Below are 72,089 nucleotides of genomic sequence, written 5' to 3'. Positions count from 1 at the left end.
ACCCATCGAGCTGACACAACGGAGTCACAAGAATATACCACAACGGTAGAACCCACATATGCAGAAATACTAAATTACCACAGAGGAAGGAGACTGACGTATCCTCCATCACACCGGTGCTGACACAGCACGAGGCAGTGGGATGGCGAAGATTACAAACAGGTACCTTTACAAACCTACACACACTGCATAAGATGTGTCCAGGACAATACAATGACAAATGCATGTGGTGCGGGGCAACCCCCACGCTATATCATATTACATGGGAATGTAGACACAACTATACATTCCATAAACTAGAAAAGCCCAGTGCGGAACTGTGGGAGGGCGTGCTCACCAGCAGCGAGCTGGCGGTCCAGAGAGGACTCGTGCGGCACGCAAGCGAGGTGGCAAAGCTCAGCGGGGCCCTTGAATGAGGGCACCGACCATTGGAACTCGGAAGATGAAGACGTCCGGAATCCGCTAAACCCAAAAAAACGAAAATAAAGTTTTATTCATTCATTCATCATGCGAACAAATGCCTTAAATTAAGTACTGCAGCTTAACAGGACAAAGCAACTAACGCAACCTTGGACAGGAAACAAATATTAACAGCCACAGTCTTTTAACCGAGCGTATTCTGTTAGTATTTGTTGATAGGAAGTTGATACAATTTTTACTACTTTCTATGTACTGCTGTCAATAGAAATATAGTAGAAAAAAATTGCTTTTCAGGAAAGGGAATGACTACTGATCCGGAGTTCCTGGGTTCGAACCCGACCGCGGCGGCTGCGTTATTATGGAAGAAAAACGCTAAGGCGCCCGTGTGCTGTGTGATTTAAGTGGACGTTAAATATCCCCAGTTGGTCAAAATTATTCCGGAGCCCTCCACTACGGCACCTCTTCCTTTCTCCTTTCACTCCCTCTTTTATCCCCTCCCTTACGGCGTGGTTCAGGTGTCCAACAATATATGAGACAGATACTGCGCCATTTCCTTTCCAGAAAACCCAATTATTATTAATATTAAAGGGCATGACGCAGTAACTGGCTCATATATCGCGGTGGAGACCGGAACCCGCTGTACGGGAAGGGATAAAGGAGGGAGTGAAAGAAGAAAGGAAGAAAGAGGTGCCGTAGTGGAGGTCTTCGGAGTAATTTCGACCGCCTGGGGGTCTTTAATGTGCACTGAAATAAAACAGTACACGGACGCCTTTTGCGTTCAAAGCGACAGAGGAGCTTCGAGTATCGAAAAAGCTGTAAAAGCTTCGGCCCCATAATCAAGAATGCGAGCAGGAACTGCTTTGAGCACAGCTAAAGCACCGTCGCAATGCGTCTCCTGCCTTCCCAGTAGCATCTCCTTCAACGCAAACACGGTACGAAGATATGTGGCATGAAAAACGCGGTGAGAATTGTATTTTGTATTTTACCGTACTGCAATGACTCTGAGGAGCCCGGGAAATAAATGTGGTTATGAATTTTAAACCAAGTAGACGTGCGAAAGCATGCGTTCATTCTTCGCCTCTTCTTATGGCATCTGCATATGCCCACAAACGCGGCAGTTCGATCGCCCTTCATTTTCACACCCTCTCTGCTCGGCAGCAGCGGAAGTGACGTCCTCTTCCCTTTGGCTATAACTAGCTGGACGCTCCTACGAACTAACCTGATCGAGCTTACCCGAGTCACTCCAAGGCTTCACAGAAGATAATCTCAGTATACGGTGTCATCCTGTTAAGAGGTGCCTTTATAAATGTGTGGGTGTGCGTGCGTGTGCCTGTGTGTGTGTGTGTGTGTTTCTGTGTATGCGTGTGGGTGTGTGTGTCCGCGTATTTTGGCTTACTTTGTTTCCTTGCCCGCACTTCCAACGTGGTAAGGAGCGTTACTTAAATAATGCCTTTCTTTCCTTTGATTCATGATTATACGCACTCCTTCCAATAGCAAGAAATACTGCATATTGTGGGGCGGACGTGATGCAGAGCCGAAGACCATGATAGGCAGAGGCACTAATTAAGGTAGCGCACAAAACACTTCGGTAGCGAGACTGCCAGCGGGCCTCGCTCGAGCAAAACGCGTGCAAGGCGCTCAATGGCATGATGCACGCGCTCACCAAACAGAGGCGATGCGGCAGCGCGGGCCTGCATTGTTTCGCAATTCGCTCTAGGGCGGCGCGCGGGCGCTCGCGTTCTCAGGGTACACACACGTACAGTAATTGGCACGAGCCACGACCGTGGCGGTCGCGTTTGGATGGAGGCGAAATGCGACCCGCCGCGGTGGCTCAGTGGTTAGGGCGCCCGGCTACTGATCCGGAGTTCCCGGGTTCGAACCCGACCGCGGCGGCTCCGTTTTTATGGAGGCAAAACGCTAAGGCGCCCGTGTGCTGTGCGATGTCAGCGCAAGTTAAAGATCCCCAGGTGGTCGAAATTATTCCGGAGCCCTCCATTACGGCACCCCTTTCTTCCTTTCTTCCTTCACTCCCTCCTTTATCCCTTCCCGACGGCGCGGTTCAGGTGTCCAGCGATATATGAGATTTCACTCCCTCCTTTATCCCTTCCCTTACGGCGCGGTTAAGGTGTCCAACGATATATGAGACAGATACTGCGCCATTTCCTTTCCCCCAAAAAAACCAATTATTATTATTATTATTATATGAGACAGATACTGCGTCATTTACTTTCCCCAAAAACCAATTATTATTATTAAATCCTAAAGGAGCCCGTGTGCTATTCCAGAGCCCTCCGCTACGGCATTTCTTTTTTCCTTTCTTTTTTCGCTCCCTCCTTTATCCATTCCTTATGGCGTGGTTCAGGTGACCAACGGATAAGCGAAACTTTCACTGAGCCATTTGCTTGCCTCAAAACGAATGTTTATTTTCAAGCTGTGCAGAGTACACCAAGCCACACAATAATCGAAAATAAAAACCGATACCAGTGGAGCTGGCCAACATCATCATTCCCGATTCTGGGACGCAATAACGGAGAAATAGTTAAACCCTTATAATCAGATAGGTAGTGTCGCCGTGCAGCGACAGCGGGTCTCCGCCTGAGCCCAGCTGCGTCGCCTGCAGATACCTCACGCCCCGCTTTCGAAAACTTTCGTTCGCAGCGCCGCCAGGAACAGCTGGTTGCGAGTAGTGACATTTTTTTTACTACATCACAAACCGTCAACTGCCTTCGTAATTCAAAAAAAAAATTTGCATCGTTTATTGCACCACGCAAGTGGCAAAAATAACGTTACCAGATTTCTTTGAAACCGTTTAGCGTTACGCGAATTTAGCGCCGCCTTTTCGTTCGCCGGTTGCGGGGTTGAGCGCCCCATGCGTACTAGCGGCCGTGTGCTACACTACCTCTGTTAGTACGCTGTAACGCAGTCTTTGTCTCGAGATTTGGCGGTTGTAACTCTGGTGGCTTTCTTCAGCTTGTTTTTGTTGAATATGCGGCCCCGTTAGTGTTGTGGTAGTGTGACTGAAGTCGGAAGCTGACAGATGGCCCCTGCGCTGCGGAAGACGTTCTTACGCGGATAGAGTTCTCAAAAACTGCTCTGACGTACCGCACCCAACACCACGCCGGAGCTACCGGCCCCCGACGCCCGATAGAAGAAACGGCGTACCATGATTGCTGACGAATGTAAGTACAGAACTATAAAATGACTTGCGTGGTGTGTCGTGGGGATGCATGAGGGCTGCGAATGCATTTAAGCTTAGTCTTTACGTCTTGTTCGCCGTGAGGTGGAGAATGCGAGCACGACACGATCGCTTGCAGAGAGGAGGTGTTTTGACACGCTCGCGTGCCAGCTATGCGTCTGTTAGATTCGCCCCCTTGCGGTCTTTGAGCCAGCACCGTTGCGAATAAGCTATGTGATGGAATTCGGTGGCACGCTGAGAACTGTGAGGTGTCGCTTGATTCGTTATTCTGACTGAACAGGAGCAACGCGCAAAAAGTAGAGCATTGGAAGGAATTGTGCTTGTAGCGGCGTGCGTCTTTTGATTTTGCGGCCTGAGTGCTTACTCGACATTGAAAATTGCCCGTTCTATGTCGCATTCGTATCAAGTGTTACGTTTCTTAATACCTTTGGTGAACGAAACTACGTTTAAATATAGAACCATTGCATTGCAGTGCACCTGAGGTAGTGGCACATTGGAAGGTACGTTGTCGTTTTATTCGAATTACGTTCAATCTACTGAGTCATTCCTCATTTTCAGTCTGAAGCGATTACAATATAACGTGATTCGCGAATAATAGCTCTAAGGAAAATATGACTGCTTTGTAAACCATTTTTATGCAAGCTAATGGACGCATAGGTATTTACTCATTAGCTTCCACTCCTGAACGCATTGGACTGAACCGCTACAGGCTGTAATGGTATGCTGCTTCTTTGATTACGTTTACGAAACCATCTCTTTAATTCAACCTTTCTTCAAATGCGTCCGCAGTGAAGGACAGTACAGCTACTGCACCGGTATCATCACGCTGCTATTGCACCTCCTGTCATTCATCTTTGAGGCAACGCTACATCAACCTGAGGTTAATGGCATCATCGGCCTGCTGGTGCAGCCTATCAGCCATTGATACCGGTTATCAAGCATGTCACCTGTAAAAGAATAGGTATGTGTGGGTATCACAGACAGTTGTATTTATCTTGTCTTTGCTTGTAGCCTGACAAAAGTCTTCTGGTCCAGGATATCTCTCTCTCTTTCATTTCTTTCTCTTTTATCTTTTGAAAGAGCATGAAGAAGGAAGGAAAAACGTAATGCGGGCATCATGAGAGCATTGCTCTTATCAAACGCATTGTGTTATAGTGTTTAATGCTTTTTTTAATCTCTTTATGCTCATGCTTCTCCTGCTTGGAAATCTTGACCACTGTATAGACCAAATAGAAAAAAAATATGTGCTTCATGACCTTTCTACAGTAGCCTAAAAGCAGCAGTTCAATTTCATCATAGCTTTACTTCACCAGTACCTGCCTGTTGCAAGGCATGGCAAGTTTGAAGTGAACCAGTGGTGTGATAACTGGCAGACATAGCAAAAGGGGCAATACATTAGTAAATATTAGCGTTCATGAGGAACACTGTGCCTTAGAAGCACAGGTGTGGCTAGCATGAATAATTCGTGCCATACGAGATTATCCTTGCATTACGTGAAACCCTGTGAAGCTTATATAGAAGCTGTACAGAAGAAAGGCATTTGTTCAATATGTCATGAGTGTTGCTAAGGTTATTGTTCTTTCGCACTCCCTTTGTCACAACTGACTGCACTGTACAGTTCAAATGCATTTGGAATCTTTTGAATATTTGTTCATTCTTGTTTTTATTCATACCGACAATCAATTACTGGTTGCACTACACTAGCTGAGCTTACGTCAACAATTATTTCCATGACCTTAACCATGCCCCTTGTTTTACTTGAACCGACACATTTGTCATTGTCCCCCTCCTGAGCCATCAAGTTTTGGTATAAGCTGTGCACATTATTTCATTCACTTTCGAGAGGCATTGCTGCAATTAGTGGCATGTAATTGCCTATTTACCAGGGTACTTTTTGAACTTCTTTGGAACACATTTTTTTGTTTACTTGCTTCCCTTGTATTGAGCATGCCCCAGCACTTGAGTGATGTGCTGCGGGACAAGTAAAGAAATGGCAGTCCAGCTGCTCCCTTAGGGGAATGTTGCTGAGGCTCTTCGCGCTCGTAGGTCTGTGTGGCTTTACTTACAAGGATTGTATCTGACACAGTGTGTGCCTTAATGTTTTGATTTATTTGTTTTAGAAAAGGCCACTCTGGCGCACCGACAACCTTGCTTACCTGCGCACTATTGGTTCATCCATTTTACCCCCCACGCTTGCTATAGCTCCAAATGGTGATACATTATCTGCAGAATGGTAAATTAACTGAACGGCAAGTAAAGTTGAGTTACTTTCTCCTAGATACTCAAAGAGACCAAAAGGTGAGCAAGTTAAGTTGCAGTGTGTTTCAGGTACTGCTTTTGAGAGCAAAAGCTGCCTGAAGTTTGGTATCTACCAGACAAGAAACATGAAATAATTTTAACATTTGATGGTGCACAAGTTATCTTCAAATGTCTGGAATGACTAATTATCTCTTTATAGTCGCCAAATTGGGCACAACATGTTAATGCAATTCCTGTATATATCAGTCTTTTAATATAAGGATAGAATTGAGCACAAGAGCATGTTATGGCTTTTTTCTTTTTCAAGGAAGCACTGCACTTATTTCTAATGTTGTGTCTGCTGCTTGTGCTGTTACTCAGCAACCTTATCAAACCTGCTCTGAGCGCTGCGTTTTCAAGCTGATTACTCAAGACGTTTATCAAACCCTCCATGAGCGTTACGCTTTAGTGCACATTTAGCTGATTGTTGTCTCTCCAAGGTTTGATTATCAAAGAATTCACTACAACTATACCTCGAACCTGTTTCTTATGCAGTCCTTTTGCCGCTGCATTCCGCCATGAAGGAAGCTACCTATTGGTGCTGTTGATGCGCACATCTTATGGCTAGGACGCTACCTCTTCCTGCTGGTAATGCAGACAAGTAACGACGAGGGGGCTGGCTGAGATTGAGGACAAGTGACAGGATGGCGCATCAAATAGCGGACTAACCAGGTCATTTCGGTATCCTTGTGCTAAGGTACGTTTTTTAAAATCACCTCAAAGCTTGATATCTACATAGTTGTGGACGTTTAGCATATATTTAGCAGGACTTTTATTCGCTAGTGTTTGCAGCCTCGAATGTCAGTCTGAAGACAGTGTAAGTACTGTTTCATTGTGAGAAATTTTTTAGCTATTTAGAGCTAAACAATCATATCCTTAGAAATGTCAGTCTAAATGTGGATATTGTATTGCTGTCAAGTGTTAAAGAAGCATGTGGCTTTGATGCTTGTCAAAGGTAAAAGTCCACATCTAGTTACATGGAGTTAATCACATGTCTGCAGTTCTAAGTTGCTGCACTTCAAACTCGCTACAGGGTGCTTCACATCTTTCATTTTGTCACGAGTTTATTTGGCTGCTTCGACTGTTTTAGATTGACTGGCATGTAAGGAAGCTAAAAGGAAATCAGCCTTGATTTCTTACTGTTTAAGCAATAGTGCTTCACAGTGTGTGTATGTGTGTGCATGCACAGAGTTTTTCCATAGGATTGTTATGTGGCTATTGGAAGCTTCATGTTACAGAAGAAATTATTTCACTTTTTTTTGTACAGGAAAGTGAGCAGTAATAGTATACACACCAGATTTTTCAGTGAGAACAAAGCAATTTTCAAAAATATGGTTTCTGGGTTCAAAATATGGCTTTTGCAGCATAGTATTACCAGTGTTGGCAGACACTGGAAAGCCAGTGAATTGTATTTAATTAGCTGGTTAACACATTCTAATATTAATCTTTTAAATATCACAGATAAGTAACTGATTGCAATTAGAATTCGTAGCCTGTCGTTAGTAGTGGCCATATCAGTGTTTAGAATTTACAAAACACAATTGCCCTCGCTACTGTGGCTCATCAAAATTTGACTGCATCATGCAAAAATACCTGTGCTTTTGAAAGCATGCAGGCAAAGCAACTGTTCGCAGTGCATTGCACTCCGCGAACAATTCAAAATTTGCCGACCAAAAGCATGAAGCGTAATCGCGTTTTCAAAATTCTAGAAACTGTTATGGCTATTACTAATAAATGGCAGCAAATTTCTTAATTGCAACTAGACACCTAACTTTAATGGTTAAAATTTATTTATTGTGGGATTCCACAAGAGATCAAACTGTCTAAATATTTTAATTTTTTAAATTTTTTTGAGTAATTTATATAATATGCACACATTGTTCAATATCCCAACAGTGAAATACGTTTTGTGAACATGCTAATATTTCAGGAGAAAAGTATAAAATAAAATAAACGACGTCGCGGCAAAGGCAGCGTTTTTCAAGCACAGCTCAATTTCGCAAAGTTGCAATGACATAAGCATCTAGATAGGAAAGCCATGATGTATTTTTCATGCTAATTGTACAGGTGAGAAGTAATATGTTGGAATTATTTCCGCCATTTTGAGGAAGTTCTCGCTTACTGGAAAGAATTTTGAAAACAAGTCTCAACCGAGGCTATTTTCAAGAATCTTTTCTCTGAAGATATAAAGCGCATCTCCAAATCTGCAGATTGGATAAGCATAGAGGGGCTAGAAAAGTGTACCGACTTTATTTATAATACAGGGAAGTGCACGAAGTATTGCCTTAAATCTGAATTTTTTTACTATTGTAGTGTTTTTACAGATCGAAGGAAAAAAGCCATCTTCAATTTTTTAAAACTCCTGAAACAAGTCGATAGAAGGAGGCGAAAAAAATACGAAAGAACATATTGCATTATTTTATTCTAACAATGATATCCAAGCTCAAACTTGTAGCGTTTTGAACATCCGCAGGAGTGCCTAATTGAGGGTGCAGCAGCAGCAAAGACGCCCCCTCCGCTGCTCTAAATTTCCCCCAAATCACAAGGCTGAAACATTTTCCATCAAGAGAGAGCATCCCTAATTACTTTTTGTAGAAAAACACCGATCTGTGACGTAACCAGGATTCGGTACCACCGCTATCGTCGAGTGCATGTAACAGCTTGAAGTTGGGCGCTCCTGCCGCTGCTCAAAAATCTACAAGTTTTAGCTTGGATGTCATTGTTAGAAACAAAATAATGGTATGTGCTCTTTAACATTCTTTTTCGCCTACTTCAAAAGACTGGTTTCATAAGTTATAAGAAAAATTGGAGATGTTTTGGAAAGCACTATTTTATTCAAAAATGCCAGATTTAGGGCAATACTTTTTGGACTTCTCTGTATTACACAACAATAAAAGTCAGTCCACTTTTTTAGCACCTGATGCTAATCCATTGTGCAAATTTGAAAGAGATCTGCTTTATATTCGCAGAGGAAAAATTCTTGAAAATTGACTCATTTGAGACTTGTGTTTTCAAATTTTTTTTCTAGTAAGTGACAACTTCTCCACAATGGTGGAAACAATCCTGACATACACTTCCTTACTTGTACTTTTAGCACACAAAATAAATCCATCATGGCTTCCATATTTTTTATTCCTACATCAAGTAAATTCGCGAAATTGAGCTCTGTGTAAAAACGCTGCCTCTGCCATGACGTCATTTACAGTTTTTTTTTCTCGTGAAATATATGTATTTTCATGAAACTAACTTCGCTCTTGGCCTGCTGAATAATGTGTGCACAGTGCATAACATAATCAAGAATATTAAGAATTCGAATAGTTTGATCTCTTGTGGAATCACTCTATTAAAAATTAGTTAGCCAGCTTACTAATCAAGACGACGCGCCAGTTTTCTGGTTCCCGCCAACACTGTTAATGCTGCGTTGAAAAAACCATATTTTTACCTAAAAAAACCTATTGTTTTGAGAATTGCTTAGTATTCCCTGAAACACCCCGTATGTAAGAAAAAAATAACAGGATTTAATCCATGACATCTCAACTGGAGGACCAGCGTTATTCAAGTGTATTACAGCATTCGAAGCACACAGCTTTTGTTACAAATGCTGTAGTACTCTCGAAAAGGGCGGCCTCTAAGAAGATGTGAATTAAATCCTGTTATGTTTACAATTTCTGCTGACATTTTATTGCATTGATCGATCAGTTGCCAAGAAATCGCCTTTGATATATATATATATATATATATATATATATATATATATATATATATATATATATATATATATATATATATATATAAAGTCACCAAAGATTTAAGAAACAACAGGATTTAATTCACGACGTTTCGGCTGGAGGGCCAGCCTTTATATATATATATATATATATATATATATATATATATATATATATATATATATATATATATATATATATATTTGCACCGCATAGCTCCGGAAGCGAAGTTTGCGATTTTTTATTCAAAAGGTTATAACAGCAAGAAAAGGTATTTTTATTTCTTCGCGTAGAAAAAGTTGCAAAGAGGTACTGAAAAAATACTTATGTGCGGAAAAAATTTATTGTGCATGCAGTGATGCTCCAAACTTGCAAGTTTGCGAAGTGGCAAAAACGACATTCTCAACCTCTTGTGACATACGATTTTTTTCCGAGAAAACTACGCAGTTTCTTGCAAAACTAAGGCTCATTACTTTGTGTGGACACATGTACCTATCACATATAAAAATTTCACTGAAAACAAAAAATGGTCATGGGACGTCGATTACCGTTCTTATCTGAAAATGCCCATATATATATATATATATATATATATATATATATATATATATATATATATATATATATATATATTTGCACCGCATAGCTCCGGAAGCGAAGTTTGCGATTTTTTATTCAAAAGGTTATAACAGCAAGAAAAGGTATTTTTATTTCTTCGCGTAGAAAAAGTTGCAAAGAGGTACTGAAAAAATACTTATGTGCGGAAAAAATTTATTGTGCATGCAGTGATGCTCCAAACTTGCAAGTTTGCGAAGTGGCAAAAACGACATTCTCAACCTCTTGTGACATACGATTTTTTTCCGAGAAAACTACGCAGTTTCTTGCAAAACTAAGGCTCATTACTTTGTGTGGACACATGTACCTATCACATATAAAAATTTCACTGAAAACAAAAAATGGTCATGGGACGTCGATTACCGTTCTTATCTGAAAATGCCCATATATATATATATATATATATATATATATATATATATATGTATATATATATATATATATATATATATATATGAGATTTCATATTCGTAAGATGAAGCCATTTATACCTCTAGGGTCTAGAGACAATAGCATTAGTTAGTTGTAGATGAGGGCTTTGAATAAAGGATATAAAATATAAAATCGCTAGACAGTTTTTGTATGTCGCTCATTGTTAGCAAGAGGGAACTGGGGCGGCTAGGGCTGCTGTGCCAAAGGGAATATTCTGTTCCCCTATTGTTCACCGTAAAATATTTTGATGTAAGATGAATATCTTGCAGTGCTCATATACGTTAGTGCTTGTGTGCAATAAAAGAATGTTATAATTTGTATTTCGGTTCTTATTCTTTAAACAGTCTAGGTAAAGAGTTCAGAAAATTATTTTGAAGGGCTAAAGTAGTGTTGATCAAAATTTCATACAGTGTAGGTAACACACACATTTCAAGGCGTTGTTAAGTTGATGGGTGGCAATTATACTTTCTTCGTACTTGAGCCTTTTGGATAATGGTGGCCAATTGTCAGAAGACCGTTGACAGGGTGTTGGTAGACATTGTTGGTAAGTGGTCAATAGGAAGTATGCAGAAATTGTCGATAAGGGGATGGCAGGAAGAATAAGGACTTTCTATGTACTTGACTCTTTTGAATCGTGGTGGCCAATTGTCGGAAGACCGTTGATAAGGTGTTGGTAGACATTATCAGTAAGTGGTCGATAGGAAGTATGCAGAAGCTGTTGAAAAAAGGTTGATAGGAAGTATAAAGACTTTCTATGTACATGAGTCTTTTGAATCACGTTGGCAAATTGTCCGAAGATCATTGATAGGGTGTTGGTAGAGATTGTCGGTAAGTGGTCGATAGGAAATTTGTAGAAACTGTCGATAAGGGGATGATAGGAAGTCTAAAGATTTTCTATGTACCTGAGTCTTTTGGATAGCGGTGGCCAATTGTCGGAAGACGGTTGATAGGCGGTTGCTACAAAGTATAAACATATTTCTATTTCTGTTCAATGTCGATAGGTTGTATTAACATTTGTATAAAGACTTCCGAATGAATGTTACTAAAAATTTTTGTAAAGTCAAAGAGCAGCTTACGAGGCAGGTGGGCCACATAAGTCAGGTGACCTTGAGGGTGCATCACGACATGCCCTCCGCATTGTAAGGAAACTGCCCACTGTAGCAGGTGGCAGTTAAAACAATGATTTATCGCCCGGAAAGACCATCCTGGGCCGTACAAGGCCCACCGCAGCGAGCGCCTGCTATCACAGGGCAGTGCCCATGGCCGGCGGATCGCTTAACTTGTGCACCACTGCGCCAGGAGAGGTATACCGACTCCACGGATCTATGCATGTAAAGTAGAGAATGACTTTCTGCATTTATGGCAATTGACTTGTGGGGGTCACCCAGGGAGGCGACAGCGGCCACATTCAATCAGGGCTGCCGAAGAGGAGTCAGCAGCGGAGCGGCGGCGGCAGGGTCTGGCCCTGGCCCAGGTGATGATGATGATGATATCTGGCTGAATGGCACGTACCTACGGTGAGGACTGGCCAGGGTACATTGTTGATACAAACGCACGCTTGGTAAGGAGGGGAGTAATTTGATAATTTTGTAAAGAAGACGCAAATTTGGATGAAGAAAAGGTGAAAACGGTCTCGAGCGGTCTTTCTAGTGCGTGCTGCGAACACTTCATCCTTTTCGGCAATATGCGCCCTGTCAGCCGCGCGAGTTCCTACAGCGCTCCCCCCCCCCCTAGACGATCAGTCGGCATGAGTCAAGAGTCGTGCAGGCCGTCCGAGGTCTGAAGGCGAGGCTCAGGCGGGCGACTCTTGCTGCGGCGTTGAGGCCGAGGTTTCAGGGGGCATCGAAGGACTTGTAATGGCAGGTGAAGAAGATGGGCCAGCCTACGAAGTGGACCCAGTGTCAGTGGTTCAGGTGCAGCAGCTGATGGCCGGCGCATGAGGGGTGGTGCAGCAGAGGAAGCTAGGTGTGTTGCAGGTCGAGAGATTAGCGCAGCTGATGCGGAGCCTAGCTGCCCGGTACCCAGAGGGACGGCGACGGCAGGCACAGTGAGATTCCAGGCAGGGGAGTGGCTGGTGGACTGCATGGGGCTGCTGGGACACGCTCAAAGCCAGCATTGGAGCGATTGGCTTGAACGTGATGGGCGGCCGCACGAGTGGCGCCTTTGCCACTGGCGCCGAGCCATGCACAGGAGGATGCCGGCAATCGGAGGCGCCTGGAGTGGCGAAGCTGCCGGGAGGGTCTGGGTCGCTGGAAGGGCTGTGGTCTCCGGGGGGGGGGGGGGGGGCACGGCCGCCGAGAGGGTCGTGAGCGCCGGGAGAGCTGAGGCCGCCGGGAGGGCCGAGACCGCCAGGATTGCTTTGGGCGCTGGCTGTGCCGATGCTGCCGGGAGGGCCGAGGACGCCTGTAGGGCAGGGGACGCCAGCAGGGCTGGGCGCGCCGGGAGAGGCGAGGCCTATGGGAGGGCCGGGGGTGCAGCGAGCGTCGAGCCCGTCGGGAGGGCTGGGGGCGTCAGGAAAGCCGGTGCCGTCGGGATGCCAAGGGGCAGCGGGAGGACATGCACCGCACCGGTTCAACGTCGTTGTTAGGCAAAATAAGGCGGGTGACCATCACCATGCTTGGTGCCGCTGTCACCGGTTTGGCCTTCTCATCCAGCTTTAGGGATGTTTGGTGCATTGGGGACCTTTGGAAAAGATGGGGCTGTAGCGAGCAGGCTGGGGCTTGGCCGAGAGCTCGTGAGAATCAGCCGGCGGCGGCTGCAACAGGGCTGCAGAGGCCTGTTGTGGCGAGCCAGACGCAGATGCTGAAAAACGCGACACGCAGACTGTCACAGAGCGGTCCTTGGCGTCAGGAGGCTTTGGAGAGAACGGCAGTGCTGGGCGAAGAGGTAGGGACTGCGCCCAGTAAGTCTCAGGATGTGCACTGCTGAAATGGGGTGCGTCCAAAAAAGCGGAGAAGCCAGTTATGGGAGTAGGACTTGCGGAAACGCGAATGGTGAGCATAGCTCGTGAGTCATTACGACGGACGGCGGTGCCGGAGACGCTGAGCTGGAGTGGCGACCAGGGACTGCCGAGGTGGGCAGTGCTGTGGCGAAAGTGGCGTGGGCGAAAGCGAGCCTGCTGACGGCGGCGACAGTGGGTCTGCAGCGTTGTAGAGCGGCCGCGGCAGTAGGAGACGCCAAGGTCCACCAGAATGGCAGTGCGCATCTAGTCCTACTTGCCGGCTGCCCAAGAGAGGGCAGGCGAGCCGACGCAGCAGGTCGGGCGGGAGGACATCGCAGAGGACGGCTTTTTGAATGGCTGGATGGTGATTCCGTTCAGGTACAGCGCCACCTCGAATTGAGCGAACCACTCGCCGACGCCTTGAGGCCTGAACGCCAGAAGCGGCGGATCGAAGGCTGGGCTCTGCCAGAGTGCCGTCCAGGAATGCAGCTGAGGGAGAAGATGCGACTCAACGGGTCACCAAAATGTGGAGGTCACCCATGGAGGTGACCGCGGCCACACTTACTGAGGGCTGCCGAAGAGGAGTCAGCAGCGGAGTGGCGGCGGCAGCGTCTGGCCCTGGCCATGGTCCCGAAAGTTGATCGAAGGAACACAGAATTTTGCTTGATGAGCGCATAGGCAACCCATAATAACGCGAGAGGAATGATGCACGGAATGTGTTGATGGTGATTTGACCAGCGTCCTATTAACTCGAAGACAATAATTCGTATGTTTTGACTAAAATCAGCAGTTTTGCTTCCATCGTGGCAACAGCTCTCACGTGACTCCACGTCCCACATCGTCTCAGAGCTCCCTATCAGAACAGGACAGAGCTCGATCACGAGGCGCCTGCGGCTGGATCGACGGCCATCCCCAGTCGAAGACTGACAGCATTTGCAGAGTACCAGGCGAAACTCTCATGCATCTGAAATCTCTTATGCTCGGTGCACCTCTCCATAATCCTCCTCCTCGCGCTATATCTCCTGTGGCTTCGACCTGCACTCCCTACGCCGTTTGTACGGAAGCATGCTGTTGTTACTCATTAGCCGCATAGGGCAGAGACATACGGCAATGCCGAGGGCTTTCCTCTTACGGCCTTTCGTATTGTGACGTGGAGGCAAGCCGATGAAAACAGGACATGACAGATGACAATGGTATGAATTAATGGCGGCAGGCCTAGAGCGAGTGCTCCGTGCCGCGCCATTGCCAACTTTGACGTCTTCTAGGCTGTGACGCTACCCGAGCCTCACAGTGATCGTTCCGATAGCGAGAACTAGATGAATTATAGCGGCGATAAAAAGGACAGAACTATCGATGTTATAAGAGCGATGAACACAAAACAGAAGATGTAGGGTTTTTCGTCACGACAAAAAAGATGAGCAGATGCTGATGGGATGTGCGCTGGTCTAGGAAGCCTCCGGGCCATAGGCTGCTTTTAGCCTGCGGGCGAGGCCCATGAACGCATCGAACGGCATGGGCAGGGGACTGTTTTCGAACGTGTTGGCAGCTTCTAGGGTCGGAGGGGTCATAGCTTCTAGTTGCGGCGGCGTCGTCAAGTCGTCGTGTCTTCTGGTCGGGGGGGGGGGGATGGGGCTGGGGTGAACGGCGAAGTTGGTTCTGGTCTGGCGGGCTGGTGCACGACCAGGCAATGCGGACAGGAACACACTACCGATGACCACGGCAAGCGCAGGACGCCGAATCTCGAGCATCAGCATGACGATGATTACCCCGCACCTAACATAAATGTTACGGGATGGCAAGCCGATAAAAACAGGACTACATGACAGATGGCGACAGCATGATTTAATGGCTTCTGGCTTAGCGGGAGTGCTCTATGGCACGCCACTGCCCACATTGTCGTCTTTTAGTCCGTGACAATATCACATTTTGAGCCAATAAGGGGCAATAAAAGGTGATTTTTGACAGTTTTACGCTTGAGGTAATGAAAACGCGTCAAATATAGCAACTGCTGACAGTGCAAGCACATTACATATCTTCCCATGGAACTCACTCTCCAAGCAGTAATATGTCCCAGGGAAAAAGCGAAACTAAACGCACATAAAAGGACTGAAACGGTGATGACGCATGATTTTTGGCTATTTTAATTTGTGTTCACTGACAAGCACTGTTTATTTATTTCCAACATGCACCAGTTTTATTGACAACATTTGTAGGTTTTTTACAGTAGTGGTCCAGTATGAATTTACACTCCCAATGTAGATTTTCAATATGATGGAATTTTGTCCAGCATGTGCAATCTGTCTTCACTGAAAAGTAGGATAAAACACAAAAAAAATTCTGTATTCATAAACACATAGCTATTGTGTTTCACGCGCTAGGTGACATGAGAGGGGTAATTTACTAGCTTTAGATAAAAGCAATTTGTAAATGGTCACAGACGGACATTTTTTGCCTAGCAAGCTAGCTGATGGCTTCCTTCTGGTAAGGAGATGCCTTCTAAATATTTTCGATCGCAGACGTTGAGTGGGAAGTACTTTGTTGTAAGTTTGATTGTTGGTCGAATAGCCGGTTCGACATTCGTATCGGCATAAAGATAGACATCGCGTGAGATTAACTTGAATGGCCGTTATTATAACGACTTCACCGTACGCCCGTCTCTACGGGCAGTTATGAATTTCACGTTCAGGCTGTGAATGCCGAATCCTGTAGTAATAGCATCGGGCATTATTAAACCAGCTGGTTCCCAAATCTGTAAACCAAAAAAGTAAGCACAGGAACCGAAATAGCTGCCACAAGTACCAGAGGAGTCGTGCCCCGCGGCTGTAGACACAGAGAAGACGGCAAAGAAAATGGCTAGGTGCGGACTGATGGATCGCATGGTGTAAAAAGCGCATAAAGACGAAGACGCAACGGAGAAACAATAATAACGAGCGCTACACTCTCAATTAAACAGTTTAGAACGTAAAGTACACAACTTGTAATTGTCCACGTGTTGTGAGAGGCACTATGAAGATAACTCCGTCACGAAGGGAATAATTGAACTAGAGGTGCGGAGGTTGGCGGTCAATTCGCTTACCAATGCATGTCCTCTTATTTAACAAAAACGTTGCCTACTGAATATAAGTCAACCAACCACACTTATTTATACTACGATATTCGCTTTTCCTCATACTACTGTTGCGTTTCCGGCTCACATCAAGGAATCGTTACGCGGTGATCAATTAAAGTTTACAATTTTTTATAATTAGGCTCTGAGAGGTCAATGAGATTCACCTCTGCACATACTAATCAGTGGGGCCAGGGGACACAAAGTAAGATTAAAATTGTCATCGCCAGGCACCTTACTACCAAAAATATATTAATGAACTTTTTAAACACTGCGGCAGATGTGAATGCGAAAAACTACTTCAATCTGTAAAATTCTTCTAGATAACACATGTTTTGAGATATTAGCTGCCAAACGTTGCAGTGCTTTGGCATAATTATTCATGCATTGCAGGGGCGATTGACGCATATTTCCTTGCTTGTATGACACCGCTGCTGTGTCGGCTATTTTTTGCATTTTCACCTCAACACTCGCTCTACGTCATTGACTGATGATTTGTCCAGTCTCGTAGGGAGAGGTTCGCGCCTATCGTCACCGGTATGCATGCGAAATTACGCGTATCAAGCTGAAAATTAGGAAGCAAATATCTCGGAACACATAACACATACGTGCTAGGAGAATTGTGCCAAGTGGGATTCTGTTTGAATAAGACGGTCTATGAACATACAATGTAATCATAACCGCTTATTGGAGTCAATAAAAATTCAGTAAAGCATTTTAGTGAATATTGTACCTGAAAGCGACAATTATCTTTACAGCTTTTGTCCCTCTTGCCGATTGAAGTGATTTTCTCACGCCTCCTGGTGATTAATTTCAATAAATCTGTAAACCATAACTTTCATAACCGTGTGCAATGCTCAGCAAAAGTGAGCGTCATTGCCCGAGTGTAAAGACTTTTTGCGGAAATCATAGCAAAAGATAAAGGATTCTCCCCTCCTTCAAAGATTTAGCGTGTGCTTCAAGTATCACCTTCTTGTCTTTCTACCGAGTGAGATTATACGTGACCACGATAGTGATGACCCAGACTGCCTGCGCGTTCTAGAAAACGATCTTTGGACAAAGGAGGCCGCAGTGATGAAGGCGACGACACAGGTTAAAGCCGACAGCATCCGAATTTTTTTCGTTTAAAAACTGGTAACAAATATTAAAACCGCAATGTAGCGGCGAGATACCGACCTGAATACTATGGGGAGAGAGCTTCCCTTGATACTACACACTGTCTCTTAATTTCTATCTAAGCTGAAAGAAATCTTTGTACGGCATTCTATATGATTACCGAGTCGGTCGGCCTTGAGTTGGTTTCCTGAAGAACGCTGACTGCCTCAGTAAAGAAGACGAAATGCCCGTTGTCGGAAACACTTGTCTAGTAGGTTTCTCCGATTTGAAAACCAGTAAGAAATTTTTTACATAGCCTTTGTAACGTGGACACTATAGCGTCTGAGCATAATTTGTTGGGTAGGATTTCTGCTCCCTGGTTTTCAGTATTAACGTTGAAGAGCTAAAGAGGACACCCAGGTCCCATTATACAGTGGTCGCAACAGCCTTTGCTTTAGGTCTCAGAGTGGATGCAGAGGTAAGAAGATTTGGTGTCCCATCTATTTGGTGGGCACTGGTGTTTAACTGAGAAGGCTGCCATCGACGTGGGTTTCGCCAGGCCAAGTATGCTGTGCTACATTTGGCGTCGTTGGCTGCAAATACATGTCCGCTAGCAAACAGCCGCCCCCGCTTTTGCTAGCGAGCTAACGTGAATACTCTAGGTTCTATAAGAGATCATGCTCATCACTCGGATTTAAACATGACCATCAAGAACAACGAATTGGGTGAGCTGTATCTTTTTTTGAGTGTCAGGCGCGTCATTACCCCATTGGCTTGTTAGCTGCGCAGATCTCTCCACATTATACCAGTCGAATGTCGCGGATTAGCATCCCGACTGCGGCATCCCAATTTCATTGGAGGCTACGTGAAATCTCGCCCAATTCTCTGCCAACTGAGCGCTGACATAATAATTGCGATGGCCCAAAATAAATTCAGAACCTTTCAATAAAGCGTTTCCTATAGCCCATGGGCTAATTGAACAGGCTGAATCGGAGATACCAGCATGCTCTTCAGCACCAGCGCTAGGCAGCAAGCACATTCCTGGTTGGTGCTTACGCAGTTTCTATAATGGGGTGCAATTCAACAACTGAGCACCAACAGGGGCATTTTTTTGTGCTCTTTACTACCGTTTAGTTTACTGTTCGCCTCGTTCCACTGGATGCAATATTTCAGAAGCGTTAGTGTCCCTGTTCTCCATGCTGCATCTCCAGGATGGGTTATTTTTAAGCTCGCAATGATTGAAACCCCTATAATGCCCAGCTTTAGCATCCAGAAAGCATAAATTTAAGACAAGGTGCTATCGATCACGACCCAGAAATCGTAACTGTAACGTTCAACTAGTCAACATTAAAACACTTACCATTTAACGGGGGAAACTCGGCGCCGAAGATGATGCAGAAAGGGCTTGCGAACAAAATCGCGTAGGTGCTGTGAATAGCTTCAGGTAGCGGGTAACCGACTGGAATAATACAAACCTCTTAGCGTTTTATAAAGCGTTTTCAAGAGATTAGGCTGCTTGTGAGGAAAATACGAAAGAAAAAATACTCTTGGGAAAGTTTCAAAAAATTCCTCTAATCATAAGCGTCTTGAGTTGAGTCTCTCGCGGTCTAGTATATTTGGCAGTATTATGAAAACTGCGCTATAACAGGTCGGATATAATTTGAACATGAAGCAAGAGCGGACACATTTTTATTTCGTAAACCGAAACCACACTTGAACTAATTAGGAGAGGCTGCAATGTTAACTCACTTTTACTTCGTTTCTGCTCTTTCTTTAGAATTAGTTACTTTTTGAGAAAAAACTGCAATCAATATTGCCACGAAATTAATGACAGGAAGAAACAATAAATCTTTGTGGCACCGCGTGACATTTTCTGATAGAAAGCAAGTTTATTTTTATAAATCTGCTCTGGAAGACTAAAAAGAACGATCTGAATCGCTTCAAAAACGTAAATCTTTGAGTACGTACTTTTACACTTATTTAAAAGGCTGACGAAAAAACTGTTTTGTTCGTCTGAGGCTTCTGATTAGGACGAGTGCAATAAAATAGCAATACTTCTACCAGTGTATCTTATAATGATCGCCCTTTGCGCCCAACGAGAAAATGCTGTGGAAACAAGGCAATGGCAAACCTTCTTGCAATGAAGAACAGCGTATAGAATCACCACTTAAAAGCCACTCATCATACTGGCCACATTTTTGAAGACGGAACAGGCCAGGAGCAGTTACGTGCTTCATAAGGTGGGCTAATTCCTCCGTCCGCAAATGATCGAATTGTTTTTAGAACGTTTGAACCGTGCGACACTCTGCAGCAGAGCAAGGTTCCGGCAAGCGTCGTTCCCCTGTCAATGAGGTGAATACTTTTCGAAGTATCGGTCATTGAGTCTTTTTTTTGTCTTTACAGTGCTGTGCTGAATGCACGTCGCTCTTTGCTTCCGCTCCCACATTATAAATGGTTTACTGAAGCCTAACAGTCGTGGTTTTATAATTCTTTGCTTTTTTCTGCGCTGTCAACGTTCATATCCTTCCCGATATGGAATAAAATTACTTTTCGACATACTTTTGCCTCAAATATTCGTTTATTTTTAGTAAAATGAAAACAGGCCTGAACAAATAAACAGAAAAACACCTGGTGCTTTGGAAATAGATGTACGCATTACTTAGAGCAGGCAGGTACCCAGTGAGTGGAAAGATACAGTCAGGCCCACCAAGGGGTTTCTACTCACTTGCGTACACGCCCAAACTGTGGGCGAGAAAAGTTACCGTTTGCCGTTAATAACCGGGATTTACTTCATTCCATGCACATCGTGAAAATTTCGGGTCCAATAAGAAATGTTTCCCAAACTGCAGTTAATGGCATGTAGATGAAATGTAACTCCAACCTAGCCTTCAAGGCAATCGACAATCCGTAAGGCTCGATTTGCATTTGCGTAAAGTAGCATTTACATTTCATAGTGCATGACGTAACACACCACAGTAAAGACGTGCATGTTCCTAGGTTAGCACCCATGCATAAATCCGAATTAAGGGTGCCATATTCTCAAAACACGCTGTGACAGTGCAATGTGCACTATTCTATGCAACCGCCTTAAAGGATCAAAGAGCGCAGAGTCCATCACTAATCAAGAGTAAAAGGTATTCATGGGCAGTTATTGCTCAAAAAGCTGCTAAGGCGTGAAATATACAGGAGTTCAAATGGCGTATATAATAAACATGGAAATAAACAAAAGCCCGAATTTATTTCTTTGAAAACTTGTGCCTGAAGAACTTTCCGCAGACAAAAAAAAATTCACCAAGATGAGATTTTGACGTGACCTGTATTTCAGTTTTGTGTCTGTTGCGAATAAGTAGCGATATATGGTAATTATAATTTAGCAGTAAAGGAGGGAAATATAGAGGACCTACAAAAATGACTGAAGGCAGTAAATATGAGCGACGTAACCTTATGTGGAATGCAAGAAGTGACGGTGTTCTGCGGTATATTTTTTGAAAAGACGTACGCTAGTTGTGGTTGTTTCTGAACCGAAGCAAGACTTGTTTCTTGAAGCGTGGAGTTACTTTGAGTGCTGTTTTATTTCTTTATATTCTTACTTTCAACCTTTTTCAATGCAAAACTATCGTTCCATTATTGTCGATGTTCTGCACAAACTTCATGTAAAGCTTACCACCTATTTTAGTAGAACTGCCGCTTAAATGATTTCCTCTTGTTCTATAAAATAAGCTTTTCGGCTAACTCCTCCAGGTCTGTTTTAGGCAGCCAGTCTGTTCTCTTGAACTGACTGCTGCCAACACTTTTTGTTTTCGCTTTTTGCTGCCATCTGAAAATAATGCTTCTCAAATTGTTTTCACTTCAAGCACGTCTCAAGTCACTTCAAACACGTCTCAAGTCGTAAAGTGTTTTTTCATTGCCGCAAAATATATAGAATATTTTAATAAATCATTCGTTTTAGCTAATGAGTCGCTATTAACTTCTAGAGTTACACACGCTGCCAAGCCAGTGTTGCTAAAATTTTGTTGAGTAAAGTTTATGAGTGCAGAACAAGGAAAAAAACTGTTACTGAGCAATGCAGCGCCGATATTCCAGATTTTTTGCTACTCATCAAGAGCATATGGGATCAAAAAAAACCGCCCACTGTGAATATGAAAAAGACAGAAGGGACAAGGAATAACGCGACTCATCGCCATAAAATGCAACGATATACGCGAAATAATGGCACAAATAAAAATTCAATACCGAACCGAGGCACAAGATACACAAACAAAATATTGATTAAAGCAAATGAATTTATTAAAGGCGCAAAGTAATAAAAAAAGAAATTAAATAGCTCAGATGAAAGGCAGCACGGCTTATATCTATGAAACGCTATGAAAAGTGGCCGTTGCTTTCTCCATTTATTTGTTTTAAAACTCCGCTTACACTTATTTTCTTCTATACTCGAAAAAGCGAAGGATTCTACTGCAATTTTTCGACCTCCTATTTCCAGTTTTTTTAGATTTTAGATCTGTATTTGCTTACTTCGTTGCAGTCGTGTAATTGGGGCGTTATATCATGTGTTCATCTCGTAGTGGCAATGTTTAATACTTGTGCTGCTATAGCAGATAAAGAAACCGATCTATTTCGGCCCAGATTTTTGAACTACGATAGAACGGCTAAAAAAGGAAATCACAATTCGCAAAAGTTCTACGACTACTGTTCCGCGCATAGGACACGTTTGGCGGGAAAAAACACTGCAATCAAAAACCTTGTCAATCCAGCGTCCCGTGCAGCTTATCTTTTTGCAGTGTGAAGGATACGGAATTGCGATTTCCTGCAGTGGTTTTCCTCAACCCCCCCCCCCCCCCATTAATCTGGCATAACTTCGCTCTAAAAAACAAACATTCGGGCGCATATACCAACAAGCCAAGCTCTGTTGTTCTTCACTTGTTTTAAAACTAATTGCATCGTAAAACTTCATTCCGATTATTGCTTAAATACTCTATTCGGCCGGCTTCTATTATGCGTTGAAGCTCTCAGCCTCTTTCAGTGAGAATGAAGGACTCATACCTCGATTATGACTGTGCTATAGCGGATAAACAGAGCAAGCCGTTTTCGTTGTGTTGTTCTGCGTTTCAGTGTGGCTTGAATCAGGAATGCGTAATGTGTTTCGGCGGTCCCTACCACCATTCTCAGATTGTTGACATTACTGTGACCTTTCCTCTCCCTGGTGTGCCTGTTCACGGGCAAGAACTTCACCACACCATTTTTTTCTGTTTTATGGTTTATGGGGTTTTAACTTCCCAATGCAACTCAGGCTATGAGGGACGCCGTAGTGACGGGCTCCAGAAAATTCGGCCATCTAGGGTTCTTTAGCGTGCACATTGCACTGTACATGGGCCCCTATATAATTTCACCTCCATTGAAATTGGACCGGCGCGGCCGGGGTCGAACACACGTTTTTCGGGTCAGCAGCCGAGCTCCATGACCACAAAGTGACCGCGGTGGCCCACAGCGTTTTGTTTTGGCTTATACACGGGATTTGGTTAGTCGAACTGATCTACCGCGTCTACCCCATCACTCCGGGACCGTCTCCCACGCCTGCACGTAAAACCTATTCAGACTCGGTGGCACTCTCTGCGTATAGCAGCGCCCTGCTTATGAGCCGCTTCTTCGCTTCTGTTACGGCGCCCTGTATCTACGAAGCTACTTTGTCGTCTAATTTGGATCCAGCAATATGTGCCGCTCTATCGCTCACAGCTCTGGCTACTATCCCCGCAGCCTTCGAACTATTTCCCTCTTCTGTTATAAACTTTCGGTAACTTTTAGACTTGTCGGAGACCGTGCAGCATTGGCGAAAGTAAAACGATACTTATTTTTTTTCGTACTGCATTGCTCGCGCCGTGCCCGAAAACTTGCTGCCGTGGTCGCGTGCGCGTGGCAGCATGATAGTCAGGACCCTCGACGTGAATGCGGGAGGATCTTTCTTTGAGGAGCAGCATTTAAGAAATCGCCGCATCCTTTCTATACACCACTTGGAAAATTGGGCCAACAAATATTCCTAGAGAACTAAAAAGAATAAGTTTGAAGGCGTACGGTGTGACAGTAAGACGAAAAATAGGTGAGTTCCTTTCAGTGAACAGGGTATTTACTGACTTCTGGATCCTCTCTACACTGTTTACACATATTTTCTGAACTGTGGAAGGCTCAGAAAGGCATCAGGCGCGCGACTGAGATCTGCATTTAACACTGCAGAACGAAAGTTTGTTTCGCAAACGTTAGAATTCGTACGTTTAGTAGTGATTTCCCTTCATTAGAGTCTTACCACATGTGTAAGTGGACTAAGGAATGTTCTCATATATTGTGGTTGATATTGATGGCCGGTAATTTGTACGGTTGAAAAATTGGCATCATTTTTTTCGTGGTCACAACTTAAGGATGTTCCGTTTTTATTCTTTTTCATTTCCTCAACAGTGCCAGTCGGCGACACCTGATAGAAAAATTGACAGTCCCGTTAATAATTTACTGCTCTAGTCTGCTATAAGAGTACTTAGAGGAGGTAATTTGTTGCCATTTCCTGAAAAATAAATACGAGAGACCGGGTGCTGAACAGTTTGTCGTTTTGTACACTGGATATAGCAGGATTTAAAGAAGGGAGGCAACATAAATGATTTCAAGACAAAATTAGTCATTAGCAATAATGAAATTTAAGCCATAAGATACGAGCGGGGCAATGCTCTTACGCATATGATTCGCAAAGGCAAAGCAACAGAGGAATTGTACACAGAGCTATACAGGAGCCGAAGTGATCAGGGCGCTCAACATGAAGCCGCAGGTTTGGAGAAGTTGACGACCTGCAGGTCACGAAGCAACAGCCAAACAATGCTTTGCAAGCAATGCTAAGAAGGAAATGTATGCTAATGATCAATTGAGCGCAGCTTTATTGAAATTGAGCTCGTGCAGCTTCGCTCTCTGCATAGGAAGTGCATCAGGACCAGTGGCGCATCTGAAGCTTGGACGCCTGATAGGATACACCTAAATCCAGGTTGTGCCATGGACCTAAAAAAAATCTCAAATTGATTAGGATTCTTTGAGCGGTAGAGTTAGAGCAACCGTAGACTCCATTCAACTATTCTACCAGGCAGAATTTCCGAAAGGCTACTCGTGAGTAGATCAGATTCACTCCATCAAGCAGATGATAGAAAAATTCCGAAGAATATAAGCATCCCTTATAGAGATTCTTCGAAGATTACGAGAAAGGATTTGACTCAGGTAGAACATCAGTGGTCATAAAGATATTGCTAACCAAGGTGTGGATCATACATATGTATTAACACATGAAAATACCTGAAGCGACTGCACAGCGGCTATGCCCCTCCAGACACTATAATCACGAAAGTAAAAGCGAGTAACCTATCCCCCACCGTACTCTTTTAAAGGGGCAGGATATGCTGCCCAACTCTCGGGGTGGATTTCCACGACTGAAAATAATGAGTACTTGTGCTTGGAAACGGAAACAAATTTTGTCCTCAAAACATGAAAAGTTCGAGCACTTACGATGATTTTAACTGAAATCTATTCCTCCTCCATTTTCTGGCCTCAAGAACTCCGGTACCGCGTTTAAAAGTCCACCGATCGCTAACTGCATCATGTTACTATGCTTCGCAATGTAAGTACAGCAGGATAAATCTTTAGCTGGCCTGCGTACCGGCGTCTTTTCTCGTGCTCCTGCGGCTTAAGACGGAACAAACTTGAGAAAATATCAAATCTAAGCACAGGCTCGCTAGGCCCGTGCTTAATATTGCGCTTTCCGCAAGGTCGCTCCGTGGCAAAGTGCAGGAGTGCGGAAGAAGCTGCCGCCGCCCGCGCTTGCTGAAGATTATGCCGGCTGCACACTTTTGTTGTCAACAGTAAGCATTGTATATTTATCTAGTGATTTAAATGGAAACAATGAAAATTGGTTTTTGGGGAAAGGAAATGGCGCAGTATCTCTCTCACATATCAGCGGACACCTGAACTGCGCCGTAAGGAAAGGGATCAAGGAAGAAGTGAAAGAATAAAAAAAGAAAGAGGTGCCGTAGTGGAGGGCTCCTGAATAATTTCGGCCACCTGGGAATCTTTAAGGTGCTCTCACATCGAACAGCACACGGGCGCTTTAGCGTTCTGCGTCCCCCAAAATGCGGCCGCCGCGGTCGGGTTCGATCCCGGGGACTCCGGATCAGTAGCCGAGCGCCTTCACCAATGAGCCACCGCGGCGGCGTTAGTGACCGAAATCTTCTGCAGGACTTGCGCTGACGAAAGACCGTCTCCACTCTCCTTCGACATGGATTAAGAGTAGGCATGCGAAGAACTGGACTGGGAGGAGCTGGGGGTAAAATGTGATGAGGGGTACCCTAGTAATGCGCTATAACCTAGCGACACTGCCTTTATTAGCAACTCAGAATGTAGTTCGTAGCATTTTTATTGAACTAGACATGTAAAGCGGAACTGTAGGCTTTAAAGCGTAATCTTATTATTAAGAATGTTCGAAATTCTTGGTACAAAAAAGTTTACAGTAGATTTTTCAGTTTGTATAAGCCTTACAGTACAAATCGAGTTCTACTATGAGCTCCGGCCAATAGATGGCGAGTTACAGCTGCTTTGCCTTTATTGACTGATGTACGCGACCTTGTGAAGACGAGATTCCGATAGCCCATGCTCAAGGACTAATCCGCAACGGTCAAGTGCTCAGCCTGTGCGTTCGCAGCGCATCAGGATTTCGTGTTTTTGTAGGTTTATCTCTTAACCAGTTGTTCACGCTAATCTTGCGCGAAATGGCAACTCTGTCGTTTTCATTACACTGGTTAAAATCCCCTGGAAAAGCAAGAGATTACTTACAGATATGGGCAGTCTCTAGTCTCGGCTCATTTGCTTTACCCGGCAGCGTTCTCCATTCGAGGACAACATTGAATCGCCTGAAATATTATTTTACAGCACATTGTACATTTCTGCGCCTGTTTTATGTCGTAAAAGTCTTTTCGCGAGATAACTGATCCGGAATTATTATTAGCCTCTAATTATTGTGATGCACCCAGGTGACCCACGTTTATCTTCGCGTTGCGGATGAGTACCCGTACTTTTTGTGATTAATATTGATCTGCTCCACATAATATTGAATAGGTTGTTTTTTCTACGCCATGTGCTTGTTTACCCAATGAACCCTTCTTGCTTTGTTCTGTTTCAGATTCGTTTTACATCGGCTTCGCAAACAGAGGATAAGAAGATTTTCATTTTCCCGAAAGCATTTTCAGCAGTGAAAATAAGTACTCGTAAAACCACTAAAAATTAAAAATAGAAATATGCAATTTCTATAGGCTGCTTACCTGTATATCCAATTATTCTGAAACGAAAAAAAAAAGTTTCGTAGTGAAAAAAATTAAAGAATTTGCGAAATATCATTGCAGAAACAGCGCTTTCGTTTGCCAATATGTTATGAACAATCTCTAGGAAAAATTAAAATTGTGTAAAAGTTATTCGGTTCAATGCTTCATCTATTTTTGGCCTTTGAAGACAACTACCACGGCAACACAATGGCACCTTCAAAAAATCCTGATTTGTGTTTTTGCACTGAAGATTTGTTTTCGTATAAAAATAGCGTAACTCCTCATAAAAGCACTCCCCTTACTCAGTGCAATGACAGCAATATGTCCTGGTGTCGTTTACACCAGACGTGTGTGACTCCATGAAGCAAATTTATTTCTTGACGAACAATGCATATGCATTCAAAGCTGTTTACTCATCTGATTCAAACATGGAATGAGGTATGCAAAATTAAATAGCGCAGGTAAAAAAGTTTAAGTACACAATTGTTGAAAAACACTACAATAAAATTTTATAGACCTATATTGTACAGAACCAACGAATTTTTATTTTTAACAACGTATCCTCGTATCCGCGTGCAAGGTGAAAGACTCGACATATTTTTGCGCAAGGAATATTTTAAGCATGCAGACAATAAAGGCGAACGCAATGCGAGTGCTATAAATTTCAAATAAGGTAATCAAACATATAGCTCATTAATACTAAGTCAACATCAATCCGTACATCTACAGCAGCCGAATAATTTTGTTTTCTAATCTATATTGCAGGTAGATTTGACTTAATGCACTTATGCCCTTCCGAGCTGATCTGACGCCTTTCAGCTGTTATCATTATAATCTATTACCATCTGAAACCTGCTCCCTAAAGGTGACGAAGCGCATTGTTTATTGTACAATACTGACAGCATACTGGGGCACCCACGGATATGTTACTGCATCCTGGATGTAAAGGAAGACAAAATATTTTCTGACCGAATCAAGCGCACTATATATAGACAAGAGTATTCTGTATACATGGATAACGGAGTGCATCTCTCAATCAACGAAACATTAGTGTCATTTCACGTGAGTAAAAATTAATTTCTTGAGATGGCGTGGGTCGTTCGTGCAAGCAGATTGGTGATATTATTGCGAGAATTTCTTCCAGTCCAGAAGATTCCGATCGCTGCATCACTGCTCACTTTACCCTTCTATTGCTCTCATCATTCTCAAACACCTAGCCCAAATAATTTACCTTATACATCGCAGTATTTTGTCACAAAAGAGTGATCAGAAACGTCATACTGATTTCTTGTGTCAGAAATACTGATCAACTTTACCTTAGACATTATTTCTTTTTTTCAGTTAAGAACGGCTGAACTGAACAATAAAGAACTGAATGCCCTAACGTCCTGTTCAAGCCTTCTGCACAGAGTCTGATCTTTTTACTTTAGTTTTGCAAACTATACACAACATGGCATGTCATTTACAATACATTTCTCAATGATCATTACGTAATTCTTATCGTTGATCTTCCCAGCCCTTCAACAAACCACACCTATACTTCCGACAACAACTGGAAGGACTTCCGACTCAATCTCAAGGGCGTCACCCACGACTAGCTCCACTACACCGACTGGATTCATTCTGTTTGCAACGCACGAATGAAAGCTTCAAGTACTGATCCCTTCGCCCTCCCTGTGACTCATACTGATCCGTACCTTCTCAAGCTCTCGAAGAAATGAAAACGCCGGCTTCGTACCACCCGGCTTCAGCCCCAAACGCACAACTCCACTTGCGCCTCGTCTCTCTTCGAGAAGACATTATCACACACTACTCCTCCCTACACAATGACGATCATAAACTTGTACGTGTCTAGCCTTATATCTTGTTAACATTCGAAAGTATAACGCTGAGACAAATCCGTGTTTAGAATACAGCAAATTGTAATATGACAATTTTAATATTGTAAAATTATAAAATGTAATATGTAATATGAATAAAGCAAATTGTAATATTGTAATATGTAATTGTAATGTGACTACCAAAAAATTTCATTTTTAAGATGAGCTCTATTAGACACATGTTCAATACCTCGCTCATGCAAAACTTGATACCTTTTACTAAATAACTAACCTTATTTGCGGATAAGTTTCTCTGGTTTATTTTTGCATTGACAGTTTAAAGCTAGGGTTCTCTAAATCTCTTCGTCATCTCAGAAACGCAAGAAAGCATTTCTGTAGGAAGGAAAACCCGTACCCACTCTCTAAGCTTACAAATGTGCAGCGAATGGTTACAATTGCAATATTTCGCTAATTCCACTTTAGAACACGATCTTTTTAATTTTGATACATATTTTATTACTTTATTATCATCAGTTATGATGACGCACAACTCTGAGATGGTGAACACCCTCATAAATCTAAAGATTACTGAACTTGCCCCCTATGTCCACATGAGGTTATCAATGCAGCCCACCCAGTCTTCCTTATTGTAACTATCAATATAATGCACTCATTAAGTAGACAGCGTAAGCAAAAATTCAACACTTTCTCCTTTTACTTTTGTTTAATTCCTGATACTGCATTATTTTGTGCATCTTTTCCAACATAGCACTTCTTCTTTCGTTGCATATTCTCTTTCAAACAATAGCTTTGAAAATAAGAATGCGAGTGGCGAGGATATATTTGAAACACTATTCCATGCCGCAATTGATTGTTTCTTTGTTTGGAGAAAAGCATGCTTAGGAACAATCCTTCATTCCTATCATCTGAAAGGAAGCTAAAAAATTTCCACTTTAGCACCAGAGGCACTAAGGATGTGCACAGTAGATGTTTTAATATATTCAACGGCGGTAAAACAGCGAGAGCAAATGCTATCAGCCAAATCTCACTGACCTGAAGCAGTAACACTCGCCACTGGCGGAGAGGACTTGAATGGTGAAAAGTTTCTTCTGGTGGCTGATCGGTATAGCAATTAAAAAAAAGACGCCTAGGAAACTGAACGACCGGTAGAAAAAGACTAAGCTAAGACAAACAATGACTATAGAGGTCGTACGTATGGAATAAATTGGTCATCAAAAGTTTGCAAAGCGAAAAACTTCGTAATAAAATTGCTTTTTATTTGCACTCATTAATCTCGAAGCAAGCCTTTTTGCAACGACGGTACTATTATCTTGAAAACAATATGAGGCGAAAGGTTCAATCTTTGTGTGTACTTTATCTGAACTTGTGGAAATATACTGAGCCCAAATTAGGCAAGTGCAGCGATCTGTCTTGGTTTCATATGCAGAAATATCGCCAAAAGCGGCCTTAAATCTAGTTCTGTAGAGGATACAAATCAACAAAATTTGTGTATTACTTGCTTTGCACTAATTTTGTTCAGTCAAAGGAGCATAAAGCAAGGATAAAAAGATATAAAAGAGGTCTGTGTCATCTGAATTGGTTGTTGAGAAAAAGTGCACCGAAACATGCCGTAAAACACACGGGAAGAATAGGACTTACGCTGTCCTCTTAACGCCACTATACCACCATAACGCCACTACTGAACGTACCCCACATCTCACTTCCAGCCTTTGGGCCTCAACAAGTCCTGGCATAAACTGTATTCCAAGACATTCAAAAGCACTACGTCAACATGAAGCTAAATTGTGTGGATGGTCTATCTGCAACATTTCAAGAAATGGTTTCGTCCATACCGACTGATCAACTACACAGATGATGACTTTAACCGGTAAACGGATTGCAGCAGGACACAGGAATCCACCAGAAATCTTCCGGCCAAACTTACTGACGTGCATATGCTGTAGTTTAATTGAACCCATAATCGCCTCTCACTTTATTGTCATCTCAAACATACTTTTTTCATTTTTGCTAACCATTATAACTTCCAGAAATCATTTTAGGCTACACAGAAAGATCGGAATTGACCACTTACCGGCATCTTAGCATACGCGCCATGTAACCCGATATTTTTTATTCATCTCGAGCTTTCGATCGGCTTGCCCGCTCCCGTTTTTACACAATTAATTGCAGTCCGTCTAGCCTCTATAACGCTGGCATACCTTCGTAACTTCCTATTCTTTCGCAAGTAGTCTACAGGAGTTAACAATTTCTCTTCCTCATTTATTGACAAAACGTCAGATTTGCCTTAGGGAGACGGTGTCCGCCGTATATATTTCATTATTTCTGGCATGTGTAAGTGACCTGTATACTATATCTCCCTTCTTCCCTACGACTTTTTTTTCTGGCAGCTACATCTTTTAGTGTCACAATAATTCTAGCAATAAATTGCTTGCTCTTCAATGTGTCCATACCCTAATCTAAATTTTGAGTAAAATATGCGGAATGAAGCTGGGCATTGTAAAAAAACATAGCCATCTCTCTTAGCCGAAACAGAGCGACATATAGCTAATCTTAGGATATACAGAACGCAGATTGTGAGGCATGATTGTATAAGTGTTTTGTCATCTACCTCACGCATCATCTTTTACAATGAGCATATACGTCACTGTCAATCCTGTGTCGGCAATTGTGAAACATCCATAAGAGCCTGGGGAAACGTTTCAACCTGATACCTTTCTGCATTCCTTAGAATTGATTCATTGGTGATATTAGCCACAGCGCCGTGCGGCATGAGGAAGTGGGGTGGGGGGTAATAAACATATCTCTTCAAAAAGAGCAACCAACCATTTTAACAGTATCAACATTGTTTGAAAATACATGACCTTAAGTACTAAAATTCACGCCTAAATAAACACGTGAACAAAAAACACAAGGATACAACAGAATTTACAACAAATGCCTAAAGTTGAATGCTGCAAGAAAATAAATCATTGCAAGTATTCGTGGAAATTTCATATGGATGTTTATTCCATTTGCAACATGTAGTTCGAAATAACAAAGTTTTGCTTAAATTACACAAGCGTGCGAAAACAGAATTGTACGAGCGATAACAGGCGAAGATGAAGACAAAGAATTGTCAGAGACTTCGCGGTGCAGATAGAAGTTGATGAAGACGACGGTGTGCAATGCACAGCGCGAGAGTGTGTTGGGAGTTTAATACGAGGAGTGATCGGCTGCGGCGATATCCTAGTGCTGGCGCTCAGTTGCCTGCGAAGCTGATCTATTCGCGTCGCCGCGGCTTGTATTCGCAGTCACGCATATTTTTTTTTATTTACTGTTTACTTGCTTCTTTTCCTTGCCTCAAACCCGCAAAGATTGATTTCACTTGCACAAGCCCACAAGCATTGCCAGATCTTCCTCCAGTTTGCACATCGAAACATAACTGTCGAATTTAAAAAGGACACCCGCAAAACTGATTTACATCATATGCCTTTTTTTGTTTTCAGGTCATCGTGTGAAAAAAACTAAAACATCATGGTGCAACTTGCACGGAATAAAGCCACTAGGTTCATTATGGCTAGCACTGGCCCACCTTTGCGCATAACACGGATCAAGGAATTCTGACAACACTCTCATGCCATTAGACATGCTTCGATTAGTCGTTCGTATATGCCTGTCTCCCTATCATTGCAGAGCCTGGATATATCCAGTGCCTCTCCAAGCGTCTTCAGGCACTTCACTTGGATTATACCAGTCGTCCCGGCTCCAGGTAAGCAATGCTCAAAAAAGGTGTAGTGTCCTGGCCCCATGAAACCATTTGAGGGCTGCTGATATTTGCGGTGCCTAGTTCAGTGTTTTTTTCCTTCTCTGTTGTTAGGTGTATTCAACATTAACTAGCTACATTTTCTTATCCTTTCAGAAACGTAGCCTAAAGTAAAAAGTTGTACGTAGTATTGAATAATAGCTGCCTGCACTGTTTACACCAAGGAACCGTTCCAGTAACTTTATTTATCGACCTTTAAAGAAAGCTACCACGTGATAACTTCTGGCTCAGATCTCTCTCCCAGTGTGCACCCAGCGCTGCGTTGGGGTGAGCGTACGTGAGAAAACTTTTTTCTTAATGACCTGTCTTTAGACGCTGGAGGAGCCCGGCTGTGACTTGGTGGCTTTTGAAGCGAAAGCTTCACTACGCCAGGTTTTAAAGAGGGCAGCGTAGTTCCTTTATGACATTGAAAAGTGTTAGAAGTCAAACCGTGGAGCAAAGTTATGTAGCCCTTGGAACAAAACCCCGTTGGCCATAGTGGGGCATATATTCCAAACAAAGACGGTGGGCCACCCCCAAATCTCTCGCCATACAAGGTGAACGTCAAAGTCAATGTCAATATCAAATTGAAGCGAAATATTTACCACGCCAGGTTTTCAAGAGGATAGTGTTGTTCTGTTTATGACTTGGAAAAGCTTTAGAGCTTAAACAGTGGAGCAGTCACGTAGGCCATGGTGGCGCATATATGCCAAACGAAGATAGTGGGCGACCCCTAAATCTCTCGAAGGTAAAGGTACAGGTCAGAGTCAAGGTCAAATGTTGAAAAACTGGGACAACTTGCGATGCTATATGATGCTGACGTATAAAAAGAATTTGAGTAAACAAGCACATCCATCATGGATATAGATACTCTGCTTGACAATGGGGGCGGAGCCACCGTCTGTGACGTCACTGGAGGACTGTATGTATATACCAGCGGCGAACCGGGGGGTGGGGGTGGAAACCGGTTTTGCGATGGAGGAAGAATATTCTGTCGTGATAACTCGCCGGAAAGCTAAGCTTCAACGTTTCAATGAGGCTAGGAAGAAACACCGTGCTGAAGAGACAGAAGAAGAACGTTTGACAGGCGTCGAGAAACGATGGAAGAGTGCTACTGGCGGAGGGGGGGGGGGCGAAGACACAGCAGAAAGCACTTCAGGCGGTACGTCTAACCAGTGACGCAGAGTCGGAGGTTTCTTTCGCTTCTCGCCAGGTTTATAGAATGCATAACCACAGCAAATGTTTTATTTTACGAGTTATCTTTAAGACGTGTTAAAAAAAATGATTCGCCTATAAGATACCTTCGGTTCAAAGATTTCGGTCAGCTGTTTTAGAAGATATTCTCCAATATCTGAAATCAAAAACTTTAAAATTTAGCACAATAAGTTTTCTGGATTAACTTAAGAGAAGGAAGATTAGATGTGGACACGCACATGTCCCTCTTAATACTCCGCAGTTGGCGCAGCTGGGCTAGCAAATTCCGCCATTTGAATGCTTGGTTATGCTTAGGACACGTGGTATAATCTTTACGGCTTCAAAAGCATCCATTTAAGAACAATTGAATTGTAATAATCTTCGCTTCTACGTGTCATCGCTTTTAGGAATTTTCTTCCCGCTGTGATCGCAACCATATCCAACTACCAAGCATTTCTCGACCAGCTGAGCATTACTACTTCAATGGGCTCAGTGCTACGTTACTACTTTATTGATTTTCTTATTTTTCCTATAACCTTATTATTTGGTATATTGTCATGCAATATATATATATATATATATATATATATATATATATATATATATATATATATATATATATATATATATATATATATATATATTTCTTCTTGTGCACTCAGTTACCGCTCAGTTTTTATCAGGCGAAGTACCTTTTGTCGGTAGTAGTGAGTCTGGCGTAGCCGTTCACCTCACTACATTACACCACTTCCTGCCAACTTATGATGCGACATACAAGTAATGTGGTCCACTCTATTACGCAGACGTGCTAATATGGTAAGGACATTGGCGAAACGTGGCAAAGTCACCCAGCGAGGGGCTTGAGGCAGGCACCATTTCCAGTAGCCTACGCTCTCGTAGTTGTGATATATTCAACTTCTCCTCTTCTTTCTCCTTTTTCTACCTTGAACATTTAGGCGTTTAGAGTTTTCCGCCTTGCACTATTGTTTGCTTGCTATCTTCCCTTGCATTTAGTTTTGTACTTTTATACTCACTGCTTTTGTAATGTATCGCTTTTATTTTTATTAATCGGTGACATCAGGCCCTGTAGATGTATATTGGAAAAAAACTTGATTGGAAAAACAGGTACGAAGAGAGACTTCCCTTCAGCACATAAACTCAATCAGATAGAAAAAAAGCCTACTAGACCTAAATGACTACCGTAAGCCATGGGCTTATTTCATTTCATTTATTGGTTTTGTTTGGCCAGTAGAGAGACTGCAAACAAGGGAGAGCAAGCTAAAGGCGCCTAGTAGCGCCTGACAGAGGCCTGCCCTCCCCATGTAAAAAACAAAAAAACAAAACAAAGTGGCACTTGGCAATGGTACAAAATTTCCATAAGTAACAGAAACTAGAAAAGCAGCGGATATATTGACAACGAAACAGAAATCAGTCATGCATAGAGCTAAGCACAACAAAACTAAGAGCAAAACATAACAAAGACAAAAACTGATTAGGTGAAAACACACCACAACTAGCTATAACAAAAATATTCATGAACAGATTTCCTAAATCTGACCTCGGACATATTTTGTACTGACAATTCTGTTAAGTATGGATAGGTGTTTAATGTATGAGGAATTATGTGAGTTAGTTTTTGGAACCCATAGTTTGTACGGGATTTTGATGCATGGTATTGAGGGGGCCTTAGACTGTAAGCTGTTCGGGCAATTAAATATGTGCTCTCGAAAGTCTGCCAGTTTCCTTTTATAAGGTTTCTGATATAAACAGCAAGCTTCTTGTGGTAAGCGGCCGTGATGGTTAGCAGTCTATGGTTGAGGAAGGAAGGACCCGTGCTCTCACTGTAATGTAAATTATCAATCGCCCGTACAGCTCTTTTTTGTAAAGTAAGTACTTTCACAAGATTGGTTGAGGTAGTCGTTCCCCAGATCAACAAACAAAATTGTACATGCGAAGAGACTAGAGAGAAATAAATTTGTAGTTTGAATTTTCGAGGCAGTATTGTGTGAAATTTATTTAGGATACCAACAGAGCGAGCCATTTTAGTGCAAACGTAGTTTATATGATCTGTCCAGAGTAAGTGTTCTTCAAAAATGACTCCAAGGAACATTGTAGAGCTGACACGAGTTATAGGAGCTTGTTCGAAGTGAATTTGGAAGTTGTTCGGAACTTCCTTATTTTTGGCTCTAAACAGTATGTACATTCTTTTCCTGACATTAGGTTCTAACCTATTTGATTTTAACCAAACAGACAGTTGGGATAACCAACTAATGGAGGCTGCTTGCAAAATATTACTATCTTGCCCTGAAAAAAATACGTTAGTATTGTCTGCATAGATTATAATGTTGTCTGCTGGACGAAGGTTGATGATATCATTAATATATAATAAGAACAACGTTGGTCCTAGAACGGAGCCCTGTGGCACACCAGACACAATCTGACCAATCCCAGATGAAATACCGTTAATGATAGTTGTTTGAGATCGGTTGTCAAGGTAGCTAGCAAATAAGGTTAAAGGAACGCCTCGTATTCCATAACACTGCATTTTTTCAAGCAATATCTTATGATTAACCGAGTCAAACGCTTTCCTCATATCAAGGAATATGCCAACTGTTAGCAGTTTTCTTTCTATGTTTCCAATTAGCTTTTCTTTGATTTCCAGAAAGGCGGCCTCAGTTGTTTTGTTTTTTTGAAATCCGTACTGTTGCTTGGAGATGACATGGTTTTTGTCGAGATATTGAGAAATACGTGTGTTGATTGCAAGTTCCGCAATCTTAGAGAAAACTGAAAGAATGGAGATCAGCCGATAATTATTTAAATCATTAATGTCACCCCCTTTATGAATGGCAGTGACACGAGCTATTTTCAACTGATGTGGAAATGTGCCTGTCGTGAACATTAGGTTGACTATATGTGCTAATGGTATCGCAATGACATCTGCTACTTTCTTGAGCGGGACTGGAGCTATGCCATCTACACCTGGAGCACTATTACTGCGTAAGGAGTGAATAATGGTAATTATTTCTGAGTCAGTGCATGGTAACAAAACATGGAATTACTTTGTTTACTGGTTATATAGACTGAGGCATCTTGATGTGGACCATCAGTTGATTTTCGTGGAAAAACAGATAAGAAATGCCCATTAAATTCATTCGCTAGGTCAGCGCCATCATAGTTCGCACCATGAATGTGGAGTGAGACGGGTGCATGGGTTCTGTTTTTACCTAGAAGATCGTTAAGTGTATTCTATGTTCCCTTCGAGCCATCAGACATGGAGAACTTTCTCGCGTAATAATCACTTCTTGCTTTTTTAATGTCAGCGCCCAACTTATTGCGGAACGTTTTGAATTGACGGAGAATGTCAGTGTCTTTTGTTCTCACAAAACGAGAAAAAAGTCTGTTCTTTTCCTGTATGCGGTCATATAGTTGTTTTGAAATCCACGGCTTTCTTGATTTTCTATGAGTTCTGTGCGTTGCTTGCGGAAATGCAGTATTATAGTATTCTTGAATAGTAGATATAAAATTTGTGTACGATTGGCATGCATCCTCCTGTCTTAAAATATTACTCCAATCTGTGCTAGCACAAAGACGTCGAAACTCTGATAAGCTGTTTTCACCAATTCTTCTAAATGTAGAAGTTTCCGGTTTACTCCTGTGTTGTTTTGGTTGACTCGGAACTATACAGAATATAGGCATATGGTCACTAATGCTTAATGTCAAAACGCCAGCCGGGACATCACTAGTGCAAATATTCGTAAAGCACACATCAATAAGCGTTTCAGAGTTATCAGTAACTCGTGTTGGTGAGGAAATTAAGTTCACAAATCCATAGCTGTTGTACAAATCTAGCAGATTTCTCGTAACGGACGTTTGACCCAGAATATCAACATTTATATCACCAAGAAAAACCACTTCATAATTATTAAGAGAGACATATTCCAAAGTTTTTTCAACAAAGTTACAAAACGCAGATACCGAACCTGAAGGCGGTCTGTATATACCTATAACAACAATTTTTCCGCAGCACAAAGACAAAGCTTCTACATCTTCATTCATTTCACAGCATTCAGGTAAACAGTGATAGCCGATTTCATTCCTCAAATAAATTGATAAGCCCCCTCTTTTCTGTTGTCGAGCCAAAGATACGCATTTATAATTATCAATGTTAGGAGCATCATTATCATTGCTAAACCAGGTTTCAGAAAATACTAATACATCCCACTTTAACCTCAAAGTTGACAGCAACACAACCATCTCATCTATTTTGTTTTGCAGACTTCGTGCGTTTAAATGAAAAAAACTGAGAGAATTGTTAAGAGACTTTCCAGAATTCAGCATGTACTTATTGAAAGAATCAATATTAAAATAGGTCATGATAGGTTTCTTTTTTCCCACAGAAGATCAGCGCGCATGAAAACCTAAGGCTACCGAATGTTTACCTAGTCGTCTTCGCAAGCAATGCAGATTGCATTCTCTCCGGTTCTGTTCCTGACAAATATTTTGCCACTTCTCTGCCAGGTATACTGGTAGCCACGCTGCTTTGCCTTTGAACGTGCCAGCCACAAGAGTCGCCTGTTGAAGGCGGTCAGGTTGTCAAAAAGGCGTATGTCAGATTGCTTAGCTTTCAGATCTTTTACTTTTGCTAGCCATTGATCTTTTGTTTTCCGGCTGACAAAGCGGATCAGCATAGGAGGCGTTTTGTCCTCATTTTTCCTGTGAGGAAGTCTGTGCACACCTTCAATTTCACTCTCAGTGACCGGATCAAGGCTCAAAGACAATGCAAGGTCGTTCACAGCAGCAAACACGTTTTCGTTCTCAGTGTATTCAGACCATAGATCTCAAGATTCTGGCGTCGCCCATACTGTTCAAGGTCATTTATTTGCCTTTTCAATCGACCCACCTCAGCCTCAGATCCCACCGATTCTACGACTTCAAGCCGTTTGTTCAGATTTTGTATTTCCGTATCGTGTCGTTTTTGCGTTTCTAGAAGCTCGTCATACTTGGCTGACATCATCTGCACTGACTGTTCAAGACTTTCTATAACTTCTTTCAAGCTACTTAGAGCGTCGACTTTCTCTTTCATCTGCAAGAGAACAGTTACCTTGGCGTTGATTTGCGATAGTTCAGCCTTGTGCTCACATGCCTGTTCATTTTTTGACTTTTCATTCGACTTTCCCCCTCTGGTTCTGACAAGTATGCAAGTCGGACACTTCCAAGTGGCCTTGGAGGCTTTCCCCTTTGTACTTTTTACATAGTCTCCAGAACAGTTTCCATTGTGGTAACTGCAACTGCATTCGTCACAAGTGATACACTCGTCGCCATCATCAAGGTTCTCTTTACATGCAATACAAATAGTATTCTCCGGCATTGCACGGGACTACAACAGAGGATAAAGTACTAAAGGCAACGAAGTAAGGTCACATTCGCACTACAGAATCATGGCAGCGGCAGCAGCAGCAAAGACGAAAACTATCCTTAACAGTGATAAGTATAAATGCCCACTAACCTGTAAAGTAGACGAACTCGGTCACGGAATGTCTTTACGCCGCCGCTGCCACTGCCAAAGTGACTGCAGTGCACTGGAAAACGAACGCCCCCCTGATGAAGCCGATAAGCAGCAGACGAAGCTGAATTCAGTGAAGACTAACGGGCTAATGAAAATTTGACGTTCAAGCCTTAGGACATCATCATCATCATCAAGCTTTTTTCGAAGGCGCATGCAGATTAGACAGAAAAAGTCTATAAATTCAGAGCTTTGCACTCCGCGGTTCAAGTGTAAATAAATATCTGAAAAAGGTAACTGCCCTCTGAAAGGAGTAGAATATGAGCCCGAATATTTCTAGTGTCATGAAAAAGGAATGGCTCCATTACTCTGCGACCTTTGAACTTTCTCATGCTGTAATATTTGTAGGACACAGTGGAAGTGAATTGTTTTGATGTTTTTTCACATAATGCATATATTACGAACACTAAAGAATGTTTTGTGCTTTGCCGAATGAAAGATTGCAGACTATTTTCTATGGACTGCTTTAACAAGATAAGTATCTATAATTCGGAACAACAAGATAGGCAACTCACCTTTTCCAATTCGTAAAATTCTATATTGCGGTGATAATCAGGGCCATACATGCCACAATATTTCGATTTCAAACATTTGACTTTTGTCGCGGTCTCCTCATAGCCTGACATCCATGCCATGTAAATATCGTCCGTGTCCTTGATCCACTGCATGAATAGCGGTGCCAACACCAAACACACTGTTTTCAACCGAGCATTAGTAATAGGCAAGCACTACCCGCTCCAACCCTCAACACATAAAGCAACGCGGAAAATAAACAACTCATTGAACCGATATCAACGGCTCCACGTCTGGCAGGCATGGTACAGACTATGTTCATGAGAATTTTAGGGGCATCTGAAAGCGTTTTAGTTAGCCATACTTGATGACAGGGGCTTTCCTATTCATGAAAACCAATTTAAATCAACATGAATCTTATTCTTAGAGCCTGCCATGCTTTTAACTACGCTCACACTATCGACCCTCTATAGGAGTTGGCGGCGTTTTCGCATTTCTGAAGGGCGTGCATGTGCATTAGCAGATATATTGTTAATAAACAGGAGCCGAAGTCTTCCTCTCTGTACACGCCTCTGTGACTTCGTGGTTATCGTGCTCAGCTTCTGACCGGATAGATGCGCCTTCAATCCAGCCCTGATTGTCGTGTATTGATGGAGACGAAATGCTAGAGCACCGAGTGCTGTCCACGTTAAATAGCCACAGGTGGCGGTAATTATTGAGACCCCTCCACTACAGCGTCCCTACTAGCCTGAGTCGATGTGCGATGTTAAGCGCCATAAGCCAAACCATTTTTCCTCTCTGCGTTCCACCTTACCAGTGCATATATGCATCTATGCAGAACGCATTAGGGTCAGTCGTAGTTCTACGGCCCGATCAGTTGGGTCAAAAACTGCATAGAAAAATTGTGCCCCTTCCACACAAGTGTCAACACTTCCGTAGGCTCAAATGATACTTGTACCTCTCAAAGCATAAAATTGTATTTATTGCACTCTAATCTGCTTGAAATGAGTCAGCGTTGCATGTTATAAGAAAAAAAAACACGGCTTATAACCAATTTAAAAAAAACGTCTTGAGAAAGTTTGCCTTGAGAGATTAGGAAAGCAGAAGAATCGATAAACTAGTCGGAGAAGCGGAAAAGTTGTCAGCCTGCCTGAGAGGGAGGAACTCGCTTAAGAGCGGGCTTCCTGCTGCTTTCAAGTAGATTAGCCACCCAAAGCAGCATATATCACAAGAAAGTGTAAGGAGCCCAGATTGGCAAGGAATAACCATTCAAAAAATATATGGAATACAATGCTTACCCTTTCTGGATTTCTGTGCCTGGCGACTGATGATTTATGAATTTGCGAAATTGGTTTGGCCGTGAAAGAGAAAAAAAAGACAAGGGAAACATTTTAAATAGCTCTGGCACAAAACAGCTTTAGGTTCTATTCGTGAAATAATTCCTAGCACCGGCCATTCCGAACGACAATGCGCTGAAAGCTAGATTGCGCTCTGTGGAATTTCACGAATGTAAGTTTTGTAAGTTATTTACCACCCTTTGCTCACCTGACGCATATATCCTGAAGAAATTACAGGATTGCACTTAAATCTGCTTATGAGCGCAAATGCGAAAGCCTTTCCCTGTCCTCTCATTATCCCTGGATTTTTCATTATGCGTTTATTTTCTGTATGTTTGCATCTTTTTCGTTTATTTTAAATTTTTTTGCTACTTTTCAATTTGTTTCATATATAATTTTCTATGCTTTATTTTTATCTTACTCTTATTATAATTTGTTTTTTATTTTTAGTTTAGTTATTTTACCTTCTTATTTATTTTTTCCCATTGCATATATGTTGGTTAAGAACTGTTGCTTAATCAGGTTTTAGATTTAAGTTTTATTTACCATAGAGCTCATGATTGACAATTCGTGCGGACAACTTCCGTTTACAAACTTGCGTCTACAACTTCCGTCCACGCCACTCATGAGCCAAGAAAGGCTTACGCCGTAATATATCGGTGCACTTCGAAGAGGAAGTGGACCGTTTAATGGGTCTTATGTTTTAGACACGGTTCAGGTGAGCAGATTTACTCTGAAACAAAAATGATTTTTTCTCTTCCCTAACACCCGGATCGCATCGACACAGCAATTATGTTTAATATACTTGTGGTTATGGTGCATTATGCTTGTAGCCAAGAAAGGCCTAATGGCAGACGCGGATGACACCCTGGTTATAGAAGATCAGCGCACTTGAATCAGAGCTGCGGTTTTGTTTTCGTACATACCATCTGTGCACAGTTGTCCACACATCTGCCTGGTCTGCTCGAACGGTGTGCTGTGTTGTGCAGCATTTATAACAATTGCTGCCTCATGCCCTGCCCGATATAGCTTTAGTGACTTCAACAGAATTCAACAACAGGGAGTTCAACAGAATTCATGGGAATGTTATTGATAAGGTCTTTTTTGTGCACTAGGGCTCGTGTATATGACGGCAGTGCACTCCCCGGTGCGCCTTTCGAGCGTGTGGCGACATACTTTGCGCACATTTCCGCGCAGCTCCACTTCGTTATCTTCAGGCGCATTGTGTAACACGGCCACACACTCGAACGCGTTAACGATTAAGCACAGCGCAACCGCTGCGTCAACCGAGGAATGCGTCAACAAAGGCGGCTACAAAAACAGGCTGCCCGGCTGGGAAGAAGGGGTGTTTTTATTTTCCACCCTGACGAGCGTAGCGTGGGTGTGACTGCCCGGTGTGAGTAGGAAGCCCGTTACGCTACCCAGCGCCTCCGGAAGCCCTGCTGCTCGTGCCCCGGCGCCCGGCCTGCTTCCGCGGCGTCCAGGGCTTGGTGAAGATGGACTTTCCACCGCATGCGACGCGCCCCCAAAAAACGCAATGTTTCAACTTCAACTTGCCGGTACCCGTCCCGGCGGACGACCGGATCGATGTCATCGAGGAGGTTGTCTGTGTCGGGGGGGGGGGGGGGGGGCTGCAGTATTTGGAGCACCTCGGCGGAACGAAGTTCCTAGCAGCAGTCAGTTCGAAGGCGCAAGCCACGAAAATGTTGCCCGCGGGCTCTCTGCACGTGGCCGGTCATCAAGTGCCGCTGGTTGAACTTGCTGCGCCAGTGGTGTTCGTAACGGTCCGGCGACTTCCACCAAGCGGGAGTGACGACGCGCTCGCAACCGCCCGGGGCCCCTTTGGCAAGGTCAGGGCAGTCACGGAACCCGTTTTTAAGTCAAGGAGCGATGTTCATAGTGGCGCTCGCCTAGTGAAGCTCGACATGCAGCGGGCGCCACCGAATTTTATTACCGTTGCGGGTCACCGCGCTCTGTTTTAATACCGTGGAATGAGGAACGTGTGCGCCCGTTGCAGCGCGGAAGGTCACCTCGGTGCCACCTTCACCGCCACTCGCTGCGGCCGTTGTGCTGCGTACGGCCACGCGGCGGACTCGTGCCACGCGGGCTGCAAGCGGTGTGGCAGGAACCACGTCACCTCGGACTGCATCGCGCCGCGTTCCTACGCGGCCGCCCTCGCAGCTCAGGGGAATACGCGACAGGCCCTGCACGAGGCAACCCCGGGCCCACGCCGGGACGATGTGGATGACTTCAACTCGACAACCACCCTCGTTGAGGGCTCGGGGGAGCCCGAGTCGCCCGGCACTTCAATGATGGACAAGGCGTAACCACCCTTCTCCGAAGAGGTCTCGAAGAACTTCACGTCGCCAGACGCCCTGTGTAACCTGAAAAATCTAGAAGCTGCCTTGTTTCACTCGCAGCCAACGCCAGCTCAAGGAGAGCAACGCGGTACGGAGACGGAGTCGACGACTCCATACGTCGCCCCACAGGACCCTCGCCTGGTCAACCCTATCAGCCAGGTAGCGGAACTGGTGAGGACAGCCAATGGGCCACAGGGCGCAAGCTCTGAAGCCCTAGCTCCTGCGAACACTTGTGTCCTAAATACACAACGCCCGGGCCACCGACCGACCACCGTGTGCCCATCTCAGAAGAGGAAAGAGCCCGACGAACCGAAGCGTCAGCGCTCCTCGTCAGACAGCGGGCCCTCGTCGAGAGTTGCCACTGCTCCAAAGAAAAAGGCAAAAACAACTGAAGAGGGTGGAGACCAGATGAACTTCTCAGATTCCGAGGAGTAGAAGCCATGGCTGCGCCGAAGAATCTCACCGGCCGTCTCGGCCGCCCGACCCTTCTCGCCGCCGCCCTTATCGCGGTGGCCGCGTTAGAGCCGCGCACCCGGCTCGCAGTTCGACGCGCCTTCATCAACGATGGACGCATTAAAGTGCCGGGGCTGTGTGAAGAGTGTTACGCTGCGCAGCATAGACGACAGTGTTGATGTGTCCCTGCAGCATGTGTTTTCGCCACAAGTTCCTCGGTTGGTGCATGCACAATTGGGGGCGGCATGCGCAGATGTGAGTGCTATGTGTAGTGTGTTCACCATGAACCAGAGCGCCCTGCGCTCCACCCGAACCATGCGTGCCACGGACATTTTATGGCGGAGTCAAGGAAAGGCACTTCACGCACCACAACCACGTTGTCTGCGCCTTAGATTCCAAAGGGACTTACCTACTGCGGCAGCGTCCTCTAGCCACCAGGTTGCATCCCCCGTTCTGCGACCACGGCCGCACCACACGACTTGTGAGTCGGTACGTGGTATACTTTTGTTGTTTTTACCCTTTCCCAAGTGTTAATGCTTTCGTTTTGTTTGCTAAAGATGGCTGAGAGTCATTTCATTAAATTTAACGTCAGAGGATTTCGAGCTCTAGCCAAGCAGCTAGAAGTTATGCACCTCGCTGGCTCAGTAGGTGCAGACTTTTCTTTCAAGTATGCAATTTTCGTACCCCAGCAGAAGTGTCAGCATTACGAAGGCAATTTCATGTCGGCGATTTTTTTCTCGTTGACCACCTCTCGATCATGTGGGGTCGGTGTGGTTTTCATCAAAAACACCTACAGGACGAGCGCACATTGCACTTTCGGTCTCGATGGTCGCGCCATAGTTATAAAAATATTCTTGGAAAATCAGAAAACTCGTTTCATGAACATATACGCTCCTGCCAGACGCAGTCAGACGAATGGTTTTTTAAAAGAATTGGTACCTATATAGACCAGAATGTGCCGTGTGTGCTTAAGGGCGACTTCAATTGCGTGCTAGATTCTTGGCGAGATGTACGCGGCCCAGGCCAAGGGACATCTATGCATTATGCCAGGGAACTAGGGTGTTTAGTGAGACGCTTTCAGCTCGCGGATGCATGGGTTGCTCTTAATGAAGACTTTGGGGCCACATGGAGGCGAGGCTCCTCCGCTAGCCGCCTTGACAGAGTTTATCTCTCCCCTGCTCCCGTACCACTTCTCCGCGCATGCGGGACTGTAAACCTTTCGCACGACGCCCAGGGCATTAGCGACCACGCTCCCGTGTCAGTGCACGTGAACGCGTAACCCGGAAGGTAGGCCGACCAGAGTAGGTGGAGGATGGACCCCGCGCTTCTGCATGATGATTTTAGTTTTGCCTCCATTCGCCAAGCACTAGCGGAGACAATCCCAAAGGTTTAAGACCGGTTTCCGGACAGGTGGGACGACCTATAAACCAATTGCCGCGAGATTCTAGTAAAATAAGGGAAAGTCAGGCACGTTAAAATGCCTGCCGAAATTAACGACTCGACGCGGCGTATTCGCATCGTTCACGCCGGAGGCCTTCTGACGCTCTTCATGAGCGAATACCTTGAATCGCAGCGCGTGCCATATTACAGGCTCCTAGCTCGGAGCTCGATTAATTCGCCCGACCCAACAACTTCTCCCGAGTAGCCGCAGTAAATCTCCGTCGCGCCCGAAAGGGGGAACACGACAGCAAATTACTGCCACGAATAGAAAGCGTGGTTTTGCCTGACGACCGGCACTCCAGTGGCCATTCAGATATCGCTCAAGATTTCACGGCCCACTACGCCTCGTTGTTCTCCTCTGAACACCCCAGCAGAAATGCGAATTTAAGGAATAGGGTTATAGAGCTGTGTGGGCGATACACGTCCCCGTAAATAAATGAGGCAGCGCTCTGCGGCCCGGCTAGTAAGGAAGAAGTGCGAGCGGCGCTAGCTCATATGAGGGTGTCCGCAGCTCCCAGCCCAGACGGAATTCTTGCCGGGTTCTACTCGGCGTTCTTTAAGATTCTCGGCGAACACTTAACAGCCATAGCCAATTCAGTGCTTCTAAAAGGTGTGAAGCTGTCGTCCTTTTCATTGGGGCATGTAATTCCCGTCCCCAAACCAGATATGCCCCTCTCGGACCCAAGTTCATGGAGACCAATAACGTTGATTAGCACAGACTACAAAGTCGTCGCTACGGTTTTAACCGACCGTTTGAAGCCGTGCTTAGGCGACGTGGTCAGCCCGCTCCAGAGCTCGTTAGTCTTGGGTAGATCAATATTCTCTTCACTGGCTCTCACACGCGACCCTTTGCGTACGCTCAGGCAAAAAAACTAAATGGTTCTTCCATCTGCCTCGATCAATTTTTTTAATTGTTTTTTTTTGGGGGGGGGGAAAGGAAATGGCACAGTATCTGTCTCATGTATCGTTGGACACCTTAACCGCGCCGTAACGGAAGGTATAAAGCAGGGACTGAAAGAAGAAAGGAAGACGAGGTGCCGTAGTCGAGGGCTCCGGAATCATTTCGACCACCTGGGGATCTTTAACGTGCACTGACATCGCACAGCACACGGGCGCCTTAGCGTTTTTCCTCCATAAAAACGCAGCCGCCGCGGTCGGGTTCGAACCCGTGAACTCCGGAACTGCCTACGGCCCTCTCGGCGGCCTCGACTTTCCCGGTGCCCACAGCCCTTTCGGCGGCCTCTGCTCTGGGCTGCCTCGGCGGCCCCGGCCCTTTGGGCAGCCACGGCCCTTTCGTCAGCCCTGGCACTCCCGACAGCCTCGGCTGAATGGCTTCCCACATCTGGTGACCCGGCCTGTCCTCTGCCGCCCATTGGCATCTCGACGCCCGGCTCTCCCGGCGCCGCCAGCTCTACCGGCGTCTCCTGCCCTCTCGGCAGCCTCGGCCTTCTGGGCAGTCTCGGCATTCTCGGGCCTCCCGGGAGCCTCGGCACACCCAACGCCCCCAGCCATCTTCGCGGCCTCGGGCCTCTCGGCGGCCACGGCACTCCCGGTGCCCACTGCCCTCCCGGTGCCCACGACCCTCTCGGCGGCCTCGGCTCTTCCGGTGCCCACAGCCCTCTCGGCGGCCTCGGCTCTTCCGGTGCCGACGGTCCTCCCGGTGGCTTCGGCTCTCCCGGTACACTCGGCCCGCCCGGTGCCCACGGCCCTCTCGGCGGCCTCGGCCCTCCCGGTGCACTCGGCCCTCTCGGCGCCCACGGCCCTCTCGGCGCCCACGGCCCTCTCGGCGGCCCTCTCGGCGGCCTCGGCCGTCCCGGTGCCCACGGCTCTCCCGGTGCCCACGGCCCTCCCGACGGCCCCGGCCCTCCCAGCAGCCCAGACCCTCCTGGCACCTCCTCCACTAGCACGCTTACCCATCTTCACCTGCCACTCCACATCCCTCGCTGCACCCCGAAACCTCGGCCTCAGCGCCGCCACAGCCAATGTCGTCCACCTGAGCCGCATCTTCGGACACCGGACCGCCTGCACGACTCTTGACGCACATATTTTTAGAAGCCCTGAGGGATCTCAACTCCGCGGGGGGGGGAGATGTGGCAACACACTCTGTGCACATTTCCGCGCAGTCTCCACTTTATCACCCGGCGCGGTGTAACAAGGTCACACGCTGGACCGCGTTGACGATAAAGCACAGCGCCACCGCTGCGTCATCGAGGCATACGTCACCAACGGCGGCTACAAAAACAGGCTGCCCGGCTGGGAAGAGCGCCTGTTTTCCTTACGCTACCCGGACGAGCGTAGCGTGTGTATGCTCGTCCGCTGCCGTCGTTATAAAAAGTTGTTTCGTTTTATGTTTGGATTCGTCTTTCGACAGCAGGACATCTCACAAGCGCTCTAGACAGAAGTTTGTGCGATTGCACAACTGTTTTCTTTATTCTGAGCAGCCGAAACAAACATTCCGAAAGCAGTTTGTTCATTCCAATGAAATTAGCAAGAAAACATCTCTGCACAAACGGCGGGGTATAATTCATTGTTGGACTAAAGTGCTCTTGCCGCCCTTTTGCTTTCTTTGTCTAGAAGAGCACAATTGAATCAACGTTGGGGAATATGAGTAGCTTTCTGAGCGACTTTTTGAGCGAAGCCGTGTAGAATTTTGCATACAATACCAATATTGCGAAATATGTGAATAACTAGGGAATTCGCCTTTAGAGGAATTCCATGGGGAGGCCTTCTTGCTAAGCTTAGTTTGCTCGATGAGTGAATGCTACAGAGATACTAAAGAACAGTTAAAAAAATGGTAAATAGAGAAGAGAAAGCTGGAAATATTGCCGCGAATATTTGCCGTGTTTGTTTGTTTTTCAAATCTGCCGCCACACCACTTTATCGCTTTGTTCGCGACGCAAGACGCGACTAGATTTATCTCGATTGATCGCAGCCAGCAAGAGCTGATGCTATGTTGTTCCGGAATGTTCTAGTAACTTAGCGCTCTTTATCTCGAAAATTTGCTATCAGCTTTAAATTGAGCACGGACGACAGCGGCTGGCGTTCTGTTCGACGACCGCCGAGCACGCTTGTCGCTTCGCCGTCGCCGAGTGATTCAGTCCATTTTGGGTGCAAGTCAGCCCAATAAACAGTTTTCTTTTAGAAGACCCTTTCATTCATCTTAATCGCTGCTTCGACTGCCGTCACCACTACGTGACATCTGGTGGAGGTGCGGGGTAGCCTTCCATGTTCCGGACGCCCACTTAAAGTCATGGAGACAGCCCTCAGCGATTCGCACCCGAGGACGAGCCAGCCGACGTCTCCAGGGAGAGAAGCCTGAGTTCGGGAAACTGCCGGACCGCACTAGACAGCGAAAAGACGCTGCTACGAGCATCGCAACTTCGCCGAAGATGTCGACACCGATCATACTACAGCAGCCGCGGGTGCCGCCAACTTTCAATGGGTCCCTAGGCGAAGACCCTGAAGAATGGTTGGATCAATTTGAGCGCATGGCGTCATTCAACAAGTGGGATGAGGAGGCAAAAATTGAACACGTGTTCTTCTCACTGGATGGCTCCGCACGCAAGTGGTACGAAAACTACGAGTCGTCCCTTACGACATGGGAGCTATTCAAGAGAGAACTATTGAAGGTATTCACCAGTGTCGTGAGGAAAGAAAGAGCCGAACGAGTCCTCGAGTCCAGGATCCAGCTTCCGAATGAGCCAGTCTGCGGTTACGTCGAGGAGATGAAGCGCCTATTTCGCCGCGCCGACCCCGGGATGACCGAGGAAAAGAAAGTTCAGTTTTTAATGCGCGGCGTGAAAGAACAACTCTTTGGCAGCCTCGTCCGCCAGCCGCCAACAACAGTCAAGGAATTCATGCAAGAAGCCTGCACGATTGAGAAGTCCCTGGACGTCCAAGCTCGGCAGTACAACCGCCCTTCCTCTGCCTGTGCAATCCGTTCGGACACGCCGGCTACCACCAGCGACAGGTTGCTGGAAGTTATCCGGGAAATCGTCCGAGAGGAGCTACGCCGATTACTGCCATCCTCACCACAGCCACAAGCAGCGACTCTGATGGACGTGGTACGGGAAGAAGTGCAACAGGCACTTGGCACCCCGACGGCCACAGAACCCCAGGCCATGACCTACGCCGATGCAGTAAGGAATGCTTAGCCCCACTGACAACCCCCACGTCCTCCCCGAGATGGGCCACTTGTTCCACAACGCCGCCTCCCAGCCCCGGCCCGCCCAGCCTATGACCGACGCTCAAGCCCCAGGAAATGCGACGCCTGGAGGACTTCCGACAACCGACCGTTGTGCTTCCAATGCGGTGAGGCCGGCCATATTCTTCGTAACTGCCCGTACCGACGCATCGGTCTTCGAGGATTTGCCGTTAACGCCCCACGACCACGCTTCGGACAACATTCCCAGGAAGTCGACGAGTTCCTGCGTCGAGAAGAGTATACGCCGAACCGCTTTTCGTGCTCACCATCGCCGTCAACCTCGCGCTTTGCGTCGCCAGGCCGCAGCTACGCAGTCGCGGTACGAAGAAAGTCTCTCAGCCCCCGTAGGGGAAACTAAAGGCAGCAATCTCTGGAGGTAAGGTTGCTCACGAGCGAAACGCCCAAGATCCTCCACCGACCACGCCCCATGAAGAACCAAGTCTCGCTGCACCGACGCCGCACAAAATGACAACCCCGACCACAACGCAAACTGCCTTCAAAACGACGACGGCGCCACCCGGAAAGCTTCGACCACACGCCACGCCCGCGACTCGCAGACGCGACGAAGCAGTGACCCGACGCCGAGAGCGACATGCAATGCAAGAGCCAGGACCTCCGACTTAGAAGTGACTATCGACGGCCGGAAAGTTACCGCACTAGTCGACACAGCAGCCGATAACTCGGTGATGAATGGGACGTTCGCTGCGCAGCTGAGAAAAGTCACAATGGCTTAGGACGGCCCACAAATTCGCACCGCAGGGGGCCACCTTATTATGCCATCAGGGCGATGCACAGCGCGAGTGACTGTCAAAGGACATGCCTATCCTGCGACCTTTGTTGTGCTACCGCAATGCTCCCGCGAAGTGATTTTGGGTATGGATTTCCTTAATGAGCAACAGGCGATCATCGACCTGCGATCCAAGCTGACCACGCTTTCGACGGACGAAGCCATCGCTTCGATGAAAACTCGAGAAAATCACATTGCCAGTAGTGTCCTGGAGGAAGAAGTGAGCGTCCCACCCGATCAAGCGTTATCGTGACCGTAGGCGCCACGAAAGCCATTAACGCTGAAGCCATCATCGAGGGCAACATGCAGTTGCTCCTAGACCGGGGAATCAGCATCGAAAGAGGCATCGCACATTTGCGCAATGACCAGGCCGAAGTACTGCTGACTAACTTCAGCGAAGAATAGCGACATATTCACAAAGGAACGACGATTCTTTTCTTCGACGAAATATCCCACGTACGAGACTCCTTTGCCCTCTCCGACCCCTCCGCAGAAGATTCGCCTGACCAAGAAAACTTGTCCACTTTAGACATCAACCCAGCCCTGCAACGGAGCAGTCAAGACCAGATCCGCAATCTGCTTCAAAGCTACAGTGATTGTTTTTCGACATCGCCGAAGGTGCGACAGACGCCAATTGCCAAGCATCGCATTATAACGGACCAACACGTCCGACCTCTCCGTCACAGCCCCTACAGTGTGTCACCGCGAGAACGACAAGCCATCCGGGACCAAGTCGAAGAAATGCTTCGCGACGACGGGATTCACCCTTCAAACAGCCCATGGGCGGCACCGGTTGTTTTAGTGAGAAAGAAAGACCGCGCACTTCGATTCTGCGTGGATTACCGCCGCTTGAACAACATAACAAAGAAGAACGTCTACCCCCTCCCCCGCATCGACGACACACTGGACCGCCTCTGCAACGCCAAATATTTCTCATCGATGGACCTCAAGAGCGGGTACTGGCAAATTGAGGTCGACGAAAAAGATCGCGAGAAGACAGCATTCATTACTCCGGATGGGCTGTTTGAGTTCAAGGTGATGTCATTTGGTCTCTGTTCCACACCAGCGATGTTTCAGTGATAAATGGATACAGTGCTGGCGGGCCTGAAGTGGCAAATTTGTCCGGTATATTTAGATGACGTCGCTGCCTACGCCTCGAACTTTGAAGACCACCTCAAAAGACATCGAACAGTACTAGACGCAATCAGGTCGTCTGACCTAACCTTGAAAGCAGAGAAATGCCACTTTGCGTACGAAGAGCTCCTGTTTCAAGGCCACATCGTTAGCAAGGAGCGAGTACGCCCAGACCCGCGGAAAACAGCTGCTATTGAACAGTTTCCACCTCCGGCCGATAAGAAAGCAGTGCGCAAATTTCCCGGACTGTGCGCAAATTACCAACGATTTGTGAAAAACTTTTCGCGCATCGCCGAGCACCTGACCCAACTGAGGAAGCCAGACGTGCCGTTTAAATGGGAAGCGCCGCAAGCAGAAGCCTTCAAGGAACTTTAACGTCGTTTACAGTCCCCACCGATCCTCGCGCATTTTGATGAAAACGCCGATACTGAAGTTCATACCGACGCAAGCAGCGTGGGCCTTGGGCCCTTCTCGTTCAAAAAAGCGACGGGCTGGAAAACATTATCGCATACGCTAGCCGTTCTCTTTCCAAAACCGAGGCTAACTATTCGACAACTGAGCCTTGCCATCATCTGGGCTACGTCAAAGTTCCGCCCCTACCTATACGGACGACCGTTCAAGGTGGCCAGCGATCACCACGCGCTGTGCTGGCTTGCCAATTTGAAGGACCCCTCTGGCCGAGTCGCTCGATGGAGTCTGCGTCTCCAGGAGTTTGATGTCACCATCGTTTAAAAGTCCGGACTCAAGCACTCTGACGCCGATTGCCTCTCACGAGCCCGTGTAGATAAATCGCCGCCGGACGACGATGAGGACGCCTTCCTGGAACCCATCAGCCCCAGCTCGTTTGCCCAGCAACAACGCTCGGACCCCGACCTAAAACGCCTCATTTAGTACCTGGAAGGCAAGGTTTCTTCACCCCGCTTCATTCAAACGAGGACTGTCTTCCTTCTGTGTGCAGAATGAGGTTCTCGTGAAGAACTTTGCAGCGAGCAAAACAGCCTACCTCCTTGTTGTACCTGCTTGTCTCCGCGAAGAATTTCTACAGGCTTCACACGACGAGCCGACAGCTGGACATCTGGGGTTTACTCGCACCCTCCGCCGCATTCAAGACAAGTATTACTGGCCCCGACTGTCTGCCGATGTCGCACACTATGTGAAATCCTGCCGAGATTGTCAGCGACGAAAAACCCATCCCACACGACCAGCAGGATTTCTGAACCCCATTGAACCTCCCTCAAGACCCTTTCAGCAGATTGGCATGGACTTGCTTGGCCCTTTTCTAACGTCAACATCTAGAAATAAGTGGATCATCATAGCGACCGACTACCTGACCCGCTACGCTGAGGCGAAAGCCCTGCCGAACGGAACAGCAGCAGAAGTCGCCAAATTTTTCGTGGAATGCATTCTTCCTAGACACGGCGCCCCCGATGTGCTCATCACGAACAGAGGAACAGCATTCACGGCGGAACTAACGCAAGCCATCCTGCGTTACAGCCAAACCAGCCACCGGCGGACAACTGCATACCATCCGCAGACCGACGGACTGACCGAGCGCCTGAACAAAACCATCGCCGATATGCTCGCCATGTATGTCGATGCCGAACACAAAACCTGGGATGTCATCCTGCCTTACGTCGTCTTCGCCTACAACACCGCAGTGCAAGAGACCACGCAGATGACGCCTTTTAGGCTTGTCCATGGCAGGGAGGCCACGACCACGCTAGACGCCATGCTGCCCAACGTTACAGAAGAAGAGAACGTCGACGTTGCCGCCTACCTTCAACGCGTAGAAGAAGCTCGAAGGCTTGCCCGATTACGGTTTAAAGATCAGCAGCGGTCCGACGCCAGACGCTACAACCTACGAAGACGCAACGCGGAATACAAGCCAGGAGACCAAGTCTGGGTGTGGACGCCCATTCGCCCCTGTGGATTGAGTGAAAAGCTTTTGCGCCGCTATTTCGGCCCGTACAAGATTCTTCGTCGGCTGGGTGAACTCGATTATGAAGTCATCCCTGACGCAATGACTGCATCCCAGCGACGCCGCGTACGACGAGAAGTTGTCCATGTAGTCTGTCTGAAGCCGTATTACGCGCGCTAAAGGCCGCTGCATTTTTATGCACTATTTTCGCAAGATTCGTTTTTTTTCCTAACTAGTCGCATTATTTGTTTTAATGCATCGGTCGATGCTTCTTTGAGAGGGGAGTAATGCCGCGAATATTTGCAGTGTTTGTTCGTTTTTCAAATCTGCCGCCACACCACTTTATCGCTTTGTTTGCGACGCAAGACGCGACTAGATTTATCTCGATTGATCGCAGCCAGGAAGAGCTGATTCTACGTTGTTCCGGGATGTTCTAGTAACTTTCCGCTCTTTATGTCGAAAGTTCGCTATCACCTTTAAATTGAGCACGGCCGACAGCGGCGGGCATTCTGTTCGACGACCGCCGAGCACGTTTGTCGCTTCGCCGCCGCCGAGTGATTCAGTCCATTTTGGGTGCAAGTCAGCCCAATAAACAGTTTTATTTTAGAAGACCCTTTCGTCGCTTACTTCATCGCTGATTCGACTGCCGTCACCGCTACGTGACATTATTATCCAATAAGAAAGCAATATAAGCATAAATAGAAAGCGATGAGAAGTGTGATGCCAGCACAACACAAATATATTATCTGTTGCCGCAGAAATGCGAGCAAGGTTCCTTAACACTTTTAATGGAAATCCATCGCATCTTCGAAGTGAAGTCACCGAGCGCTAGCACTAAGCTTCGCCGACTAAGATGTCATTTTCCAATTCGTTCTTTACCCTCCTTGTTTTCGCTATTAATTTCTTGCTTACAGTACGTTGAACTGGATGAATGTTTAGAAGTAGTGCATGATAAAAAGCTTGCTGCTCATACTTCCGGGCAAATAAACGCACTATTTCACATCCTTCGAGTTCCTCAGTCGGTAAGAACGAGATAGTAAGTGAGAATAGAAAGGCGGGTTAATGCAATATGCAGCAAATTGCGATCTGTTTTCTTTCACGTGGTCTTCTACTTAGATATTTCCATGTTTGGCAAGTATGTATCGAAAACCCGCATCTTTTATGAAGAATAAAATAACTTTCTCAAAAGCTGCACTGCCAGATTTATGTCTAGTCGATTACAGAAACGGCAAAACATATGATCAGAAAAAAGTAGTACTTGAGAGTTCTTTGGCACTGCAGTAGGGTTTTACGACCAGCGTTTACGTCGCTAGCAGTCCCCGCTGGTGATGCTTGCCAAATGGCTAGATTTTCTGCTAGTACAAGCAAAACTACAAAACCCCACATTTACGTGACTGAGAGAATGAAAGTGTCCTTGCCGGTACGTAGCTTCACACAAATGACAATGCCTGCGCCTTTAAGAGTTTCGGATAGAAAAAGCACTGTTTTTGCCAGAGATGAAGAACGCACTTTTTTGCACACTATAAAGAATTTTTTGCCCTACAGCGACAAACGATAACCGTTTCTTTCTGACCCGCTGTTTTTTTAGCGAAAAGGTTGACTGTCAGATGAAACAACCGTGTCGAGACCTTACAGACAAAATGCTAACAGCCCTTTAACAATGAGACGAACGGAGGCGAATGTCTTTTTTAGACGCCGTTTTTCACTCTCTGCTCGCTCGCTTTGGTGTACTGTTCGTCAACAACTTTCGAACTGAAACAAAAATATAGGGAATGCTCGGTCTGATTAAGTTATGACCTTCATTAACCCTAGTCAGGAAGAAAACGCAAAAATTATCAGGACATTTAGACAACTTTCGTGCGTGTGATGTGAGAACGTTGCTTTTCTATATCATTTGCATTCCTTTCCATTGTAATTATAATCCAATCCTTTCCAAAGCAATTTTATTTGTTGTTTTTTCTTTTCTAGTTGGTGCAGTTGTAGGTACCAATACTGACTGTTACTGGTTAACATTTCGTATTTGTCAGCCTTTAACCATGTCCTTCAGTTGCGACCAATTGGCCATTTTTTAGGCAGTTTTAAATAATAATAATTGGTTTTGGGGGGAAAGGAAATGGCGCAGTATCTGTCTCATATATCGTTGGACACCTGAACCGCGCCGCAAGGGAAGGGTAAAGGAGGGAGCGAAAGAAGAAAGGAAGAGAGAGGTGCCGTAGTGGAGGGCTCCGGAATAATTTCGACCACCTGGGGATCTTTAACGTGCACTGACATCGCACAGCACACGGGCGCCGTAGCGTTTTTCCTCCATAAAAACGCAGCCGCCACGGTCGGGTTCGAAACCGGGAACTCCGGATCAGTAGTCGAGCGCCCTAACCACTGAGCCACCGCGGCGGGGCTAGGCAGTTTTCGGAATCACAATTTTGGCGATGCCAGGTTTACTCTGAAGCAAGATCTAATGCTTTCGCGTTAAAAGGGGAAAAATGAAGCTTTATCTTTTGCTTTTGCTTTGCGGTTTAAAATCAAGAAGCTACTCAGAATATGAGCGATGCCGTAGTCAAGGGCTCGGGAAGTTTTGACCACCTGGGGTTCTTTAATGTGCACTGACATCACACAGTACACGAGCCTTCAACATTTTGCCTCCATCGAAATTCGACCGTCGCGGCCGGGATCGAACCCACGTCTTTCGGGCCAGCAGCTGATCGCCATAACCACTGAGCCAACGTGGCGGCAAAAAAAAGAAGCCGGTCAGATAAAAAGGTGCCGGTCAAATAAAATATCACTTTTGCGAGCATCAGTGTCGCATCCCACCCACTATGCCAGCTGGCGCGTTCGTAAATGCGAGCCAATCGTCCACATAAACAACTGACCCGCGGATTAGGCTTTGCGTTGGTAGGCCACGACGACGGCTGGCGTTGATGGCAGAGATGGAACGGGTTCGGTATACATGGCGGCGAGGTGACCGCTGCGGTGAGCCAGCTTTGGGTCCGGGATCGAATTGGGCAACCTCCACCAAATGTTATGACACCTAAATGAAGCAGAGGCAGACGGCTTGGGACAGTCGAATAGCACATAGACGCCCACCCCAGCGTCGTTGTTGCTAGCGTTTATTAAGATGGCACATACCCACACTTCGGCCAAGAATCGGGAGGCAGGGGTTGCTATTCAACTGCACATAATAAAGGCAACAGAAACGCGCGCGGGTGAGCAACACCGGTTGATTCTATCTCAAGGGAGTATGGACTGAAAAGCGCTGTCGTCGTTCAAAACACTTCGTTAACCCCCAGCATCCGTACGAATATCTTTATACTCTTGTCACAAAGGTCAGGGAGAACAGATTCGCTTCTGCGGGGATCAAAATCGCCGTGCGGGAACACGCACATTGCCCAACCGTGTTTTTTTTTCGAAACAGCACTTTTATAAGAGCCGTGACTTCGTTATAAAAGCTATGAAAGTGCAGCTGAAGTGAGTGACAGCAAAGCTGCCCTTCTGTGCGCGAAATAGCAATACGCGTGTTAAAATCCTTGAGACCTTCTCGAAGGCTTTTCTATCGCATATAAAACTTACGGTATTTTTTGTTAAATTTCCCCTGATATGAGTTCGCTCATGCTTAAACATCGACTAGTCATAGCGCGACACGTGACACAAAAAAGAAGGTAGGTAGAGAAAGTGGAAAATCACATTGTTTATTTGACAGAACACACGCTTACACAAAACCTCGTGACAGCTTTCAGCGAAATAAAAATCTCAGCATCAAACACCTGTTCTCAGGACTAGTTCTTCATGCTCTGAACACACTGGCGCACATCCTATACATTCATACCCATTCTATTGTGCAAAGAATGCTTCAAGGAGATCGTTCGACACAGCATCACGATTTCTTCTCACGACTGCATTATGCATCTGCATTTGTTCATGAACTTTACACATCTTGCCGTGCTTTGGCAGAGATAAGTTTGCTACGTTCTTTACGTACAGCTTACTTTAGTTCGCGCTATCGTTGGTAGATTATTAAGGATACATGTCTGATATATGCCTTGTATCACGACTGGGAATATTCATACATAACGTGACCGGCGCAGTTAGCACTCTGCATTTGATATCGCTCCCTGCACCATTATTTTTGCTTTCGTAATCCATACAAAACTTTTCACTTCTCAACAGGGCTGAGAAATTATTTGGCACGTTGCCCTTACGGGGCACTCTTTTCAATGCATGGGACTTTCTGTGTACAACTACTTAACACTAGCGGTTTCACTTCACTTTTCAGGATTCATTGGGTCTACGAGAAACGATATATTATACTGTGTGTTACACTGCTTTTCTATTCTATTAGAACCTGTTCTTTTCCGCGAAAATGGATGCAACCTTTTAAAATGCGGGTTCAATGCATAGGATTCTATGCACTCACTTCACAGTTTCCGAAAATTGTATTGGAGTATTTCCTAACTGCGCCTTGCATTCTACATCCAGCAAATGAGATGATTTCGAAATGTAAATTTAACTGCCAAAAAGTACAGAACGTTGCTTAAATGGAACTCATATATGAAAATTAGAAGCCGCCGTGGTGGCTCAGTGGTTATGGCGCTCGGCAGCTGGCCCGAAAGACGCGGGTTCGATCCCGGCCGCGGTGGTCGAATTTCGTTGGAGGCCAAACTCTAGAGGCCCGTGTACTGTGCGATGTCAGTGCACGTTAAAGAACCCCAAGTGGTCCAAATTCCCGAAGCCCTTCACTACGGCGTCTCTCATAGCCTTAGTCACTTTGCGACGTTAAACCCCCATAAACTAAACTAAACTGAACTGAAAGTTAGACTTTTAAATATTTTAAACCCTGTTTAATGTTCAGGCTGAAGAGGCAGCTTCTTCTCGGAGAAGCTCCAGATAATCATCAACATCAATAATCATCAACATCATCAACGCACCGCAGCCTTAAATTCCATGTTATGCCACTTGACTCTCAATTGAAATATTATTCATCTGTTCTAAAACCTAACTTTAGCCGACAGTAATCTGCGCTTGCTATCGCGCTCCAGACAGTGATGCTTCGTTCATTCCTTCCTTCCACAACGCCCTTCATTGATAACTTCTGAACTTCCACACTCTTGTCTCTTTGTCCTAGGTGACTTCAACTTTCCCGAAATTCATTCGCGAACCCGTCTGACACGACTAATTCTTGTGCGCGCGATTTCTTGAATACTTGTCACACTTTTTGTCTGTCCCAACTGGTCACCAGCTTATCAAGGAAGAACGCTCAATCATCTAACATATTAGACCTGATACTAATGTCACATACAGAAAACTTGATATCACTCTTGAATCTGCCGGGTATCAGTGACCACGCAACGTTTCTCAACCACTTACCGCACCCGAAAAAATAACTTAAACAATCACACTTTAGGATAAAAGAGACTATGAAAGCATCAACAGTGAACTTGATGCGTTCCAAACATGGTTTTTAACCGATTTTTGTGATCGCACTCCTGAAACTAATTGGCTACTGTTCAAAAACAAAATGCATGCTCTAATTCAAAAATTTATACCTACCATCACCGTAACTGAACGCCATGAATCTCCCTGGTTCAATTCAGTGCTAAAACGCATGAATAACAAAAAGAAAAGACTTTTCCGAACCGCCAAAAAACCAATAACCCGAACACGTGGCAAAATTATTACGAAGCAGAGAGATCCTATAAACTACAGGTATACAAAACTAAACACTCGTTTTTTTCTTCTACTCTACCCTACAAGATTCGTACAAACCCACGTCAATTCTGGAAGTGTATCAATCCTAACCCCATCAGAAATGTAGCACTGTGTGACGATGATAATTATCCAATTGAAGATTATGACGTTGCGGATGTTTTGAATTTATCATTCAGCTCAGTTTTCACTCACGAACAGAATAACAATTTACTCGATTTTCCTTCCTTTAAATTTCCACCTATGCCGGACGTGAGCTTCGAACCTGATGGTATTGTCAAATTAATCGACTCTTTGAAATTAACCTCTTCAGCTGGTGTTGACGGAATTAATACTAAAGTGTTAAAAAATACAAAACATACCACTAGCACCATATTGTCTCATATATTTCAGCAATCCCTTTCATCAGCCATCATACCCCATGACTGGAAAGTAGGCAAGGTCATCCCAGTCCCCAAAAAAGGGCCTTCATCTTCTCGCCATAATTATCGACCAATATCCATCACATGTATCACTTCCAAACTAATGGAACATATAATTTTGTCTCAAGTTATAAAATTTCTAATGTCAGTCAACTTTTTCCACTCTAACCAGCATGGCTTTTTAAAAGGTTTATGTTGTGAAACACAATTAGCCCTCTTTATTAACGACCTTAGCTCTAGCATTGACCTTAACATTCCTGTTGACGTCCTCTTCCTCGATTTTGAAAAATCTTTTGACAAAGTTCCTCACAAACGACTATTCCTGAAACTTTCTCGTCTCAATTTTAACGAACATGTTTTTAATTAGATATGCAGCTTTCTCATTAATCGACAGCAGTTTGATTTTGTTATTAAATGTTCATTTTCTTATTCCTCTGTTATATCTGGGGTACCTCAGGGCACCGTCTTGGGCCTCCTCATTTTTCTAATTTATATTAACGATTTGCCAGCTAACATATGTTCTAACATTCGCATATTCGCTGATGATTGCGTTATCTACCGGCCTATTACTAACAGCGATGACATTTTGCTTCTTCAGCCTGACATTCACCACGTACTAACCTGGTGGAATACATGGCTAATGTCTTTAAATATGAAACAACATCTCTGCTATCATTCCACCGACGTCATTCACAACCATATTCAAGATATCTAATAGGAAATGCTGAAATCGCTTCAGTATAAACATACAAGTACTTCGGCAACCATTTGACACCTGATATAAATTGGTCTTTTCATGTATCTCAGAATACTAACCAGCAAATCGCGCCCTTGGTTACTTTCGACGAACCTGCGACTAGCACCCCCATCAGTGAAATCCCTTGCTTACTAACACTTATCACTCCCAAATTAGAATATGCATGCGCGATCTGGGACCCTCATCAAAATAACCTTTCCAGTACTCTCGAATCTGTACAGAATCGCTCAGCTCGTTTCATTTTCTCAACCTTTTCTTATCTTGTAAGTGTAACTCAACTAAAATGCAATGCTCAACTCACAACTTTAGCGAACCGCCGAAAAATTTCCAGACTGTGTCTGTTTCATAAATTCTATCATCATACACATCTCAACTCCATTATCAGCCCCGCACATCGCATCTCCAATCGCACAAACCACGGGAAGGCAGTCTACCCTCCCCCTGCCCGCACTTCTGCGCATCTGTCATCATTTTTCGTTCATACAGCAAGGGACTGGAATGACCTGCCAAACGCCATCGTTGATCAGATCGACTCATTGTCATTCAGATCAATTGAAGAAATTTACTGCTGAAGTTCCACCCCCTCATGTAATACCCATTCAATGGGGCCTTTGATGTAATAATAAATAAATAAATGAATAAATAAACATGCCTAAATATTCTCAACACTGATATGACAAACGTTGTGATATCATGATATCTGGATCTGAGAAAGACGTTCGACAGTAAATGTCTCGCAGTAAATTTATATAAGGGCCGTTTTGAGAGGATATTAGCGTGATGGTCAGTTAAAATTTAACCAGCCACATTAAATGTATTACAGATATTGCAGCCTTGTTTTCAAACTAAATGAAACTGTCAGCCTCTAGGCAGGATTTGGCTTCTGTGAACAAGCCTTTGAGAGCGATGGATTAGAGTAGGCTCTCGACATCTATGGAAAACGCATAGGACCCTGCTTTGTTCGTATTTGTTCTAGCCTGTGAGCTCCTTGCAGCATTCTATATATAGGGCCTTTTCTGGGGAACACCTCTGTGATGACAGAACTGCCTATTTTGATGGGAGGTCCTTTTTTTACAACAGAGAGTTGCGAGTCTGCGCTCATTCTGTGTAATTCCTTTTTTATTTCTCATGTGTTGCGCTATGAAGCAGTGCGTCTTTAAAAACAAATATACTCTAGAATCGCATACCGACTCACAACCGAGCAGCCAACATTTTTATCTTGACTTCACGAAAAAGGCTATTTTTCTAGCCATTGCTCTCTCTGGGCGAGCAGATGCACCCTTGGCGATAATCTAGAAAGAAAGAAAAATTTTTCGAGACGCTTAAGGTACGCTTTAAGGGAGAAACGCGACAGCGTTCCCTCGTGGTCGAGCACTCGCTGATTTGGATGGCACATTAAATTTCAGGGAAGGTCATGACTGAGTAAACCTCCTTGATAATATATCTTGAAGAGACTTCCAGGCTCAGAAGATACGGGCGCCATCTGCTGGGCCACCACTATGCATGGCGAAAGGGGGTTTAAGTTCTTGCCTACAGGATGGCGCTACGACTGCACGCCAAGATCGAAGAAATTGCATTGGAAGCGCATTGTACTCGCTTAATTCCGATATCTGTGATTTACATCCTCATAATTACTCATGTATGGCTCAGAACAGATCTCGAAGATACGTTTCTAAGCAACGCGTGCATTGACTAGACGCGCCTTTATTCATGTTCAAACGTCGAGCCGTCGTGGCGGCGCCTTTCCCATACTTGACGCTGAGCAGCGTGCTGTAGTGGAGAGGCCTATCACTTTGGTCGACATTAAATCTGTCATTTCTGACCTGACGGTTCAGAAATCTTCTCGGCCAGATGGCATTAATATCGAGTTCTATAAAACATCTTCCGCTTGCCTAACGCCTGTCAAGATGGAGGTTTTCCAGGCTTCCTGAGATGTTGGTTTTTTTGCCCCCCGCTTTCTATTCTGGGCATACTAAATTATTTCAAAAAGCACAGATACAAATCCGTTGAAAACAGTTGAAGGATATCGTCCAATTTCTCTCTGTAATCTAGGTTACTAACTTTTTGCAAAGGTTCTTTGAAATCGTCTGCAGCTAGTTGTCGCTCACTTAATAATCACGCATCAGGTCTTCGGTATCAGAGGCTAAAGCCTTCAAATCCATACTCATATTGCACGTTAATTAGTGGAGACAGTGAATGATGAGACCGGACAAGTAGCTATAATTATGATTGACCTTGCCAAAGCCTTTGATAGAGTTCGACACGATTTCTTGCTTGCGGTTTTAGAGCATACAAATATTGGAGATGTTTTGCTTAGGGGCATAAAACTGTGCTCTACGGAGTCGTATACAATGCTAATTGTTAACCAAGAGATAGCCAAACCATTTCAATGGAAATTATCTTTTGGCCAATGCTCTACATTCTCGCCTGTGTTGTTTGACCTCTATCTTGAACCCCTTCGCCTCTGTAATATCAACTGCGCAACTAGCCGTGGTTTCTCTCTCGCGCAATGTGAAATTAAGATTTTGGCCTATGCATGTGTTGTCGGCGTCTTTTGTTCTCACAAAAAGAGTGTGCCTGAGGCATTACGTCGACGGAACAGTTTTGCAAGGAATCAGGTGCGACGCTTGATCTAGATAAACCCAAGGGGTTTTGGTTGGGCTATTGGGGTACAACTCCAAGTCATTGTGGTGGCATAAGCTAGGACTGCGGGACCCTTCACTATCCAAGGGGCGCAACGGTCGCAAAGTCGCAAAGGTAGAGCTTACTGGGATTCACAGATACCCTCCTGAGACGACAAACCCAGCCTTGGATGGGTAGAGAATTGTCAGCCTTTGCTCTGGCTCAAGGCTGCAACATTTGTTTATTTGCGAAACTTGCCTATGTGCTGCTGGTTCTCCACTGTGCAAAGAAAAAATTGCAGGTGATGAGCAGAATATTTGCTACATTTGTAAGGCGTTCCCAATGGAACTATTGCGTCGCGATAACCTATTTCTTTCTCTAGAGTCTGTTGCAATCGACTTTGTTCACTTATTCGTGCACAAGCTTGTTTAAAGTTTTTTTCTTTTCAAATCGCCAAACAACCCTTTTTAGTAGCTTTGCTTAATAGGCGCCTCCGCGTTCATTTGCCTCTCCTATTCGCACACTGGACACACTCGTGAGGGGTCTTTATGGGGATTCTTTAAGGAAGTTGCTGACACCTTCAATTTCATGACTGTGCCCTTTTGCTTAGATGACCTGCATAGCCTGTCCAGAAGGTAGATTATTCAGGCATTTACACAATATTTGTAACCTCTACCGTTGCATCGGCACCCTTTTCTGGAGTTGCTTGACACCAGTGTTTTAAAACGTGTTAGACAAATGTGTATTTCCTCTGCACAAACATTTTTCTTTAAACTGCACACATCTACGCTGCGTGTGAAGGCATGGCTTCATGCAAACGAGATGCTTGCGCCATGGCCGGTGAACTGCCGCCTGTGCAGTACACCAGAGACAGTTGACCATTGTTTCATTCTGTGCATTGATGCTGTGTTCTTATGGGATATATTACAACGAACAATTAAGAAGGACACTGACATCACGCCCTACAGTATCCATTTTTTTGACTGTAGAGAAAAACTGTCTTGTGACATGTGATGTATTTATTTTGCTGGAACTATTTAGTCTTTGAAAGAGCCGCATGATAGACCGCCACGCCGAATCACCACGGTCGTCGAAATCTTTGTTTCGTGAACAATGCGCTTTAGTGCGGGGAGTATATGCTGCTGTGCAAGAGCCGCCCAGCTGCCTCCCGTATCTGGACTCATGTGTGTGCCTCCAAGACTTTTGATGCTTTGGAAGGAGGGCTCACGCAGGGGTATGGTGGCCTGGAGTTTTGTGGCGTTAGTGTGCTTATACTTTTCTTTTGGGCACTATTTTCATGCAATAAAGAAAAAAAAATGCCGTCGTTGCGGAGTGTAAGCGTCACGTCTCAAACGCGAAAAGCCCTGGTTCGATTCCCGGATTGCATGCCGATTTTTCTATTCATTGAATATGAATGCCCTCTCATTTTTACGCTAGCCTCAAATATTGCGGCGTATGCGCATTAAAGAGCTCTGGCAGGCATAGGTAACTCAGCTTTACATGGCGTAGTGAAGCTATCTCTTCGAAGTGAATCCGTCTGTATTTCGCATCGCGAAGGTATAAAGGTTGGGGCAAACCAGAGAGATCCCGAGCAGTCGAATCAGGCACCGACTTTTATTCCGTGTCAACATTGAGTGTATTATAAATTACACTTATTGTTTTTTGGAGTCTGTCTTTACTTTAAATTAGAAATGTTCTCATTGAGAGGATGACTTCGCGCAAGAATTGGGAGAATCGTGCTATTACAAGATTAAGTTGTCAGTACGCCTTGAACCAGAGGTCATATTTTTTTTTTTTTTACCAACTGTGCGGTCTCGAGGTTTCCGCGCCGGAAATACTTGCAGCTGGTAAATAAATAAGCCAGATGATCCTGTTTGCTGTTTGCTTCTCATTACAATACAGGGATAATCATATGTTCAAATCAAATTTTATGAATGGTGACAGTTTTTATGGTCTAGTGTATTTACAAGCAATCTTCGGCGACTGTTCTCAGCAGTGTAAATTATGCTGTCGGAATCAAGCATTCCTTAGTTCCATCTTTGAGTCGCCACAATAGTAGGATACATACTTTTAGTTTACTTATGACTTCTCTTACTGAGTGCAATCATTTCCCCCAACAATTACCTACGATTATTCACTGAGTGTCCTTTGTGCGTTCATTTCGGGACTTACTATTTTGTCTCTTATTGCTGTGGTCTAATTTGCTGCGGATACTAAGGCCGTAATTGTAAAAATATAATAAACGGCTTTGCAGTCGAATGGCGCTTACGTGGACTTATTTTTTAAAGGTAAGCGGCCATGAGCTCTGCTATGGACAGCCATTTTTTTGTTTAAATGTATGACTTGTGAAAGAGATCTTTTGCAGCTTTCACTCTCGACACCAGTTTAGACTGTGGTTTCGGTGTTTAAATTTGGCACCACTGATTTTTTACTTGCATATATCACGTTGTCTCGTTGAAATCGTTTTACAATAAATTTAATGTTAGTACTGTGCATGTTTCCTTTATTTATCAGACATAAAACTAACCATTTGTAATTTAGGGGAAAAGGATTTTGTGCCCTTTGTGTGTAATGAAAAGAGTAACATAAAAACTAAATGAAGATGGACAGATAATACTGGAAGGTTATATTCCTTTCAACATGAATCAGTGTCTTTGCTGTCCTTGCTCTGTCCCAATATATCGACTCTAATGAAGTGCCTGTCGCTATGTCCGGAAAAACAATGGCGGGTCTTAACGTACATAAGTCTAGTAGAAGAAGCGAAAGCAGTTGAAGCAACACCGTCTGGAAGGCAACCGCGTGCAAGATCTTATCGCCAGTCGCTATAGGCTGCCGTGCGAGGGGAGATGTGTGTGGGGATGAGGTGTCGATTTCGCACGTTGACGGAGCAGGTGCGCAGTGCCTCCGCCGCTGGCGCTCCGTCTAAGGCTAAGGGTTGAGGCTTCACATTTACGTCGGGTTTTTCGGCTTTGCTAGTAAACTAATGCTCTCACACTAAGAGAGGAGTGACGCCCACTTTTCTAATATGTCATTAGCGCTTTTCATATGTCTCCGGCATTGTGTTGTCGGCAAGCAAAACAGAAAGACCGAAGTACGGATAAGAAATTTTTCATGCAGTAACTATTGCATGTGCTCAAACGATTAACTCACACATAGCTTGCAGTACTAAAGAGGCCATGTCTGTCAACGCCTTAATCTCGTGACGTGATAGCGCCTCCAGTTTCTACTTTACAGAAGCATTAAATAGCTCAGAGGGTTGGTTTCTCCAGCCCTCAGGCTTTTTCACTTACGGCATTCTCTCTCCGGCACACATTTGAAGTCCATCGTCCGAAAGAATCCATACTTGCAGTGGCATACGCATTTCCCTTCTAGGCAGTATGTGTAGGGCGTATCCGGGCACGTGTCTTCGTCCATGTAGTTCGGCTCGCACTTTCTCTTTTCTTCATTAGGGTTCCAGCACTCTTGTAAATTATAAAAAAATACTCCGTGTCTCACCCGTAGTGATAATTAGTAGACAAGGAAAGGGAAATGAGGGGCTTGTTACGAGACACTTACAAAGAATGCCATCAGTCCCTTAAAATAAGGAAAGCATTGGGAGCAGAGACAAGAAAAGACAACCATTCGCCGCAGGTGGGATCCGAACTGAGGATCGCCGCATGTCACTGTTGGTGTTCTGCCGACTGAGCTGCTACGAAAGCTGTTTTCTCTTCTAGATTTTATTCAAATATCTCTCCGGCAAAAAATGGTTACATTACAAATTTGCGATTGATCAAGATAACTCGTGGATTTGCACGCCACTGGTGGCCCGTTGTTGTTCTCTCGTCGAATTTATAATCAGCTATTCTCATGCTAAAAAAAAAGACTGAACTATTTTCAAGCCAAACAGGGTTCGACTACTAATTTCCAATTGATCAAACCAAACCTTAAAAACAGAACGTTCTCTATACTTACCTCGGTGTCACCGGCTGTTGGCATTTTTAATATGCCAGTCATATCACCTTAGCCCTCAAGAACAGCGATCGGCGTCGCATTGCTTTATCGCAGACCACGCTTCTAAACAATTCTACAAAAGTGGTTGGCCGTTTGCCTGCTGTTCTCTCGATCCATGTGTTGCTTCTCAACGAGGCAGCGTAAAAGATTAGTGCTTTCACAGCATTTTACTCTCACCAAATTTAAAATAATGATTAAGTGCTTGTGCATCCAGATTATAGAAATATAAAAAATTTTTCAGTATTCACCTGACAGGTAGGCTAATTAGAGATCGGTAGTTTTGCTTTTTTAACAAAAAGACAGAAAGCAACTTATCAGGATAGTTCCGTGTCCTATGATACCGGTACACGCTTAGGTGTGCTTATAAAACACGCAAATTATCTTTTCAAAATATATTTTTAAGGCCTCAACATCGCTGGCATTTCACAGATAAAGCGGTTATTTGAACTCGCAATTTCTGGATTGTTATTTGACTAAGTGACGCACAGTTTTATCTTCGTAGTCATCAAATGACTAAAATGGTTTTGAATTGTAGTTGCGATAAATTAAATTATCTAATGCGATAATTTTTATTTTAACATTCATTTGCCTTTTTTTCAATCAATTGCTTCGAAACACAGTCGTGAAATGATAATTTCCAGAGTCTGAGTGCCTCTCAATGGCAGGTTTTCCTCCTGAATACATGGCTTCATCTGAAGAAATGTAACAGGACCACACGATCGGCAGCAGTAAGAAAAGCAGGCAGCACGGATACTGTATAATAGGTTCATATCGTAACACACCGCCTCAAAGAGGTGACTACTTAGCGCTATGTCGTAAACTTTGTGCCAGCCCGCAATAGTGGTAAGTTCCATTATATACGTCATCACGGTATAAAGAGGACTACCTCAAGGATGAAACTCCCCTCTCCATTCCTGTTGTCCAAAGTTCGGGTAACATATCAGAGTCTACATTCCTTTATGATAAGCTACCTTTTCAAAACAGCCCGATGCTCGAACGACACGCACAGAAAGCACTGCTCAGATTTGGGGACAGTATCCTGCAATAGACATCTTGTCTGCAGGACCATTTTACGTTCCCGAGAAAACTAACTAGTCCTTGAAATTCTAGTCGAGCTACTGAAATGAGACACATTAAAAACTGCTTGTATAAAAGCGACAAGTCGATGCATAAGCGCGCTGGCAGTAGTGATAGCACGAAATAAACACTATATCGAAAAGGACACAAACCAGGCGACATTAACATGCCGATGACGTGGCGTTGATGTCTGCATATTCTTTCGCTTATTTGGTTTTAGCAATCGGCGACTGCGGCATTTAAAACGGACGCCCCTTTCGAAGCGAAGAGCAGCTCTAAGAAGAGCACCTTTTCTGGTGAATTGTGTTTTGCATATCAAAGACCAATACCCACGCATTAAACATGCCTGAACCCCTTCTAAAAGTGTCGTGAATGGGTCATGTTTCTAGGTTTGTTTATTGGGGAAATCTTCTAAAATGACTCTTTGGTGAGCTGCTGATACAACTATGCCTTAGATGTTTCACCAACGTGCAATCAGACGTAGGGGCTGATGAGTTTCTAAACATGGCTACCCATAGCGGCTACCTATGGCTACCCATAACGAGTGGGGAACCTGCTTTAAAATGTCAGTAAATTTTCCTGTAATTAAACGTTACAACCTCAGTTTAAATGTAGGCTCTTCGAGATTGATGACGTCAGATGGAAAATGTTGAAAAGCAAAATAAATTCATTCAGTGCTGCAGTCATTTCCTCACGCGTCTAAGAGCACGCCTCAAAATAGAAGCTTGAGAAATAATGACTCCATGAGCCGTGGCATCACGGCAAAAGTTTTACAGCATCACTTAATTTGAAGGAAGGCGAAAAATGAAAACAAAAACTACGATACCGCACACACAGGGACAAATTATGTGCTTCCTTCACATACCCTCAAGAAGTCCATAGCACATTTTGACAAAGTTACTAGAACGTTCCAAAACCATGGCAGTATCAGCGTTACAGTTTATAATAATTTTTAAAGGGGGCGAAATTCTAACTTATCGCAATATTTTAAACTGAACTATAAAAAAGTCTTGTTAATACCTACGGCATATCTACAAGCTTTGTTATGTTTTAGACATGGGAAAGAAGAGTTCTCTACAACATGGTCGAGTGCGCCGGTTGTCGATTCTTATATCTTAATCTTATATCATTGGTTGATTTTTCTTTCCGCAAGCTGCGTTTTAGCGTTGGCAAACGAAACGCATATTAATTGTCCTGATGGCAATTTCCGGATACCATAAAAGTGAAACTAGCAAATGCAGCTGTTGATCATATTAGTGAAGGCAAACTTACTCGGCTTCATGCTTTATAATGCTACGTCCTAAACTTAGGTGTGCGCATCCGGGAAGAGGGAAAAATAAAACCAAATCAGATATATTTACGTCATGCAGCGTCTGATCGATGGTAGCTGAAATGAACTGCTACGGCAAATAAATGGGAAGTAAATAATTTGACTGGCTTCATCACGCCATTTTCTCTGCAAGTTCGACTGGCTACCTTGGGCCGTGACTGTTCACGAGAACGGTGCCGGCGAAGGTGTTTCTTCTAATTTAGAATGCCTAAAACTAAAACCTGTTAACTTGGACGACAAAGTAATAGGCACCATACGCACGCACGCACATTCGCACAGAGGTTGTCGTAAAAGTGCCGTGAGGAGTAAAAAGTATTTGTACAAGTGACCAAAAAATAAGTGGCAGAATGCTCATGCGCAGCATTGCTGTTCACGAAAACGACAGTAGCTAAAGGGCCAGTGTGTTCCCGCTTTTCAGTTTAAGGAATGTTTAGTACACGCACAGCCTGCCGACGCTTGAAAACGCACAGTGGCTGGCTTTGCAAACGGTGCTTCTTACCAGACTTATCCGTGCTGTGAACATGGGAACAATTCCGCGCTGTGGCTAAGAAGCGCTCGCTATTTCAGCGCCGCACGGTTCGATTACGCGAATCCAGTAGTCGGTCACTCGTGCAAAACTTTTTTTTTTACTTCTCAGTGAACCTGTATACAGATTTCGACCCTCAGCGACTTGAGAAAAAAGTAGTGGTCTAATTATATCAGTTCAAAACCTACAAACAGCTCACTACTTCCGGTACTGGTTTGTTTGTACATAGTTTTGTATTAATATGTGTAGAGCTATCCGAGACACAACGGCACCCAACGCGCTCCTTTAATGCCAGGGCAGAAATAATCAGCCTTACCGTCACACATAATTCGACGTGAGGCGCAGCTGGCCAAGGACCCCATTGTAGCGAAAAGAAGAACGTGTATTACGATCATTCTTCTGTTGGCTTCACAGCACGCACCCTAGATGGACATATATGAAAAGATTCACGAGCTAGTTAATGCTGAAGGCCACCAATATCCCCAATATAATACCACCTGTCCTACTACAGCACTGCTATAAAAGACACACATCCAACCTAAACTTAATCGAAGCGACTACTGCTGGTTATTCATTAAACTATCTGGGCTCTTGCCTTGAGCGACTACTAGCAAAGGTAGCGCCTCGCAAACACAGCGTTTATTTATAGAACACTTAGAATACCAAAGGGCAAGAAAGCAGATGAGCAAGTTGATCGAAAGAGCGCAAGTTCACCGACTGCTGACGTGCCCCAACGAAAACAAAATGTCGAGCATTGTCAGCCGTAAGATAATAAAAGCAAGCAAAATACGTATCCCTATATAAGTTCACGACTTTTTCTATACAGTCGTGTGGAAAGTCTGAGAGGATTTTTATTTTGTACGATCTGTGATAAAACGATCTCAGCTCATGAGGGAAAGTTTAAAGATAGCACGACCTCTGTTGAGAGGGCTATGTCATTCCAATACTCATTCTCTGCACATGTGGGTCTTTTAGAGGCGCAGAGCCGGCTATACTACCAGCTCTCCACTGCTTTAGAATGGCTGGAACAGGCGATGTGAGAGCAAGACGCGCAACGTAACCAATGGAGCCGAACGCGGAAGGCTGTCAGCGCGCTTGCCTGTGCCTGAATGAAAACGACATATCACAAAAGAGCTCTACTTCAAAAAATGCACCCAGTCTCTTCACGGCACCAAATGATTTCCGTTACGCCTGCATTCTTCGTAGTTGCGCATGATAGCTGTACCTAGCTTTGTACTAGCCATCAGATAAAAGAAACAAAGAACAACAGATGCGCATGGCAAGAATCCTGAATATTATTGAACATCACTTCTGTGGGTGCCTAATCTCAATTCCGCCACGTCATTGTGCTGAAGGCATGGACTTGGACTGCAGATCTCTGAATTTCGTGTTATGCAGCCATTCACGAGCCTACATAGCCATTAGCCAGCCGGAACCCCCTTCTGATTAACATCCCTGCCTTTCCCTCCTCCTCTTTATCAACATACCCATTACAGCCTGAGTGCTACTGGGCACAATTCCAAAATTATCAGAGACGAAGTACTGAGGTCTTGAATGATGCCAAATTATGGGCGCGTGGCTCTTTATTCCTGGCGCAAGAAATCGAGCACATTCTACATTGCTGGCCAAGGAAGTTAACGTTTCCTAAGTAAGTGTTACGGAAACAATTTCAAGCAAAATAAGCGCAAACGTTTAACCATAGAACGGTTTACTCGGTCCATTGAGCTGCTGTACCTGCTGTCGGACGCACACCTTAGTCGGACATGTTGCTCTAGGCACATCGCGGATTCATCATCATCATCATCAGCCGGACTACACCCACTGCAGGGCAATGGCCTCTCCCATGTCTCTCCAATTAACCCTATCCTTTGCCAGCTGCATCCACCCTTTGCCTGTAAACTTCTTAATCTCAACAGCCTCCCTGTCTTCTGCTGCCCCCTGTTACGCTTGCCTTCTCTTGGAATCCACTCCGATGCC

General features: G+C 44.8%; 1 protein-coding gene across 1 annotated transcript; it reads right to left on the bottom strand.

Annotated features, from left to right (window-relative positions):
* Positions 1 to 15,797: 15,797 nt before the first annotated feature.
* LOC144100601 (uncharacterized) lies at positions 15,798 to 70,724 on the bottom strand. The gene is made up of 8 exons (XM_077633493.1): positions 70,429 to 70,724; positions 66,480 to 66,650; positions 41,357 to 41,382; positions 40,061 to 40,207; positions 27,167 to 27,183; positions 26,682 to 26,758; positions 19,192 to 19,290; positions 15,798 to 15,936 (listed from the first exon to the last, which is right to left on the bottom strand). The coding sequence occupies exons 1-8, from the start codon at positions 70,505 to 70,507 to the stop codon at positions 15,803 to 15,805; spliced, it is 750 nt and encodes a 249-aa protein (XP_077489619.1). The 5' UTR covers positions 70,508 to 70,724; the 3' UTR covers positions 15,798 to 15,802.
* Between the last annotated feature and the right edge of the window lie 1,365 nt (positions 70,725 to 72,089).

The sequence above is a fragment of the Amblyomma americanum genome, chromosome 8 (genome assembly GCF_052857255.1).
Source record: "Amblyomma americanum isolate KBUSLIRL-KWMA chromosome 8, ASM5285725v1, whole genome shotgun sequence".
NCBI lineage: Eukaryota > Metazoa > Arthropoda > Arachnida > Ixodida > Ixodidae > Amblyomma > Amblyomma americanum.
Note: the sequence above shows the minus strand (reverse complement) of the source record. Positions and strands in the feature narration are given on the sequence as shown.

Coding starts and splice junctions, on each gene's coding strand:
- LOC144100601 (XM_077633493.1), bottom strand. CDS start 70,507: ATGATCGTAATACACGTTCTTCTTTTCGCTACAATGGGGTCCTTGGCC. Junction 66,651..70,428: donor ACGTCGAATTATGTGTGACG/GTAAGGCTGATT, acceptor ATAATTTACAAG/AGTGCTGGAACCCTAATGAA. Junction 19,291..26,681: donor ACTAGAGACTGCCCATATCT/GTAAGTAATCTC, acceptor GTATTATTCCAG/TCGGTTACCCGCTACCTGAA.